The following is a 70,008-nucleotide window of genomic DNA, read 5'->3' on the forward strand; positions in this document are numbered from 1 at the left end:
GATGTGGATCATTTATACAATTGTCATCCACATGTACCAAAACCACCATAAAAACAACTTAAGGTGTTAAAGTGTCGGGTTTTAATAGTTGTATTTTAGACAAGCACAAAGTTAGAGGGTATAAAATGGACTTTTCCTTTTTATTAGTGAAATCGCAGGAGCTCCCTGCCCTTTTCAGAGGTTTCCCTCGAAAAAAAACTAGAAAAAATTTAGGACAAAGATACAAGGTTTTGTCTTTTGACGTCGGCTGGGTTTGTAGACCAAATTTACAACCATCAAGAAATTGGTAGCCATTACTATGTGGGCCTTCATTTGGTTTGTTGGGAAAAAAATAATTTTTAGCAAGGAAAAATCATAAACTTAAACATTAAAATAATTTGGCAACAAACCAATTAACCCTACTTCGGCAAGGGAACAAATATAGCCTTAAACACTAGTAAAACAATTTGGCAACAAACTAAATAGAGCATATTTCATAAAATCTCACCTATTGTGGTTCTAAAGTTTTATAAAACCACACAATTGATCATTTCGATTTTTGATCTACCATATTTCTGAGTTGTACAATCACATTTTAAATTATGAGGATTTTATCTATCATATGAATGTCATACCCACCTTTTAAAATTTTGATATAGGAGTATATTAAAATGGTTAATTGTGTGTTTTGTGAAACTTTAGGATCACAAGGTTATGCCATGGGTTAAAATCACGTGGTTTTGTGTAACTTCTGCCAGGTGGGGTTTTATAAAATTTATCCAACTATTAACCCCACTTCACCAAAAATTTTGGCTAAATATTTGGAAACACCAATATTCCACGATTTGGATTAGCGAATTAAATTTAAAAATATATTTTTCATTCATTTTATTCTCAAGAATATTCGGGATACAAAATTAATTTTTTACAGAAATATACCGTCGGTCTCGTACAAATATTACACGAAAATAACGTGGAATCGCGAGCAGTATCACGCAGCAACGGCACGAGACAACCGTTCGGTATCGCTGAAGCAAGGAGCGATACCGGTGCCATGATGATTTAATTAGCGATTAATTATCCTGATTAGTGATTAATTAATTATTAATTAATCGTTAATTAGGAAAATTAATCACTAATTATTATTAGTTAATTATTAATTGAGTAATCAATTACTAATCAAATGGAGATATTGGACAGTGTGGTTGTTTGATTTCGCGAGAGCGTTCGGTCTCGCACTTTTATTCCGCAAGACCGCATGGTCCCGCATTTTCACTGCACGATACCGTTCGTGACGTCACGTATTTTCGTGCAACGGTTGTACGATATCGATGGTATATTTTCGCAAAAAAATTTATATCACGAATATTTCTGAGAAAAAATGAAATGAACATTATATTTTCAAATTTAATTCTTGGATTAGCAATGATCCAAAGTTTCCAAACGAACCCAAAACGGCGACTTGCTGCCTCGCGGACGGCGGCTGACCGTTGCGTCCAGCTGTCACTGTATGCAACAATCATGAGTTCGGGCGCAATGTTTTTAGGGATTGTAGGTCTGGCCTGCTTCTGCTATATGGGCTTTCTTTGTTTACTGGGAAGCTGGAGTTTCATTTGGAATAAGTTTATTTGAGCTCCCTTAACTTGTCGATGAATACGATTTTCGTTCTTCAACTACAAAACCAGATACAATAGGTCCCTCAACTGTTAAAACCGGTGCAAAATATGTCCCAAAGCAGTTTGAATGGCGGTTTTCGCTGACATGGCGCCTACGTGGCTAATTTGACTCGGTTTCCATCTCACCTGGTATTGACGTGGGGCTTACGTGGCAATTTAATTTGAAAAAGAAATAAAAATTCTTGGGCCCACATGTCAGTTACACAAAAACAATAATTAAAACAACGTGAGGCCCACGTGGGCCCCACATATCAATCTCACTCCCCTCTTCTTCCTCCTCACTCCCCATCTCCCCTCTCCTTTCTCTTCTCCTCTCTCAGGTGTGACGGCCGACGGGCGGTGGCCGGCGGGGAGAAGGGGCGGCCGCTAGAGGAGGAGGAGATGCGGCCAGGGCGACGAGACGAGTAGCGGCCGGCGGGGTGGACGGTGCAATAGGCGGCGAAGAGATGGGTGACTGCCGGCGAGAAGGATGGCGCAAAGGGCAGCGATCGGCAGGGAGAAGGGGTGGCGACATTCGGGGAGAAGGACTCGAAGCCCCCGCTGCTGCCGGCCGTGGCGCTTCCCACTGCTCTGAATCAAACAAGAGAGAGAATAGGAAAGATGGAGGAGAGGTTGTCGGGGGCGATGGATGCGTCGAGCCGTCGGCGGACGCGACGAGGGCGGCCTCCTCCTCAGGGGTGGGGAGCAAGGAGGGCTTCCAGCAGCGGCGGTTGTGGAAATAGCCGGAGTTCTGGATCGGACAAGGTTCTATTAAGCTTGCAAGGCTGCTGCTCTTTGAAAGACGAGGTCTAGTGTAAGAGGCGGGTCGGGCAAGTTGAGTACTTAGATTCGGCGCTTGCTTGACATCTTTCTTTGAATCTGAAACCTGATATGACCATTGATTCCGTCTCCTTTGCTGGAAAGGATAACGATGGATCTTTACCTAGCGCGACGAGGAAAACGTAGTGACGACGACGACGCCGTCGATCACCAGCAGCAGCCCGCTGCCGCCCATGGCCGTGCTGCCTCGCGTCCCCCTCGAGGAGGGGACCAACCTCGCCGCCGAGCTAGCTAGCTAAACAACATTGCATGAAAGCACTTTAAAACATTAATCCGCTAATATAATTTTCACATATAAAAATGCTTCTATAAAGTTTGATCTCTAAAACTAAGTTATATATAAATTAACAAACGAAGCAATGGAAACGAACCATTTTTCTGGCGACCATTATGTATGTAAGTAGCCATGGCATATTCTTTATAAGCAGCTGTCATATTCGTTATGAGCTGACGAAAAGGACAACAATATGCTACTCTATATGTATAGTTTTATTGTTTTAGCAAAATAACACTTATCATAATACGAAGGATAAAATGCCACACAATAGGTTACCTTTATAATATAATAGTTTGCCACTTTAATTAGAGAGTTGTAGCTATTTTATTTTATTTTCTTCTCATTTTCTTTCGTGAACTGACTACAATGCCGCTGGCCGCTATATAGACAAACACTAAATTTCTGCATGATTATGCTTAATCATCTTTATTTCGGTTAATTGTTAAACAATACACTCTCGGTGCATCTTCGGCGACATTGGTTAGGGTGTCCACATGCATTCACTCTCCCATTCTTGATCGCTTTAATGTACATTTTGGAATATTGCTTATCATATTTTGGAATATTAATTATTACTTTCTCCGGTTCAGGTTATAAAACTTTCTAGCATGGACCTGAAACGAAGGTAGTACTTATTACCACTCTCTGTCACTCTGGTTCTACTGACAATCATAATAAGAGGGATCCAGTCCTCTCCAAGGCACAGGATAAATTTCTCATTCCTACAAACACTATATTAATTAATATAGTGCTTATAGGAATGAGAAATATAGTGAGCTTTAGGCCTGATGTTTTGGGGTTTTTTTCTTGGTCGTAAATAAAATCATGGGTAACTTTGGTTACCCCGAAATACAGGTGAAAATTAAACGAAACTCTCTGGCTGAGCTGTTTGAGAGAAGAAAAAAAAACTTTTCCAGCACTATGAACTGCAGAAGTAAAGCTTTCTTTCTCATCAGAAAGTTATTAGCATGAACACTGAATAATACATGGAAATTTCAGCCAGAAAGTTGGAAAATGAAACTAATTAAACGCCTTTTAACTACTACCGGTGGTATCGTGTACAATCGGTAATGCATTCTCATTTCTCCAATGGCCTATGATGAATGCGACAAGACAGGTCCCATAAGATACATAATCGAAATGGTTAGTACTATTAGTTTGCTTCATTTGATTAATTATAGGGGCTCTAATTGGCCGGACAAAATTTGAGAATATATTTTCTTTTTTAATATTTTACATTTATATACATACATAGAAATAATTTGTAAAAATATACCTCTTCCACACAATGGTAACGCGGAATCGCTATGTAATCACAGCATCAGTACGCGGCCAGATCGTTTACGCAGGAGCGGCACGGCTTCGATCCCGCGGGATGGATGCGTGGAACCGCGGTCCCGCGGAACCATCGTGCGCGCGGTACCGCAGAACCATCCTGCGGCACCGGCGCGGACCTTGCCAGTGGTGCGGCAACACTTACTAATCACCCTGACCTTAATCAAAGCAAAGAATATACTCCCTCCTTCCCTAAATGTTTAACTTTTTTAAACATGTTTGACCGTTCGTTTTATTCAAAAACTTTTATGATATGTGTAAAACTATATGTATACATAAAAGTATATTTAACAATAAATCAAATGATAGAAAAAGAATTAACAATTACTTAAATTTTTTAAATAAAACGAACGGTCAAATATTTTAAAAAAAGTCAACAGCGTCAAACATTTTGTGATGGAGGTAGTACATAGCTAAGCAGCTGTGCAAGCTAGCTTCCTCTGCTAAGCAGCCGGTGCCGCGCCATGGTTCCGCGGGACCACGTTCTCCACCAAGCTCCCGCGGACAAGGCAACGCGACGCCGCGCTTCCGTCCTGCGGAACCGAAACTATGTCACGTGTTTGTAACGGTCCCACGTTCCCATCATGCGGGAGAAGTATATTTTTATAAATCATTCCCATGCATATATATAAACGCAAAATATTAAATAAAAAGGTATATTTTTAATTTTTATTCCTAATTGGCCGTCAATCCCATTGGTGCAGTAATGTGAAAAACACAAGATTGTTCCTAGTAATGATAGCAAGAGTTTAGCATAAGCTCAAGTAACATTTCAACCACATGAAAGTTGAGACACCTGTGAGGGCAATTGCGAAAGCTGGCTCGCATTTCCATTATTAATATGATGCTCCCTAGAACTTCAAATAGTCATGTGGTTGGTATCTTTACTATTCTTTATTTATTTATTTATTGCCATTGCATACATGCTAATTTAAAAGACCTTCTAATTACTTGCCTGGTTGTCGAAAAATATACATGGTACAAATTGTCTCGCAAACTACTTATTTTGCACTTCCTTTTTAGCCAAAACCACTGGCTTTTCAACTCTCGAAACATAATAGAACTCGTTCTTCTAACCATTTTATAACGGTTTTTACCGATCTATGTGAAGTTTGATGTTATAGTTAGGTGACTTAAATTACATAGCACGATATATATTTATAGAGGATTAAGGTAGTGGTGGAGCGCACTTGTAGTAGGATGTGCATTCCTTTGTCTCATCCTTTCTCACACACTTGCTGGTTATTAAGTGGGCCATCTGACAGTGCATACAGGAACTTTCCCCTTCTCTCGTTCCCCCTCCTCCCTCTACAGTACTCTCCCCAAAATCTCTCCTCACCGGCCCCTCTTCCCCTTCGATTCCGGTGGCTTGCCGCCGGCGAGGGTTGGAGGAGGGGTCCGGCCACCTCCCCTCTACTAGTATTAGGTTGTTAATCTGTTATTAGGTTGTCAGGTGTCTCCTGTAGTTAGGGTTTGTCCCTAGTTGGTCTTTTGCCGGCGAGCTCCATGGGTGCCGGTGTGGTTGGATGCGGCGGCGGTTGGTGGCGGTGGAGATGCGAGATCCGAAGACCGGTGGATGAATCGATGGAAAAGGCTGGTTCCTTGCGGCGGCGGCGGCGGCTACATCGTTGTCGGCGACCGGGAGAAGCCGGCTCTTTGCGGCGGCGCCAGTTGCTTCGTCGTCGGCGTCCGGGATGTCGCCGTCCCGACGAATGGATGGAAAAAGCTGGCTCCCTGTGGCAGTGTCAGTGGCTTCGTCGTCGGTGTCCGGGAGGTCGCCGCCCCGTTCCTAGAGACGGCGGCGGCAGCTTCTTGAGGCCTACTTCGCCAGGGCAAGCTGTCGCCCGGAGCTTGCTGCTCGTGGTGCTTGACAGCCCGTTGGCGAGGTGACGGCGATTCTGCCGGTGCATGCTTGAGTGCTTCCTATGCCATGGTTCCATCAGTCAAGTCTCGCAGGATTTCTCTCCCCCTTTCCCGCATGTCGATCCAAGAATACAGCAGTTTGTTTGCCACCATTCAAGTTCTTCAGTGGGTTTGGGGATCTGGATGTGGGCTCCTTCTTCCTCTGTGTTTCCCACCAGCTCATTCCATGCAGGGTTTGGGGATCTGGATGTGGGCTCCTTCTTCCTCTGTGTTTCCCACCAGCTCATTCCATGCAGGGTTTGTTGTTCGGGTTGAGCTCACGCTCCTCAGATTTAACGACGAACTCCGTGGACTTCTCTTGCTGAGTCCGGTGATGCCCCCTCAAAATCTACGGCTCAGCAGCAAACCTCCTTTTTGTGCAGTCTTCGTGGAGACAACCGGATGGGGATTACCGGTTTGTCAAGCGTGCTGCACGTCAAAGGAGGCCCAAGGTTGCATTCGTCGCGGCATTGCCGCAGCTCCCTGTTGATGTGCACCTTCTCTGCTGTGTGGTTTCATCATGAAGTTTGTAGCCTTAGTGCAGTTTCCCCGTTCTTTCAAAACGGATGATTTTATGCTTCCTTTTTATCTGTTTGGCAATGTACTGGGATTTATTCCCGTGAACTCTGTCGCTCTATATTAATGGTTGTTTAAGTTTCAAAAAAAAAAAGTGGGCCATCTCGTCTACGTAGGATATTACATGAACACCACATGGGTAAAAAATTAATCACCATCAAACATGATTCGAGTGACTACAAATGGTCTATTTGGTAGAGCTCTAACTTCTAAATTTAGCTATAGGATTTGGGTCTGAAGTAGAGTTGTGAAGCAGCCTAGATCCAGCCACACCTCTTTAGCTTATTTTGTGATAGTGCTCACTAGCTCCGCTCCTATTTTACATGGAGCTGAAACTGTTTAGGTAGGTTTCAGCTACGGAAGAGATGGAGTTGGAACTAGAGTCTATCTAGGGGAAGAAAATTAAACCAACCGAAGATTTCAGACATGATGGGTGGACAGAATTGTATTCCTGTTGTACCAGTTGTACTAGTGTTGAAGCCTTTACAACCAAGAACTCGTCAAAACGTAGTAATCTTGCGACGTCATGGTGCTTTTTACAAAGGCAGTCGCAAGTCGCAACTGGGAGTACTAACCTTTTTTGTCCATCAATTGTTGCTACCTTTGTCATAGCCAACCGGTTGATAAATTTAAAAGGCGAATTTCCTTTCACTTCACCCCCCTTCCACGAAAGCCAATTAAAACCAATAACACAATCCACGCACGCAATCAGACAGGTTCAGACACCGATTCTATCAGTCGAGCTCGAGCACCCAATAATTGACCAAAGAAAACAAATTCAGCGATTACCAAGTCGTCCTAATTGCAACCAACTCGATCATCTAGAAGTAAATAAACAAGAAAAACCACATGATCAATCACATAAACCACTCATCCATATAAGCATAGAGATTCGTTCGTTCAAGATGCTAGGAACAACTCATTAAGCTACATATACACCAGATTTTGATTGCTTTGCCACCTTCAAGACTTTGAGCAAGAATAACAACTAATAAAAGAAGATGACAAAAGAAGAAGCTTTTTTTATATATATTTGTAATTTTTGTAATATACCTTCAGTCGTTGCTATGATCGAGCATCAAAACAAGAAGAGAAAGCCAAAACCAGAGGAAAATAAATTGAAAAAGAGAAGCGAAGGCGAAGAAGAAGAGATGAAACTACGCAGACAGTTGATGCAGGGGATGATCGATGTGGTGTTGGTTGGTTGCTGCTGTCTGAACTCTGAACTCTGAACTCTGAAAGAGAAGAAGAGATCGATCGATCGATGGGAGTAGCTAGTAGAATAGCTAGGACCAGCCATAGACGAGGTGGAGGTAGCGATCCTTGATCCACTTGAAGCTCTTGCGGAAGGAGCCCTTGACCTTGCCTTCCACGGAGTAGGCCTTGTACGACGCCACCCGCCGCTTCCGCTCCATGTCCGGGTCACCCAGCGCCAGCCACCGCCGCTTCGACTTGCTCCGCTTCGCCGCCGCCTCCGCCGCCGCCTGACCCGTCCCCCGCTCCTCCTCCGCCACCGACCCCCAGTACCCCACCTTCCCACTCCCGCCTCCGCCGTATTCGTACTGGTACTGGTACGACGCCGCCCCCGCGCCGCCTCTCCCGCCGCCGCTGTACGAGTAGGACCGGAAGTCCACCGGCCTCCCCCCGCCACCGCCTCCCCCGCCGCCGTAGTAGGGCTCTATCTGCATCGTCGTCCGCCCGCCGGCGTACGACTTGGAGCGGTCCATGGCGGCTAGCTGCTCGATCCACACCCTCTCGGCTCTCGCCTTCTTGGAGCCGAGCAGAGGAGGACGAGGAGGAGAGGAAGTAGCTTAAGCTTTTGCGATGGTTGGGGAGGAGAAAAATGGGAGGGGTTTGGTGGTTGGGAAGGAAAAAATTAACGGGAAATGTGATTATACGCTGTGGGCTAGTGTGGGAATCGGGTTGCCCCGTTTCGTCAACTGTCGTGGTGGAATTCTGGAATGGAATAGCCGAATATTAGTAGCACATATAGTCCAATTGTTGTGGCGGTTGAAACTTGGAAAAGGAAAAGAGAATAGAATTCTCTCCAATTCGGCTAGCTAATAGCTGATGTGCTATTTTGGCTGCTAATGGCTGATTAGCAGCTTGTCTTATACTAGTACAAGGCACTCGATCAGCATACGATTAGTTAGATGTTAACTAGCTATTATAATTTTAAAAAGAGTAAATTTCACGAAACTACATATTTTATGGTTCAAGTTACAGAAAACCACACATATTTTAACACTTAGCACTTAAATACATATATTTTGGTAGTTTAGTTTCACAAAACCACACTATCGATGAATGGATTCACTTGTGATATGACGACGTGGTTGTTTCATCTAGTATGAGGACGTGGCATCATATTAATTTCATGTGATGGCTGGTAATAGGATGCCATATCCTCGTCCTAGGTGAAACAGCCACATCATCTCGCGGGTGAATCTATACATCGATAGTGTAGTTTTGTGAAACTATACGACCAAAATATCAAAATATATGTACTCAAGTGCCAAGTGTTAAAGTGCGTGTGGTTTTCTACAATTTGGACCACAAAATATATAGTTTTGTGAAATTTACTCTTTTAAAAATAAATTTATTTAATTTTTAGTGTATTTTTTTGCACATAAAGTGTTTTTTTTAATAAATCGTACTATCATTTAACGGTGCCGACAAGGAGGAGCAAATTTATGGCGAGAAAGCAACCGCGTTTAATTAATTAGTACTCCCTCTTTGATAGTAATATTTCTAAATCTGAAAAATTTATTTTTGATAGACGTATTTAAATTCAACAACCTATCATCTTAATGACTTTCTCGGATTTAATGCATGACTCTCCATTCTTCCATACAAAATTGGTTACATGGGCATCGAGAAATGTAAATATTAATAAATTGCTTGTTTACGAGGAATGACTAGTAGCATGTTTAAATGGATAATAAATAGAATTACTTAGTCTGTGTGTCGAGATAAAATATGACTATAAAAAAAATAGATGGAGGGAGTAATTTGTTCGCTGATTAAGTATCGACTTGCGCTGTCCTACGTGTTTGTTGGCTGGATTTAATTAGCTTAACTTACTTCATCAGTCGGCTCATGGCCAACCGTGTACACGTTGGCATCAGAAGGGCCCTGTCATCGCCGTGCATTATTGCCGCGTGAGTTAGCAAATTATAATTGGATCCTGTCACGCTAATTAACACTGTTCCATTGATCACTCTCACCGATCTCACCTTGACTGTTTCAGAGAAGCGGTAGCGGTAGCGGTAGGAGAAAAAAAGGTTGTTGAGTTTAGTTAAGCAGACTAATAGCGAGGGTACTACTGTGCTAGCAACCTCATTGACTTGACCGAGGTGACATTATTGATCTCTATCTAATCTCTTCGTCCCCTCTCCCCGAATGGGCCAACAGCCCATTTGGCCCTGCTTAGTGCTATTTTGCTCTTGTTTTTTCTTTTTACGGAAAAAGTCTAACTTGATTCTCTCAACGACGAAAACCGGTTCATTTGCCTCTTCGAGCGGTTTGGACAACAGTTTTGTTCTATATTACACTTTGACATAGTATTCTTCCGATGTGGTGCCTATGTAGCACTACGTGGCATCAGGGTTACAATTTCAAAATGGGTTTTTTTTCTTTTGCCGAGGTTTCTGACATTCATGAAATGACCAAAATTTTAGGAATTTTGATACATTTTTTGCCAAAATATTTGACAAATCTTGAATGAATTTGAAAAAACTTTGACCAAATTCACAAAAAATGGAAAACAATAGAGAAACTTTCGTGCGAGATATGTGCTTGCAAGTGGGGGCAAATTTAACAAATTTTTGAAAATTCCATTCTGTAATTGCAATCCTTGCGTGGCATAACAATCAGAAAACATTATAAAATCAAAAAAATAGGTAGACCTATATGTCTTTTTCCTCCTTTCCCATATAAATGAGACCCATACATGACTCATATGTAAGTTGCCGCTCTAGCCTTCTTCCTCCATCTCTTCCCTCTCCTCTCTTCAAACTCTCTCTGTAACACCATGGTGAGATCCCTATGGGTGGCGCCAATCGCACCATCAATCTTGTGGGCGTTGTCGGTCCTACAACGATGGGGATGAGTGCATGCGCCCTGGGCAGATGAGATTGCCTTGGTAGAGCAGCATGGTAAGGAGCACGATGTTGTTGTTCATCACGCTAACCACTTTCTACCGTAAGGAGTGGGCCTTCTTGCGGGTCGGGTGTGAGCATTGTGCAAGCAGGAGGATCGAATGAGGGGGGGGGGAGGTCAACTATGTGCTCCATCCCTTCTATCTGCCTTGGACTTCTCCTCAGCTTCATCTGCTCCATCAGCATTGTTACGTCACCACTATTTTGCCATCTACGCCACATCAAGCCAAGGTGCACGCTTTTGGAGCTTGGTGAAGAGATAGCCACAAAGAGAAAATCTCAGCGGAGAGTCGCTAAGGGAGCTCGATAGAGGCACTTCACCGTGGGTCGCCACCCACCACCCTGCTAAAGAGAGAGTGAAGAGAGGAGTGGGGAGACATGGAGAAAGAAGGTGAGGGTGGCAACTTACACATGAATCCCACTTACATTGGAGAGGATTTGAGAGACTTACATATAGGTCCACCTTTTTTATTTTTGTTTGCTAATTATAATATCACATAAATGCTATGTCGAAGGAAGACCAAATCAACGTGTCATATAGGACGAAACTGTCATTCAAACCGCTTAGGAAGCACAATGAATCAGTTTAAACCGTTAAGGGAGCCTCTGTATCTAGTTCGCAAAACGAACCTGTTTAGGTTGTTGAGGGAGCCTCCCAATCTAGTTTTTTGGTTAAGGGATGAACTATACCGAGGAGGCAAAATAGACATTTTCTTCTTTCTTTTCTTAACGGCCCATCACATGTCTATAACCCCACTAGCTAGCTCTTTCTTAATACTGGGCCAAAGCCCATACCACAGGCCTACTGAGTGGGCCTAGTGGCACTGAAGTGTGATACTAGTAAAATATCTACATATCGATGATAATACATACTGCAGCAGTAGCACTCTATAATGTACACTGATCTTGTGCTATAGCCTATAGGACGTGCCATACAGTACGAAAAATATCATTTTATATTTTCCTTTCTTGAGATGGCACATACGCACACTAGTAGTATCTCGATCCTGATCAATGCTCCACATCACCGAGAAGCCAGCCTTGCGTCCATGCACCAACGGATCGCGCTACATTTTCTGCAACTAACAGCGCCTAACAACGGATTAGGGATAATATATAGGATCGGATAAATAATTAGTTGGTCACTAGCTGTTACTGTGACTGTGAAAGTCTATCCAATCCAGTAATCCACTCTATATTAACCGTAACCCCCTTCCATTTCTCCCCTGACTAGTGAGTACTGATCGTAGTCCAGCCTTGTTCTCCTCTCTCTCTCTCTCTCCTCACTCCTCGCACACTTCGGAATTCCCATCATGGCCGGCGGCGCCATGACCGACACCGATGGCGCTCACAAGAACTACCCGGGGAAGATGACCATCTTCGTCTTCCTCGCCTGCCTCGTCGCTTCCTCCGGCGGCCTCATCTTCGGCTACGACATCGGCATCTCCGGTAACATTTGAGACACCGAAAACGAGAAAGTCTATGGATCGATCGATCGATCGATCGTTTGATGGATTGCGTGAATTTTCTTTGCAGGCGGCGTGACGTCGATGGACTCGTTCCTGATCAAGTTCTTCCCGTCGGTGTACGCCAAGGAGAAGGAGATGGTGGAGACGAACCAGTACTGCAAGTTCGACAGCGAGCTGCTCACCCTCTTCACCTCGTCGCTCTACCTCGCCGCGCTCATCGCCTCGCTCTTCGCTTCCGTCATCACCCGCAAGTTCGGCCGCAGGATCACCATGCTCGGCGGCGGCGTCATCTTCCTCGTCGGCGCCATCCTCAACGGAGCCGCCGCCGACGTCGCCATGCTCATCATCGGCCGCATCCTCCTCGGCATCGGCGTCGGCTTCAGCAACCAGGTCATCCACGTCGTACCCAATCTCTCCAATTCTGCATTTGGTCTAAAAAAAAAGGCATATCATGCACGCAATTCAAGTTTTGGATAACGATGCATGCGTGCGCGAAAATTGTTAAAAGAATTCATTTGAAAATGGCATGAAACTAAATCCGGATTGAGCGTTAAACGATCTGCATGACCGGATCTTACGGATAACTTGCATGCACGCTTCATGCAAATTACAGTAGTACACTGCACACTCCTCGGAGTTAATTTCGTTCGAATGTGACGTGACAACCATGGCTATGTGCAGGCTGTGCCACTGTACCTGTCGGAGATGGCGCCGGCGAGGATGCGGGGCATGCTGAACATCAGCTTCCAGCTCATGATCACCGTCGGCATCCTCGCCGCCAACCTCATCAACTACTTCACCGACAAGATCGCCGGAGGGTGGGGGTGGCGCGTCAGCCTCGGCCTCGCCGCCGTCCCGGCCGTCATCATGGCCGGCGGCTCCCTCTTCCTCCCCGACACCCCCAACTCGCTCCTCTCCCGCGGCAAGGAGAACGAGGCGCGCGCCATGCTCCGCCGCATCCGTGGCACCGACGACGTCGGCCCGGAGTACGACGACCTCGTCGCCGCCAGCGAGGCGTCCAAGGCCATCGAGAACCCGTGGCGCACGCTCCTCGAGCGCCGGTACAGGCCGCAGCTGGTGATGTCGGTGCTGATCCCGACGCTGCAGCAGCTCACCGGCATCAACGTCGTCATGTTCTACGCGCCGGTCCTCTTCAAGACCATCGGATTCGGCGGCACGGCCTCGCTCATGTCCGCCGTCATCACCGGCCTCGTCAACATGTTCGCCACCTTCGTCTCCATCGCCACCGTCGACCGCCTCGGCCGCCGCAAGCTCCTCCTTCAGGGGGGCGTCCAAATGATCTTTGCGCAGGTACGTACACACAAAATCCATTGATCAATTCGATCAGATACATTATTAAACGCACATAATTCGGATGATTTTTGCATGGACAGTTCATTCTTGGGACGCTGATCGCCGTCAAGTTCGGGACGGTGGGCGTGGCGAACATCTCGCGGGGTTACGCCATCGTGGTGGTGCTGTGCATCTGCGTGTTCGTGTCGGCGTTCGCGTGGTCGTGGGGGCCCCTGGGGTGGCTGGTTCCCAGCGAGATCTTCCCGCTGGAGATCAGGTCGGCGGCGCAGAGCGTGGTGGTGGTGTTCAACATGGCCTTCACCTTCATCATCGCGCAGATCTTCCTGATGATGCTGTGCCACCTCAAGTTCGGCCTCTTCTACTTCTTCGGCGCCATGGAGCTCATCATGACGGGGTTCGTCTTCTTCTTCCTGCCGGAGACGAAGGGGATTCCCATCGAGGAGATGGACAGGATCTGGGGCAAGCACTGGTACTGGAGACGGTTCGTCGGCGCTGGGGCCGGCGGCAAGGTCGAGATTACCTCCACAGTATGACATGCGTGCCGTAAACGTTTATCTTTCAATTTGTTTTCGGATTACGTAATTGAATCTGCTGGCTACATCGATCCATTGCGCCATGCGTGCTTGTCATTGAACTCATAATTAAGGAAGGACGAGAGATAGTTTTCTATCGTAGTTTTGGGATATGCTCTGAATGAAAAATATGAAATATGGTGCACTTTTCAGAAGTATTTTAAGAGTTCTAAAAAATTTACTGCGAATCTGAACTGTTGAATAGCACTAACGATAAAAGGGGTAATTTTACATCTTTTAGAACGTACTGGTATGATATTTTCTAGTGTAAAATTTGATATCTCTAGATATTAATTACCTCAAGGTATTAAAAAAAATTTTAGTGATTGCTGGATCTAACTTGGTATGATGGGTGAGGTACCGATATCTCGAGGTACTTTTTATTGGACTTGAGCAAATCTCGTAAAATTTTACCTCGAGGTACTTTTTGTTGGACCTGAGCAAATCTCGTAAAATTTAGATACCTTAAGATACTTTCCTCAAGGACCGTAAAATTCCTTAAAAAACTGTTCAATATATATGGCAGGCAAATTATTTTACATTATATTCATGCATAATTTTGAAGGAGTATTTATCTTGTTTCAAAATAATATCACCAGCTGTCAATTAATTGAAGCGAGAAAAACATGGTACCATTTGATAAGTTCTAAAAATCTGCACGTACATGTAATTTCCGTTAGGTAATGATTTTCCATGGGGTTGTTAATTGCTTTAATTGGCCATTAGGGTAAATTATTACTGCTCTAACGGAATTGGGAGGCTGGGGATGGAATGAGTGAGGATGTATTCTACTGTTCTGTGTACATGACGATAGGGTAGCTGTAGCAAAAGAAATGACCCGCCGGCTGGTCCCTAAAAATATCTTTATTTGGCTGAATCTGAATGTACTAGTAATAAATAATAATATTATATCCCTATTTTTGCTGAACGAATGTAGTAAATAATATATACCTGCTGCTTGGTGATCTACAAATTAAGTCGTTATACAATATACTTATTTGTTGATATACCCATTGTTCCTTTTTTTGTGTTCTCCTAGTGTTTTTTCTTTAGTATCCAGTATTGTTATGGTCACATCGTTCTAACTTGATGATTATGGATTGGAAAATATTCGTGTATGGATGAATAATATTAGAGCGCTAACAAACAAAAAGCTATCTAAGCAAATGTAAAAAGTTCTTATTGTGCACAACATTAAAGATCTCATTCGAAGTCTCAATTGTGCACGCCACGAAACTCCACATAGCTCTTGGTTGTTCCCATAAAAAAGTTGTAGATAGAAATCAAGAAGTTGTAGCTGGAAATATCATCAAGATGTTGTAACTAGAAATATTCGCCGAAAGCTTAATTTTTTTAAGCATCTGGATTCTTGGTTTATATATATTTTTAATTCTTTCCTGTATGCCCTAAATCCAAAATTAGTGCTTAATAAAATATTCGGCGTACTTGAGTTAAGCTGTCCTATGCCAGATTAGCAAAGTTTTCATAAATCAGGTTCATAATACCCAAATAAATAAAAAAGAATAACATAAAGGGAAAGCACAAAATTGATCAAAATTGTACTTTGATCAAAATTCTGAAGATCTAGGGAAGTTCATAATACCCAAATAAATAAATAAAAAGAATAACATAAAGGGAAAGCACAAAATTGATCAAAATTTCTGATCATAGTAAAGGGAAAGCACAGACAATGCAGTCGTGTGTCTTCATCAAATTAAAGTAGTCCAATATATAAAATACTACTACTACTCAGCAATTCACACACCGGACGGTCCTTGTCACAAGCTAAACTCTAATTAAATTTACTGCATGTACCAAAAACCGCACTAGAGCTGTAAGATAGATAGAACACGTGACATGGTAAGTCACTACTCATCACACGTTGGTGGAGGCCATCTGCATGACCCGGTTGCGGCCGGCGCCGACGAAGCGGCTCCAGTACCAGTGCTCCCCCCAGATCCTGTCCATCTCCTCGATGGGGATCCCCTTCGTCTCCGGCAGGAAGACGAAGACGAACCCCGTCATGATGAGCTCCATGGCGCCGAAGAAGAAGAAGAGCCCGAACTTGAGGCGGCACAGCATCATCAGGAAGATCTGCGCGATGAAGAAGGTGAAGGCCATGTTGAACACCACCACCACGCTCTGCGCCGCCGACCTGATCTCCAGCGGGAAGATCTCGCTGGGAACCAGCCACCCCAGGGGCCCCCACGACCACGCGAACGCCGACACGAACAGGCAGATGAACAGCACCACCACGATGGCGTAACCCTGCGAGATGTTCGCCACGCCCGCCGTCCCGAACTTGACGGCGATCAGTGTCCCAAGAATGAACTGTGTGCATGCAAGATCATCATCCGAATTAAATTATGTGTGTTTGATTTTGTATCTGATCGAATTGATCGATGGGTTTTGTGTGTTACGTACCTGCGCTATGATCATTTGGATGCCGCCCTGGATGAAGAGCACGCGGCGGCCGAATCGGTCGACGGTGGCGATGGAGACGAAGGTGGCGAACATGTTGACGAGGCCGGTGATGACGGCGGACATGAGCGAGGCCGTGCCGCCGAATCCGATGGTCTTGAACAGCACGGGCGCGTAGAACATGACGACGTTGATGCCGGTGAGCTGCTGCAGCGTCGGGATCAGCACCGACATCACCAGCTGCGGCCTGTACCGGCGCTCGAGGAGCGTGCGCCACGGGTTCTCGATGGCCTTGGTGGCCTCGCTGGCGGCGACGAGGTCGTCGTACTCCGGGCCGATGTCCTCGGTGCCACGGATGCGGCGGAGCATGGTGCGTGTCTCGTTCTCCTTGCCGCGGGACAGGAGCGAGTTGGGGGTGTCGGGGAGGAGGATGGAGCCGACGGTCATGATGACGGCCGGGACGGCGGCGAGGCCGAGGCTGACGCGCCATCCCCAGCCGCCGGCGATCTTGTCGGTGAAGTAGTTGATGAGGTTGGCGAAGAGGATGCCGACGGTGATCATGAGCTGGAAGATGATATTCAGCATGCCCCTCATCTTCGCCGGCGCCATCTCCGACAGGTACAGCGGCACAGCCTGCGTCAAACGTCCACAAACAGGTGTAACATGCATGAACAGATTGAAGAATGTTTTGTATCAAAAGAATCCAATTAAGTAACAGGTTAACGAGATTGATCTGTTTGGTATAACACAGCGTGATGATCACCTGGATGCTGAAGCCGACGCCGATGCCGAGCAAGATGCGGCCAATGATAAGCATGGCGACGTTGACGGCGGCTCCGTTGAGGACGGCGCCGATGAGGAAGATGAAGCCGCCGCCGAGCATGGTCATCTTGCGGCCTAACTTGCGGGTGATGACGGAGGCGAATAGGGAAGCGATGAGCGCGGCGAGGTAGAGCGACGAGGTGAAGAGCGTGAGCGGCTCGCTGTCGAACTTGCAGTACTGGTTCGTGTCCACCACCTCCTTCTCCTTGGCGTACACCGACGGGAAGAACCGCGACAGGAACGGGTCCATCGACGTCACGCCACCTGCACAACAAATCCATCAATCCATGGATGCATCGTCAGTGCACGTAACATCGTATATCAAGAATATGCAAGAGCGGCGGCGGCGGCTGCTTACCGGAGATGCCGATGTCGTAGCCGAAGATGAGGCCGCCGGAGGAGGCGACGAGGCAGGCGATGAAGACGAAGATGGTCATCTTGCCCGGGTAGTGCTTGGGCGCTCCATCGCCGGCGCCGGCGTTCTCCATTGCCAGGGAAACGAGAGAAGGGACACGGGAGATCAGATCGATGGGAAAGGAGTTGTGTCGATACGGTACGTGTGGCTTCGCTTCAGCTTATATAGGGCTTATAAAACGGTTAAGATATCATTAGAGATAAAATTTTACATTAAATATCTTCAGGTCATTTGGGTTATGATTAAGTTTATCCTTCTCATAGGTTACCGCGTAGTACAAATTATTACATTTTTCCTCATCCTTAACGAGGACATCTAATTAATCCTGGCTTATTCTAATCTCTCTAATACATATATCTCAATGTTTCGTCACGTATAATTGATAGTTTTTTCTACCCATTATTTTTTCAAATTAAAATATACATGGTAGAGATAACATAATCCACCCCACTAACCCCATTACGATGGACGAAGATCAATGAACCGCTAGTTTCATGTAATCGTTCCACCAAAGAATCCAAGTAGCGCCACCCCACCAGAATTGACAAGCACATTCTTCTCTATCTCTTCTCTACTACTTAAATAAAAGGTGCTTCCATCGTCCGTCGAAAAAACCGGAAGAAAAAAAAAACCAAATCAGTCCGATGCAAAAAAAATCTGGGCGGAAAAAAGAAAAAAACAAACATGTCCGATCCAATAAAAAGCGAAAATAAGGGAAAAGAAAAACAAATCTGATTCCGTCAACGCGGTAAAAAAGGGCGAAATTTTTTTTAAAAAAATCCGATTCTCTATCTCTATCTTCTCTACTACTTATAATAATAATAATAATAATAATAATAATAATAATAATAATATCTATCTCTACTACTACTTTAAGAAACGTTTCCTTCGTCCGTTTAATAAATAAGAAAAAGCGAAAAAAAACAAAACAAAAAGAGTCCGATTCCCCTGCGAAAAAAATATCCGATCCCTTAAAAGGGAAAAAAAGTCCGAGAAAAAAATACAGTTTAAATAAGAAAAGCGAAAAAAACAAAAAAAAAAGTCCGATCCCCCGAGCAAAAAAGTTCCGATCTCTTAAAAAGGGGAAAAAGACGGAGAAAAAATAGCGAAAAAAACAACTAACAAAAATAGTCCGATTCAAAAGTGGCAAAAAAAAACAAAAAATAAAACCGTAGATCGTTTCCCATAAAAAAGGAAAAAAAGTACGATATCTGTAAAAGGCGGAATAAAAAAGAAAAGTGGCCGAAAAACAAAAAAAAGTCCGGAAAAGAATTAAAAAACCGAAAAAACATCTAAAGATCCGTCCGATTCCCTCAAAAAGTGGCAACAAAAAGCTGTTTGTAAAAAATAAAAAAAAAGTAAAAAGGGTGAAAAAAGTCCGATTTCTATTCGTATTTGTTTTAGTAGTCCGTAAATATCTATTCTCTATATCTAATCTAATCTAATCAAAATATTTACAAAGAAAAGTTTACATCTTAGAACTAAACAGAAAAAATGCACGAGAAAATAAAAACGGTTTAAAAAAAATTGATAAAAAAGCAAAAAAAAACGCATGAGAAAAAAATGTCAGAAAAAAGCGCAAACAAATGCTTAAAAAAAGGTTTTTGTCGTCTGTAAAAAATTTAACAAACGCGCGAGAAAAAAATATTTCCATCGTCCTTAAAAAAACATGCGAGCAAAAAAAACTGTTAGAAAAAACGCGTTATTTTAAAAAAAAATGGTTTGAAAAAACCGCGCAAGTAAAAAGGTAAAACACCATTTATATAAAAAAAAGCATGCTCTGAAAAAACTGTGAGAAAAAAAACTAAATTGATGGATGCTTAGGTCGGATAGGATCTGTCGATTTGTTTTCCATCTCCTACACTACTTTTGTTTCGTCGTCTATTCTCCTGTATTGGAAAAAAGAAAATAAAACAAGCAAAAAAACGCGCGAGAAAAAAATGTAAGAGACAGCAAGCAAAAAAACACGCGAGAAAAAAAAAGCAAAAAGAAAACATGCTGGGAAAAAGATGTCAGAAAGAAATGCGCCATTTCTGAAAAATGGTTTGAGAAAACCCTGCATGAAAAAAACACTGTTTATAAAAAACAAGTCGCTTTAGAAAAACTATCATGAAAAAAACACTGTTTCTAAAAAACAAGCCGCTTTAGAAAAACTATCATGAAAAAAACACTGTTTCTAAAAACAAGCCGCTTTAGAAAAACTATCATGAAAAAAACACTGTTTCTAAAAAAAGGATCGAAAAACAATCGGATTCAACGCAAGAAAAAACCGTTGTTTCTATTACTCAACACGAGAGAAAAAACGCCATTTCTAAAAAAAAAGTTAGAGAAAACCGTCTGACTCAAAACGAGAAAAAAAAATGTCATTTATAATAAGAACCGCTTCTAAAAACTGTTAGACTCAACGCACAAGATAAAATTGATAGACGCTTGGGCTGTATAGGATCCATTGTTTTTTTTTCCATCTCCTGCACGGCTTTTGTTTCCTCATCTATTCTCATGTAACGAACGTTTATTGGAAAAAACAACAGTATTGGAAACCCTGCATGTCTCTGTATGCAGATATCAGGCTATTTTTGTTAAGTATAGCTATTATTCTTGATAACATAGATGTAATATTAAAAAATAAACATATTTTTAATTGTTATTTAGAGAAGAGTGCACGGTGACTCTATTTTGTGTAGACTTGACCATGTAAGGCAGTGTAGGATTCAATTGATCCTGTTACTGGTTGCACGAATGAGACTGAAAGAGTATTTTAGATTATATGCATGTCATCACATGAATAATCTAATTATTTTAGGTAAATTAAGCATCGGTAAGGTTGTCTATAAACGATCCATACAAACATTGCCATTGACATGATTATGCATGAAAAACGTATATTATCATTAGAATTTTTTCACCCGTTGCAACGCACGGGTATTTTTGCTAGTAATAAATAAAAAATAAGAGATGCTTCCTTCATCCGTAAATAAAAGCCAAAAAAATAAAATAAAAAAGTCCGACTCCTATATCCGACCCCCTCTCAAGAACGGAAAAAGAAAGTCCGACTCTAGATTGGTGAAAAAAATCGATGTGCCGGATTGAAGATCTATTTGCAAAAACGAAACCTAAATATTGAGAGTATTCCATTTTTATATGATTTTAATTTTTGGGTTTGTACTTTTGCATTTGAGTCCTTGTAATTTTTATATTTACATTTGAGTCCCTATAATCTTGCAATAAGATACTTGAGGTCATTTTTGTTAAAAAAATAATAAAAGAGAGAGAACAAAGGCAGAAAGGTGCATAAAAAGAAAAGCCGCACAAAAAAGAGAATAAAGAAAAACAACAACAACAAAAGTCTTTTTCCCCTAAGTGGCGAAAAAAAACTGTAGATCCGAACGGAAAAAAATCTAATTCATATAAAAGGCAAAAAAAAAAGTGGTGAAAAGAAATGTTAGATCCGATTCTTTTAAAAACGAAAAAAAGTCTAATTCCTATAAAGACAAAAAAATTCTAAAAAAGTTCGTCCGATTCCCTAAGAAAGTGGTAAAACAAAATCCGATTTCTAACCAGTATATATCTCTTCTCTATCTCTAATCTAATCAAGGAGATAATGCACGAGAAAATAAAATGGTTCAAAAAAACGCGTGAGGCAAAAGTCAGAAAAAAGCGCAAATAAACAAGCTAAAAAGGTTTTCCATCTTCAATGAAAAAATAAAAACGCGCGAGAAAAATTATTTCCATCGTCGGTAAAATATTTTAAAAAAACATGCGAGGAAAAAACTATCAGAAAAAACGCGCCATTTATAAAAAAATAGTTTTAAAAAACCGTACAAGAACAAAACACCATCTATTAAAAAAATAAATCGCTCTGAAAAAATTGTCAGAAAAAAGCTTAATTGATGAATGCTTGAATCAGATAGGATCCATCGATTTTTTGCCATCTACTACATGGCTTTATTTCGTCATATATTCTCCTGTATTGGAAAAAAGCAAAAAAAAAACATTCGAAAAAAACAAGCAAAAACAACGTGCGAGAAAACAGGCAAAAACACACACGAAAAAAGAAACGCAAAAAAAAGAGAAAAATATGGTTTTCTTCGTCGGTAAAAAAAGAAAAAAAACATGTTAGGAAAAAACTTTTAGAAAGAAATGCGCCATTTCTGAAAAATGATTTGAGAAAATCGCGCAAGGAAAAAATCACTGTTTATAAAAAAACAAGCCATTCATTAAAATAGAAATATTGTTACTGACATGATTATGCATGAAAAACGTATATTATCATTAGAATTTTTTTACCCATTGCAACGCACGGGTATTTTTCTATCAAAGAGTAAAGAGTAAAGTATACCATCAGTTCTTAAAGTTGAAGCATTATGTCACTTAATTACATGATCTTTAAAATCGTAAAATCAGCATCAAGGTCCATAATCTAGCTTGTTTAAATGAATCACCGTGGTCCAAAACATAGCTGACCAGGTTGACATTCCTACGTGTTTGTCCAGCGTTGTTGCATCTTTGCAATTAGCCCCCTCAGTGTCTGATCCACCCACTTATCTTCCAAATATCCCATCTAACCGCGGCCATCGCTCCCACTCTCACTTGAAACCCCTTCCTACTCTTGCGGAGCATGGCGTGTGGTATAGGCAGGTGGAGCAGAGCGGCGGCGGTAGGAGTGAACCGACAGTAAGTGAGCTCGATCTTCGCTTAGCCCTCTCCACGATTTTGGCTGTAGCGGTGGTGGGCAGAGCAGAGGGGCGGTGGCAGAGCAAATCGACCGCAGGGGAGCTCGATCTCTGCCCAGACAACCTTCTCGCCATCTTCACGATTTTGGCTGTAGCGGTGGTGGGCAGAGCAGAGCGGTGGTGGCAGAGCGAAACGACAGCAGGCGAGCTCGACCTCTGCCCAGACAACCTTCTCGTCATCTCCACGATTTTGGCTGGAGCAGCGGGCGGCGGAGCAGAGGGGTGGTGGCGCGGAGCGAACTGATAGCAGGCGAGCTCGATCTTCGCTCGGGCAACCTCCTCGCCCTCTCCACAATTTCTTTTACTAGAGCAGCAGCGGGCGAGCTCGATCTCCACCCAGGTGTCCTCCTCTCACTCTCACGATTTCGACCGAAGCGGCAACGGGTGAAGCAAAGGGGTGGAGGTCATGGGCGATGCGGTGCAGCTTCATCACGGGCCCTCACCGGCACCGAAAATGGGAAGGGAGAGTGGAGGGGAACAAAAACTACAAGCTCAAGTGGATCAAGATTGGCTTCATCATTGGTGTCTTCCGCCGGTTCACGCTCGGTAAGTCCTGTGTGTTGTCCTCCTCCCCGTCAGACTAGCCGGTGCCGGCATCATCGTCGACGAAACATGAAGGCCTCCTCTGCCTCAGGGTCCTGCCGAGCCCGTGGATGGTGCAGTTCTGTGGCACTCAGAGCATCAAGAGGTTCGATTCTGGCAACAACTGGGCGTAGGCCGATGCCGGTACTAAGTGTAACTGTGACTGACATGTGGGTGCAACTATTTTTTATGTTCTTGTTTGACTGACATATGATTTTTTTTAATCTTTTAGTTTACAATTTTGCTCCTTTTATTTTTTCCGGATCAAACAGCCACGTAAGCGTTACGTCAATGCCACGTGGGACGAAGACCTGGCCAAAGGAGCTATGTAGGCGTCACGTTAGATAAAACTAGGGACAATACTACCAAGCTGGGACCTTGTTTATACAGGTTTTTTAAGTTGGGGGAGAGTTATACCTGATTTTTTTGTTTCAAGGACGAAATCAGACAGTTGAAAAATTGAGGGACCTAATGTGAACTTATTCCAAACGGGTATGCCCTCTCGTGCATGGACCGGGCCAACGCCGTTCAACCCATTCGGCCACCAGTACACTAAGGAAAAAGTATACTTTGACTCCCTTAACTATTGCCCGAGTATGATTCATGTCCTCCAACCACAAAACCAGGTATATCGACTCCTCCAACTATCAAAACCGGTGCAAACAATATCTCTTGGTGGTTTTAGAGGTGGTTTTGGCTGACGTGTCACCTATGTGGAGGTTTTAACCGAGTCTTTGTCCTACGTGGTGCTTACGTGGCATTAGAATAAAAACAAAAATAAAAAAAATATGGGACCCATATGTCATTCAAAAAAAGTATTGTGGGACCCACACGTCATCCTTCCTTTCCTTCCCTTCTTCCTCCTATCGGAACATGAGGAGACGATGGCGGCGCGTCCGGTGGTGGAGCACGCGCGCGTCCAGAGCCAGGAGATGTCCGTCGGTGGGGAGGAGGAGAAAAAGGCGGAAGAGGTGGTTTGTAGGGAGGATGTGGTAGAGGAGAATAGAGGAGGATGGCGTGCTTCGTGCTTCGGCCGCTCCTGACCACCACAGCTGCTGCCGCTCCCGACCGCTGTCGCCGCTGCTCCCCACCGCCTCGTCCGCACCGCCACCGCCGCCGCTCCAGACTGGCTTATACCAAGCAGGGAGGGGCAAAATAAAAAACCTTAAACTAGGAGCTACTACGATGGTTAAAACACAACTCCAAACAACGGGAGGGGGCAGCGCTACACTCCCAAAAAATCCGCAAAAACAACAATGGCGGCTAAAAACCGCAGTTGGCCCTCTGAGCGGATGGACTCCAGAACCACTGGGACCGAAGCGAGCACATAGTCGAAAACCTTGGCGTTTCGTTCCTTCTACAGCTGCCAACAGACTAGGAGTACCAAGGAGTCGAAGCCGGTGCGGAGGTGCTCAGGTAAACAGGCCCTAGAGGATGACTACCAATCCTGGAGCCAGCTGCCACGAGGGGGAGAGAGCGCAGCCTAGCCAGGAGGGGACATCACACGGAGCCAGACCTGCCGAGCGAACACGCAATCAATGAGGATATGGTTCGCCGTCTCAAGCTCCTGAGCGCAAAATGGATAAGCAGAGTGGCTATCGATACCACGTTTCTGGAGAAGATCGGCAATCCAGCAGCGCTACTGAAATGTAAACCAAAGAAATAACTTGCATTTAGCACGGCCCTTCGAACAGGTCGGCACATGCAAAAGAGTGCTGGCCAAGAAAGAACACCTTTACGCCGATACCTTTGCCTTAACTAATCCATCCCGACTCTGGTTCGGTTCGGTATCTAATTAAATCCTGAGTTATCCGAACTCTCGTCTCTGCATATATCCCAATCTTAGGTTTCACCTCCATTAAATTTTAATAATTTATTAATTTTAAAAAAATAAATTACAGGTGTTTAATTTAAAATACGAATCCGACGCTAATACTGATTCAATTCTCCTCTATATTAGTAGTTGCGCAGTCGCGGACGAAGAAGAAATTAAGTAGTGGAGCAACCAAATTGCTCGCTTGCGACGATAAGGCAACTCGCAGTGACAAAAATCCCTATCGTTCTCGATCGCTTGTTCGCGTGCCATGAATGTAAAATTCTTCTGGATGCTAGCGCCGCCGGCGCCACCGACCACAGCCGCATCGTCACCGACAGCGAGTACGACACGTCTCCTGGACGACGACAGCAGCAGTAGCGCCGCCGCCGGCAACAGCCACGTCGTGATAGACATCGACGACGACGACGGCGGAGTCGGAGACAGCGACGACAGCGCCTGCTCGTCGTCGTCGGCCGAAGGCCCCTGCTGCGCGGTGTGCATGGAGCCGCTGGAGTGGGTGGCCGTCGGCCCGTGCGGCCACGCCGTGGTGTGCTCCGTCTGCGCGGCCCGCATCCGGTCGTCCAGGAGCTGGCAGCCCGACCTCCGGTGCTGCATCTGCAGGGCTCACTGCCCCTTCGTCGTCGTCACCAGGGCGGCGGCGGCGGCGGCGGCTGCCCCCGCCGCCATGCCGGCGGTCAACAGCTACCAAAAGTGGCGGGCGCGGGGGTACTACTGGTACTGCACCACCATGTTGGCCTACTTCGACGACGTGGAGCAGTACAGGGCGACGAGGGCGATCGCGCGCGGCGAGGTTAAGGGGGGCGCCGCCGTGGACGTGGACGGGAACGACGGCGGCGGCGGTGGCCGCCGCACGCTGAGCAGCTGCGTAGACGTGTTCAGGTTCCTGCTAATTGTGGCCATCTTTGCGCTGTTCGGCGTGCTGTTTGGCTCCGTCTTTTCGTCACTAACAGCGGGAGGAAGAGCCACACCGGGTGACAATCTGGCCTTCATTTCAGCATGCGCCGCGGTCTCGATGCTAGGATCAATTCTCTTTTATTTTGCATGACTGTTCAATTTATATGTGTACCTCAAGTTGTGGCTATATAGTATCGTGTTAGAAACCATCGCACTACAGTGGCGGGAGCACAATTTTGACGGAGGGTATTCAAAATTTGCACTATACTAATTCATGTTATATTCAGGTTGTTAATGAAAACTAAGACATATTTACTGAAAAAGAGAGGAAAAATCAAGGGTCATGATCCCTGGGCCTGTCTCTGCCGTGCTACGGGTGTCAGGAACTCTTGCTTTATAAGAGTATTAGACGTTCTATAGTGGGTACTAATTATATGTGAAAATATAGATTCGTAGCTATTATTATGCGGTGAGCAGTTCATACTGGCTCATATATACGCCGTGAGGAAATACATCTCCATTTCTCTCGACGTGGATGTTTGATGTCGCGATTCCGGTATTTGTATAGTATGAGGATCGTTGGTACGAGGATTTTTTATAGGTTCGGGCCCCTGAATTGTCAGGTAATAGCCCTACTCCTGTTGGCTGAAGCCGGTCGTTGCTCTTATTCACCATAATCACACCGGTACAATATTTGGGATAGCCTATCTAACTGTTGTCGACTTGGCGGTCTGAAGTGTTGACTCGTAGTCGACAACAGGGTAGCCTTCCTCCTCGAATCTGCATCCGGTAAGATCAAAGACAGCGCTATGTCTCTCCTATCAGTATCCGTAGACACTGTAGGAGACTAGCCATGATTATCTTTGAAGTCGATATCCGGCGTCTTGTCTTGACGTATATTGGCTTGTATGTTGATCTATAGTTCCGTGTCTTGATTTATTGTTCCGTGTCCTCTCTCCTCCTAGGGGGTGTTGTATTTATAACCATAGGTGTCCCATTGTCCAAGTAGAACTAGGGAGACCAATATAGATACAATCCGAGTAGTTCTTGTTGTTTCCGTGTAGAACTCTATTTATCTTTCCTTATCCGGAACTCCTTCTATACCCGAAGGTTATTTCCGTATAAAATATGGTATGTGGTGGGTCCTGCCGAGATTTAGTCAACTACTATTAGATATGTGGTATCCATAACCCTGACACTCGACGAGACATCATCACGTGTTTATTTACTTCTCCAATCAAGCAGAGTACATGGACATCTACCACTCTATAGAAATGTATTGTAGTACGCCATCATTGGCGCTGTTGCGCAGTCTTCTGTGGGCACAAGCTACTCTAGCAATGTCGCATTGCTATCCAGGGTAGAAACGAAGAAGTACATTATTATTAGATTGGTGTCTGGTTGATGGACGGCTAGATTTTATTGGTAGCTCTTCTTCCGTGGCCTAAATTCATTTACAAGTATGCCCTTCAATCTGCAGGCCCGTCGATGAGGGCATGCGGATGGAGAGACGGCGCAGGGCTGGCCCTAAGATAGTTAGGGCCTCCAAATCCGAGAGGCCAAAGCCCATTAGGCATCCAGCCAGCCAGCCTACGTGTATCGAGCCCATTAGGTCGAGAGCGTGTCGTGTCGATCTCGAGTCCCGATCGAGCGGTGAGATTTGGGCGTCACGGCGGTTCATCTGCCCTAGCTACCGGCGACTGGCGTAGCTATTGCGTGTAGCCATATCGTTTGGGCGTTTTAGCGTGCCGACGTTAGCGTGCGAGGCACCGAGATCATGAGCAGCGATCGGTGAGCCGCCCTGAATCCGACAATAATACCCCGTGAGCTAACAACGATGGCCTCTCATGATACCTCTTAATACAGGACTATGCTCAATATAGTCAATAAGTAATTTATCACTTCTTAAGCTTGCTGAATTGAATATGAGATATTGAATTTTTCAAACATTTTGTTCTTTTGAATTAACATTTAGGGTCCCAATTGTATTTTGTTTCGGGGGCGAATTTTTGAGACGGCTGCTGGCTCAGGCTGGTGCCAAATTACTTTCTAGGTATTAGGTTGTGGATAGCGAAAACTGAGTTATTATACCATTAAACAGTGTTTACAATCTTCATCTGGGATAAATGTCCGCCACGAATGGTACCTTCCGATGCACGAAAACCGTTGATACACCGATAAAAACCGATGAAATATGGTCAATCTTATCAAAAATATAATATTCAGTTTGAAGAGTGATTTACTCCATTACAGGAAATCTAGGTTCCGTGAAATCCGGGCCAATCTCTATGTGTTTTGTAAACCCTGAGTGCAATTTGCATTGGGGCTTTGGGTGAACCTACAGATGCGAGGAGTGACGGCTCGATCGACGCACGGAATGAAACGGCTTCGCTGTCTTGGACCTCGTTGATCGAGTGCACAATTTGTATCGAGCAATCGCCGCGTGGTACCGGCCGGCTTTTTCTCCAAGATGCCGGCGAGCTCGTCAGCTCGATCTGACATGCTAGATCAGCAATGTCGCTGCTAGAGGAGGAAGAACAATATCATCCTATTAATCTGTAAAAGAAAACTAATTACTACTACGTATATATTAATCGAGAGACAGTCCAAGAGCCAGTCTTCTGTACAACCATTGCCTTTCACTGACAGCCTATCTATTATAGCAGGCTCTACCGTTGAACATGTCTTCCGTGCACGAGACTAGCGCGATGCATGGAGAGCCATGGACCAAATTTAAGACGCAGCTCATTATCCCGTCGTACCCTTTGTTCCGAATCTTCAACAAGAATACGATTCCTACCGCTACCAAGGGAACCGTGGATCCCGAGAAGATGGCCGGCCCAGACGAACCCCGAAAAATGGCACCCACGGCAGGGCCATATAGCGCAAACACAACGCTGGGCGAGACGAACTTCGCGATGTACCGACACCGTGCACGGCTCGGTGTACCATCGCCGGCTGATCACCATGGCGCCGCGAGGCCACCGCCTTGGCCGCCTCGTACTGCTGCTCGTCGTCGAAGTAGGCCGACACGGCGGCGCAGTACCAGTACTCCCCGACCCTCCCGTCGTCGTGGCTGGCCACCGCCGGCAACGTCGAGAAGGAGACGACTCCCGCTGCGGCCTTGGTGACGACCACGAAGGGGCAGATCGTCCTGCAGACGCAGCACCGGTTGTCGGGGTTGGGCGCCGAGCGGACGCGGGCCGCGCACGCGGAGCACACGGCGCGGTGGCCGCACGGGCCGACCGCCGCCCACTCGAGGGGCTCCGTGCACACCGCGCAGCTGGGGACGTCGGAGTCGGAGCCGATGCTACCGTTGTCTCTGGCGTCGTCGATGTCGTCTATGCCAACGTTGTGGCCGTGATCATCCTCGTCGGCGCTTGTGCGGCTGCTCGCGTCCGGTTGAGGCATGTCGCCAATGGCGTGGCTGTGGGTGGCGGAGGTGGCGCTACCGCTGTTCGCGTCGTCGGCGTCGAGTTGAACCATGGCATGCACCGCGATCGAGCGAGAGCAAGGGGACAAGCGATTTGGGCTTACAACTAGTCGAGATCTGTCAGGCCGAGATAGGTTTAGGATTTTTTTTTTTCGTGAGGTGTACGATTTAGGCCGTGGAGTCGCATTAGGAATTTAGGACTCATGCCGGTTCCGATTGCCAGTCGTCTGGTGTTCCAATTTATACGTGCTGCACATGCAGTCCGAAATCCGACTAGTTTTGTTCGATCTGCTTGCCTCGTGTTCCAATTTGCTGTCCGTGCCGCGCGCGGCGCGCAGAGCAGAGCAGAGCGTGATCGATCGCACCTGCTCTCCCTTGGGCTACATGGCTCAACTCCACGGCGGCAGCGTCGGCCACAGCCAAGCCATCGACGACATACCTCAATTCGACGCGAGCAGCTGTAGCGCCACCGCCTACCACAGCCATGCCATGGAGATGTCCCGGCTCGACGCGAGCGGGCGCGGTAGCTCCCGCACCGCCGCCGACGACAAAGGCGGCCACGTCGTGATAGAAATCGACGCCGCCGACGACATTCCAATTCCATTCTGCGTGGTGTGCATGGAGCCCCTGGAGTGGGTGGCGGTCGGCCCCTGCGGCCACCGCGTCGTCTGCTCCGCGTGCGCCGCCCGCGTCCGCTCCGCGCCCTACTCCGACCACCGGTGCTGCACCTGCAGGACGCCCTGCCCCACCGTGTTCGTCACCAAGGCGGCGGCGGCGGCGGCCGACGGCGAACTTAATTACCTTCTCCAACTCCAAGGCGATGCTGGCAGCCTTCAAGACGGGCGGGTCGGCGAGTACTGGTACTTGGCCCCCATGTCGGCCTACTTCGACGACGAGCGGCAGTACGAGGCGGCGGCCGCGTCGTCACTGATGATGAAGCATCAGCGACCGCCGCCCGATGCTGACGGTGAGTTCCAACCCCGCCATGGCGGAGATCGCGGCGACGGTGCACTACCGGGCGATGAATTCGGGGCGCCGGAGCTGTCGTTTTTGGCTCTTTTCTTTGCGGCGTGCGGCGCGGTTGTCGGCCTCGGCTTCACTGGATTTGGCACTGGCTGGGGTCAAAAGGTCGCCATCGTGTTAGGATCCGCCGGTATCTATGCACCTCTAGGAACAAGTATCGTGTGGTTCATGAACAAGAATGGTTACTGCCGGTAACAACCCAACAAGACGACACATCACTACGAGGGATCTTGGCGTTTTAATGACGAAATGAACAGCCGTGGAGGGTAACAGCTATATATCCATGTCGTCATAGACTGAGACATCACAGACCACTGAGACAGCGTTAGCACTGGCTCCTCCAAACTCCGAAGGCTCTTGTTCGACGAAATGCCAAGAGTTTTTTTTTTTTTTGTGTGTGTTGTCTCTCCAAGCTCAACTTTTCTGTTTTCTCTTGATGCAATATAAAGCAAAGATAACATACTAAATGGCCTTACAACACGACGCCGTGACTCCACTAACCCCGCTCATACGGTACTGTTGCACATCCGGCACAATGCATATGCTGACCAAGTGTGGTCAGGTGGTTCCGCAGCAGATTCAACTTGGGAAGAATTGGAGGATCTTCGTTCAAGATCTCTCTTGGCTCTGGCTTGGGTTCATGCCGTTTCTCAAGAAGAGGGCTTTGTTACCTCCTTGCCCTCATCAAGAAGACCGGGAACACGGGAGCGATCACCCGCCCGCCCCCTCCCTATACTACTAGATACACTCCTCCCCTACTACAGTACACCACACAAAAATTTTTAAAAAAACAAAAAGTTAGAAAAATTTATGTATATAAATACTATATATAAAAAATTTAAATTCAAATTGAAATTTGAATCAGGTATGTAAACTTACTTATAAACTTTGGGTCTATAAACTTTAGGTGTATAAACTTTATATGTATAGAAATACTATATATAGTAAATATTTGAATTCAAATTCAAATTTCAATCAGATATAATTCAAATTCAAATTTGAATCGGGTATGTAAACTTTTGACTTATAAACTTTGGGTCTATAAATTTTGGGTCTATAAACTTTAGGTGTATAAACTTTATATGCATAGAAATACTATATATAGAAAATATTTGAATTTAAATTTAAATTTGAATCGATATAATTCAAATTCAAATTTGAAACAGGTAAATTTGAATTGGATATAATTCAAATATAAATTTGAAACATGTATCTAAACTTTAGATGTGTAAACTTGAGGTGTATAAACTTTAGGTCTATAAACTAACTTTAGGTGTATAAACTTTAGATGTATAGAAATACTATATATAAAAAAAATATTTGAATTCAAATTCAAATTTGAATCGGATATATAAACTTTTGACTTATAAACTTTGGGTCTCTAAACTTTAGATGTGTAAACTTTAGGTGTATAAACTTTAGGTGTATAAATTTACTAAAATAGGAAACCAGGTGGAGGGAGGGAGGGGGGAGGGGGGAGGGGTAGCGATCGCTACCCCCATTGGCGGGCGATCGATCGCCCATTAGGGCTGCCCGACAGGAGAGCCAAGGAAGGAGGAAGGAGGCCGAGAAGCATGGACATGTGGGAAAGGTGGCGATGAAGATTTGGCCAGTGGGGCACAAGCGCGCTAGGAAGGCGAACCAAATTTTGCCCGAGATTTCCCTTTGTGGCTCGGCCCATTTTTCTTTCTCGTTCGTGCACGCGTGATTCCGGTCAATCCGAGTGTGATGGGCCTCGCCAAGCTCAAATGGGAGTGTTTTGCCTTTTTTTCTGTAAAAAATATTCAAATACTTCTCTATATAAAGTTTTTATACCCAATATTTCTATTTATAAGTTTTATGGTAGGCGAGACGACGACACCGGTAGGATAACGATGGGCTTGTAGGCAATAATATCCATGAGGGCTAGTGCGCAGTGGTAATTTTAGGGCCTAAGAGTCGTTGGATGGATTTGATGTGTCTGTGCCTGGATCTCTTTGTGCAGTGGCAAACGGTGTTAGGGGAGCTTCTAAGCTTCTTCGTTTCTGTTGGAGGCATGACATGAGAGCCTTCGACCAACCCTGCCGAAACCATCTATCCGACGAGGGATCAAACCAGAGGCGTCGGCTTCGACCAAGGCGAAGGTACATGGCGAAGGCCATGTGGCGAAGCGTGTGGGCGAAGACCAAAGACTCGGTTCCAAGCCTCGCAGTCTAGAGGAACACATGGGCGAAAGGTGAATGGCAAAGGCTATCTGGCGAAGCACAAAGTCTTCGCCCAAGCTGGAGTCCTATGTAAAGGAGAACTAGAGGGCTGACAGGCCCATGGGGACCCCGTTCGCCATGGGCCAGCCCGGCCTAGGTGGCCCATTAGAGCCCATAGATGTAAAAGACGCTGTGTACCCTTGTTAATGTCCCTATCATAAGGGTATCCATATAAATTCCCTTGTACAACCTAAACCCTAGAAGGTGTGAGCCTGTATTAAGGCTATAAATAGCCCCCTAGGGCCATGTAATGGGGGGATCCAAAATTTTTATTAAGTCAATACATCACTTTACTGTTCAAAACATTCATCAAAGTTCCACGTTCTTCGACGTGACACAGTTGTCATTCGACAACAGTTTCCGCTTCTGCTAGACAACGTCATCAAGTGAAGACACTAAGGTCTATGAGTTTCTGGATATATGTTATTAATTGGAAAAGAATCGAACTTAAGGTAGCGTAAGGTGGTGGAGGAACCACTCGATTAGAGGTGGATGGGATGTTGATAAGGGATTGTAGGAGTTCGAATGAAGGTAGGGTAAGGTGCTGGAGGAACCACTCGATTAGTGGCGGATGGGATGTTGATATATAAGGGGTTGTAGGCAGTGGCGGATCTACTGTTGGGGCTGGTTGGTGTGCCAGCCCCAGCTCTAATCCCTGCCCCTAATTAGTCATTAACAAGTCTAGTTAGTCATTAGTGAAGAAAATTCCCAATACTAGTAAAACAGAACCTACTCGGAGTATACAAGACAATATATTCAAAGATTTTTATGAATATTTTAAGATAGACACAAATCAAAATAGAGAAAATTGTTTTGATCATATGCGCTTTTGGTATTCATTGGAAAATACTTTAGTTGATATATATTTATTTGTTTTAATCACATTATATTTTTACACTAGCACCCCTCAATTTACATTCTGGATTCGTCACTGGTTGTAGGAGTTCGTGCTTCTTCTCAAGATCACCTTAATGTGTTCTTTTATTTGCGTGGTATGACTCATTAGGCAACATAAGACCTATCTTGTAAAACAATTCAGACAAAGTTTCTAACTAAATGAATGGTGTTGGTTGTTGCTGCATAAGAAGGAGAAAGTGTGAATGTACACGGTACTTGAACTTTAACCAGTTCCCAAAGTTTGTCAAATGGCTTAATTTAATTCTTGTACCCACAAAAAAACACCACACAGATATTCCACGCCATCATTGCATGCAAGTTCAACATTTAAATGTCCATTTTACCCTAGGGAGAAAAATATTGTTTTTTATTTGGGACTATCTATATAACATTCGACTGAAAATTAGCCTAAAAATCTATCAAATGTAACTGTAACATAATTACAATGTAATTTTCATAATTACACTATATTTATACTATAATTACATATGTAATTTTCATAATTACACTATATTTATACTATAATTACATATATAACTTGTATGTAACTCGCACGTAATTATAGTATAAGTAAGATGTATGTTCAAACTAGATCATAAAAATATAGTAGCCCAATGGGGCAGTCATGCCTTCATCCCATAAGGTCACATGATCAATCTCTAAATATGGTTTTGTTTTTCTTCCTAAAAGCACATATCTTGATGCGTATTAAACTGTTAGCATGAATCTAGGACACATCCAACGGTTTAGAATACACATCCGACGGTTTAGAAATTGAAAGATTTAGCCATCAAAAATCCGTCAACAAATATTTAGCAATTCCGTTTTTATTTTTCTTACCTTGCGGCTGATACGTGGATCCCTACGGTTTAAAATTTTTTTTCTTCCAAAATTGACATGCGCACCATGGCAGCATGTTTACACCAAATTTACATGTCATATCTGATACAATTGGGACCACAAAAGTGCCACGTAAGAAAAATAAACTATCAAAACCACTCGAGAAGGCAAAATAAGCTGTTTTTTTAGTCAAGGGAGCTAACCTATTTGATTTTACAGTTTAGGCCGTGTTTAGTTTCCCTCCACCAACTTCAAACTTCCAACTTTCCATCACATCAAAAACTTTTCTACACACATAAACTTCTAACCTTTTTTCAAACTTCCAATTTTCTTCAAACTTACAACTTTTTCCACCAACTAAACACAGCCTTAGTGAGCCATTTTTTTACCTTTCTAATATTCGGGCTTCTTGGGCTTTCAGCCCTTAGAATGTGGGCTTTTTGGGCTTTCAGCCTTACTCGGTACAGCGTCGGGCTATGCCGGGCTCAGATTGAACAAGCCTACTCGGTTAGACTGATCAAAATAGTATGCATATTCGTTGTGGTGTAGGTAGGAAAATTAGTTGGAGACTGCTCGTGACTATACATGAAGGAACTTATTTGACCAGGGCATCACAATTTACAAAGCAAGCCCGGTCAGATAAACGAATAAAAACCAGGCAGGCTCGATTTAATTTGTGCTTCAAAACAATACCCAAGTTGAGTTTTGTCATGCCGAGAGGCCGAAACAGTATGTTTTTTGGTACGTGGAGTTCGATTAGGACTCAAAAGTAGCGTGAGCCAACGAGACGCGCGCGTACGTGCCAAGCCGATATGAGATCATGATGATGGGTTCCCGGCCGGCTGGCCGGTTTCGATTGCCACTCGTCTTGTCTGCCAATTTTGTACGTACTGGTAGTACTGCATACTGTTAAACCAAGATTAATTCGATCAACCTTCGAATTTCGCTTGTGTCCTTAACGGTAACTCCAATTCGCCGGTCGGCCGCGGCCGTGGTCATGGCTGACCTCGACGCGAACAGCGGTAGTGGCGTCGCCGTCGCCGTCGCCGCTGCCAGCAGCCACAGTCACGTCATCGACATGCCTCAACTGGACGCGAGCAGCCGTACCGTCGCCGCCGCCTCCGCCACCGACCACAGCCGTGCCGTCGAGACGACCAGGATCCGAACCTCCTGCAGCGCCGGCGACGACGACAAATGTAGCACCGGCTCCGACGACATTCCCTCCTGCGCGGTGTGCATGGAGCCCCTCGAGTGGGTGGCGGTCGGCCCGTGCGGCCACCGCGTCGTGTGCCCCGCGTGCGCCGCCCGCGTCCGCTCCGCACCCAAGCCCGACCACCTGTGCTGCATCTGCAGGACGCTCTGCCCCACCGTCCTCGTCACCAAGGCGGCGGCGGCGGCCGACGGTGAGCTCCCCTTCTCCGAGATTCCGGCTGCCACCCAAGACGGACAGGTCGGCGAGTACTGGTACTGCGCCGCCATGTCGGCCTACTTCGACGACGAGCGGCAGTACGAGGCGACGGCCAAGGCGGCGGCGGTGGCCGCGGCCGGGTGCCTGAAACAGCGGCCGGCGGGTGCGGACGACGACGACGGTGAACGGGACCAACGATACGGGACGGCGCAGTTCTTGATGTATAGCTTCTTCGCGGCGCTGTTCGGCGTGTGCATCGGCTTCGTCTTCGCCGTGGATGCCCCAGGTTGGGGCGGCAGGGTGGGCATCGTTGCAGGATCCGCCGCTCTCTCGGTTGCAGTAGGAAGTGTGCTGTGGTTCTTGAGGAAGTACGGCTACTTCTGCGGGCAGCAACAGCAGGATTGAGTGGCACAGACCCTGTAGATTGCCGTACTTGGCAGTTGGCACTACTGTAGATTGGCTTACTTGGCACTACTGAGTACTGACTTGTTTGATGTATTACCAAAAAACCAACTCAAAACAAATTGTAGAATATACTGATGTTACTAAATTTTGGTCATGTTGGGACCTTGGGATAAATCTTTTGCTGAGTATGTAGTAGAGGCTTCTCGGACCTCGAAATTTTGGTATGGAAAGCCATTATTTTGCGATTTTGCTGATGTGTTTTGATTATTATTACCTTGACAAAATTTAATAATGTCAAAATTTGGTAAAAAGAAACTGGCAACAAATCAAAGATGCCCTTCGGGGCCAGACTTGTTTACCTTAATTTGGGAGGTGAACCTGCCCTTGGATTAGGACTCAGGTCAGGTGCATGCTAATTATAAGCTAGATCCGCTTGATTCGATTTAACCTACATTCAATTGATATATACTAGTTCGATAGGGCCCTTCTAATGGGCGATCGATCGCCATCGATCGCGCTGGGCGATCAGTTCGCCCCCCTCCCCCCCTCCCCCTATACGCCTCCCTCTTCTCCCTCTTTCCTCCTCCCCTTCTTCTCTTCCTATTACAATACACCACACAAAATTTTTTAAAAAAACAAAAATTTAGAAAAAAATTATGTATAGAAATACTATATATAAAAAATTTAAATTCAAATTCAAATTTGAATCGGGTATGTAAACTTTTAACTTATAAACTTTGGTTCTATAAACTTTAGGTGTATAAATTTTTAGATGTATAGAAATACTATATATAGAAAATATTTGAATTCAAATTTGAATTTGAATTCAAATTCAAATTTGAATCGGGTATGTAAACTTTTGTCTTATAAACTTTGGGTCTATAAACTTTAGGTGTATAAACTTTAGATGTATAGAAATACTATATATAGAAATATTTGAATTCAAATTCAAATTTGAATCGGATATAATTCAAATTCAAATTTAAAACGGGTATGTAAACTTTTGACTTATAAACTTTAGGTGTATAAACTTTAGATGTATAGAAATACTATATATATAAAAAAATATTTGAATTCAAATTCAAATTTGAATCGGATATATAAACTTTTGACTTATAAACTTTTGGTCTCTAAACTTTAGATGTGTAAACTTGAGGTGTATAAACTTTAGGTGTATAAATTACTAAAATAGGAAAGTAATGCGGTGCCAAAAAAGGAAACCATGTGGAGGGGTGGAGAGAGGGAGGGGGGAGGGGATCGATCGCTACCCCATCCCCATAGCGATCGATCGCCCATCAGCATTCCTGAGTTCGATAGGCGACGTGCAGACGTGTAGTGCATTGCTCAACTCGACGCGGACAGCGGTAGAGTCGCCTTAGCCTCCCACAGCCATCGTAGCGCCACCGCAGGCGACGACCACATGTATATCATCGATATATATGGATGTGGATTTTCATCCCTCGAGGGAACATCCCCTCATTGTTTATATGTCATTTAAATAGTTATCAAAAATTTGAAAAATAAAATAGCATCATAGATTGATACGGAATATATAACCGTACAAACATGCAATACCAAATTCAACTTCTACAAATTGCAAAAAAAAAAACGAATTAAACTAAAAATAGTTATCACATATTCGTAACTATATTTGTTATTTTTGCTACAACTTGTAGAAGTTGAATTTTAACTTGCATATTTATGAAGTGATATATTTCATATTAATCTATCTTACCAAATTTTTTCAATTTTTTGTGACTATTTAGGTGGCATGCTCGAAACGAGTAGATATCCCCTCGAGGGATGAAATCACTTTCTCTAGGAATGCCACCAAACAAGTTGTTCACACTTACATTGAACACCTGGAATTTTTTCCCCAGCAGTTGCTGGAGTTTGCCGGAATCCTCACCTTGCAATCTATTATGTGGTAACTCGATCAAGATGGATGATATGAGCAGATTTGATGAGAAATATATACTCGAGACATCCCATCAGATCTTCACTGGCTACGCCACATACGAATCATCAGCATTGGGGGTATTTTTCTGATCGGAAACAGCCGAGAGGACTTGGAGAAGGAACAACCGTTCTTTCCTGGATCAGTGGCTCACATTGGGGCTAATGTACAAAAGTGCATCCGTGGTGCATGTGTGCCGTGGCTATATAATGGGAGTGGTGTCGCTTGGCTTGTCTCGCACTTGAAGGTCTTGAGGAGTTGAGGTGACCCTATAACTGTCCGTGAGAGAGTGGAGTTGAGGTGATCCGTGTGAGATAGTGATGACGAAGGAGATCGAGTTAGCGGAGGCTATGACCGATTCGGATCAGGGTGTAAGTGAGGAGGAGGTGACTGACTCGAAGACGGACAGCAGCACCCGCCCGTTGAGGCGTCATCGCCTACTCGATGAGGAGGAGGAGGAGGAGACGACACCTGGTGACAAGAAGGACACGACTGCTCCTGGTGACGAGAAGGACGATACTGAGCTTGCTGGTATGTTTTCGTGAACACAAACAACATCAACTTGCTGGTTTCTTGAGTTCTTGCCATTGGCATCGTGCCGTGCTAATGGCTCACATGCAGCGACTTTCCTTGCGTCTTTCGCAGGGCAGCCTGCAATGTGGTTTCGATCTCACCTCTTCTTCAGTATACTATGTCTTGCTTCTTCCTTTCCATTTCTCTAGGGTTTTTATTGTCTAGCTCGTCTCACCTCCTGCAACTAGGGCGTCTCTGAGCTGATTTGCACGATTTTTTCTGTTCCCGAACCTATGCTTTCTGTTCTCGTTCTTTGCAGATTAAATTTTCCCACACTTTATAGAAGAAACATTCACGTATGTTAATATTTGCTTAGCAGATGTAGTGTTGACTTTCAAGGATGTTAAGAATGCGTTGAGCAATGCGCAATTCTTGACCAAGACTGGGTTTTTTGCAGCTGCAGCATATTTTCTGGTTATCTTGCCACAAAGGTGAGTCTTTTTTTTCCTCTTCTCCTTTGGTTTTTTCCCTTCTTTTTAAACGAGTTGTTTTATGGTGCAGACCCAATCCTCCTTATTGGATGAAAAGGATGTTGGGCCAAATTTCCCTCCACGTGGAGCCTTTGCTCTCAGCCCATTGCAGCCCAAAAAGTCCAACAAATATGAGCTATTGATTCATGTCTTGTTCAATGGTAGAGATTGCCTCATCTCTTTGTGGTGAGAAGAAAAACCCTAGCCTCCATTAAGAGAGGGGAGAGCAGCAACCATTGAGGTGAAGAAGAAACAACCAAAAACACAAGAGAGGGAGAGGAGAGTGGACAAGAAGAAGTGCAGTTCGTTCATCTTGAGGGCTCTTACCCGATCCTCATCAAGTCAGCGATTGGAGGCCCAAACGTGGTTGGATTGGCACCAAACTTAGTGAGTTTGTTCCTCACTTTTAGACCATCATTTCTGCCAAGTTTAGTGCAATTTGCATCTATGGTTTGGGAGATCTTAGCTGAGAACCGAAGAGGACAGACCATTTCTCTTCTTGTTTGTTGATATACCTCTTGTTAGCTTTGATGGTTGATGTTGATGATGCCAAGTGCGTAACTTGATGTAATAGCTGCTGTTGTGATGTGCCTCCAGATGTTCTAGTGAAGACTCCATTTGTGCCCATTGTTGATTATAGTGAAAGCTTGGAGTGGACCGTTGGTCCCGTGGTTTATTTGCTCCTCACATCGAGGGGGGTTTTTCCACGTAAATCACCATGTCTTGTGTGCATGCGTTTATTGTTGTTTTGCTGCTGATTTTCTAGTTGAATCTATCCTCAAAGTTCATGGCAAGATGAGGGGTTGATTGTGTGAAATATGTTTGCTAGTTGGTGAATTGTAGTTTGCACATGAAGTGATTTGGTTCAGCCCCAACAAAGTGGTATCAGAGCTCTTATCAAGTTACTGATTTTCCTTGTTAAGATGGAAGTGAATACTAGCATAATGATATCTTTGAATGGTACAAATTACCAAGTTTGGAAGAGTAAGATGGAGGATTTGCTCTATGTCAAATGGAGGATGATTGGAGGGTTCTTCATCGTTAAGCTTGTGGGTTCATTCAATAGTGGGTCGATAACAATGTTTTGAACCATATCATTGGTGTGACACATGCACGAATGTTATGGCAGAAATATGAGGAGTTGTTTGCCTGAAAAGAAGGTACCAACAAGATGTTCTTGATCTAGAAATTAATGAATCTGAGGTACAAAGCGGGTTCTCCTGTTGCAGTCCATGTGAATGCATTCCAAGGCATCATAAATCATCTCTCTTCAATGGGAATCACATTTGAGAATGAAGTGGGAGCTTTGCTGCTACTAGACTCATTACCGGACACTTGGGAAACCTTTAAGGTTACAGCATGCAATTCAGCACTCAATGGGACTGTCACTTAAAACTGTGTGAAGACAAAAGTTTTGAAGGAGAGGGCTCTTTCTCACAGTCAGAGATGTTTGTCACTGAGTCAAGGAGGAGAAGCAAAAACCGAGGTCCGAAGAAAGGTGCAGCCACTAGTAGAAGCAAGTCAAGGGGCAGGTATGGTGATTATAAGTGCCACTATTGCCATGGCAAGGGCCACTTGAAGTGGTAATGCTGCAAGTTGAAGTGAGATAACAAAAAGAAAAAGAAGCAAGCTCAAAATTAAGATGGTGATAGTGACAGTAATGTTGATCGCATTAATTCTGCAGCTGAGGATATGCTTGTCTTGACAGAACATTGCAAAAGTTCCACTATTGAGGAGAGAGTCATAGTCATTTATGAAGAGAAAGCCATCAACCATGTTGGTGATGATGAAATGATTTGGATTCTGGACAGCGGTGCTACCATTCATGCTACATCTTATAGAGAGTACTTCACAAACTATACATCAGATGATTTTGGTATTGTGAAGATGAGCAACAATAAAAAGATAGCTATTGTTAGAAAGGGAGATGTGCAATTGGAGACTGCAAACGGTACTAGACTTGTGCTCAAGTCAGTGGGACATGTTAAAGCACTTCGGCTCAACATAATTTCGGTTCCTTTGCTTTGCAAAGAGAATTATGATCGCACATTTGAAGATGAGAAGTATAAGCTCATCAAGGGTAACATGGTAGTTGCAAGAGGTAAAATGGTTTCACTGTTGTTTCATGTTTCGGCCAAACTTTGTAGTGTGTGTCAAGGCACTAGAGAAAGAGGACTCTTGTGTTGTATGGTACAAGAGACTTGGGCACATGAGTGAGAAGGGAATGATTGAGCTAGTGAAAAAAGATCTCCTGAAAGAGATGAAAAATGTCCATTTAAACAAGTGGTCAGATTGCCTAGCAGGGAAGCAGCACAGAGTTGCTTTTAAGAGTCTTCCTCTTCACAAGAAGCTAGAGGTGCTAGATTTGGTGCACTCTGATGTATGCAAGATGACAACAAAGTCAATTGGTGGTGCTGAATACTTTATCACATTCATTGATGACTTTTCCATAAAAGTTTGGGCTTATATCTTGAAGTCCAAAGATCAAGTGCTAGCTGTGTTCAAGCAGTTTCTAGTCTCAGGGCCTGTTTAGTTGGGGAAATGAAAATTTTTGGGTGACACATCGAATGTTTGACCGAATGTCGGCAGGGATTTTCGGACACGAATGAAAAAACTAATTTCATAACTTGCCTGGAAACCGCGAGACAAATTTTTTGAGCCTAATTAATCCGTCATTAGCACATATGGGGTTACTGTAGCACTTATGGCTAATCATGGTCTAATTAGGCTCAAAATATTCGTCTCGCGATTTACATGCAAACTGTGCAATCAAGTTTTTCTTTTTATCTATATTTAATGTTCCATATATGTGTCCAAAGATTCGATGTGATGTTTTTGGGAAAAGTTTTTGTGAACTAAACAGGCCCTCAGTTGAGAGAGAAACTAAGAAAAAGATTTGGTGCCTTCACACTAATAATGGAGGAGAGTACATAGGGCCATTTGATGATTATTGCGAGGAGCAAGGGATTAGGCATCAATGCACTCCCAAGTCACCACAGCTGAATGAAGTTGCTAAGAGGATGTACAGGACAATTGAGGAGAGAGTTAGATGCTTGCTGTCACATGCAAAGCTGCCAAAGTATTATTGGGGTGAGGCTTTGATTACTGCCGTTTATCTTATTAATCTCTCACCAAGTGTTTCTTTGGAGGGAGATGTTCCTAACAGGGTGTGGTACAATAAAGACATCTCATATGACCACCTGAAAGTGTTTGGGTGCAAAGCCTTTGTTCATATCCCTCAAGATGAAAGGTCTAAGTTTGATCCAAAGACAAGGCAATGTATCTTTCTTGGCTATGGTTTGGATGAGTTCGGCTACAAGCTGTTTGATCCAATAGCAAATAAGGTATTGAGACGCAGAGATGTTGTCTTTGTTGAAGACCAAACAATTGAGGAATATTGTGAAGACAAAGAAGAGACGTCAGCAACAACATCAAGATGATTTAGATCCACTTCCTACAGTTGCAGGTCCACAAGAGGTTGAAGAAGATGATGTAGATGATGCACGAAGTGATGGGTTGTATTTGGGATTGGGCCCCGGCAGTCTCACGTTGCTCCAGTGTGCTCGAGCCATCATGCTTTGCCGATCGACGCACTTCGCCCCAGCCTTGATGTTCTTTGCTTCGCTTTGCTTTGCTCCACTTCATCATGCTTTGCCTTACTTCGCATCGCTTCTCTAGACTTATGCTTTGGTAGGCCGACCGAAAAGCTCGCTAGCCTGCCTCTAACATAAAGTATGCATTTACTAACCATCAGGCCTAAGTGCATATGCAATAAGTCTCTAAGCACTAGTCATAAAGTACTATGTAGACTTAAATAATGATAACATGGAGAAGAAAAGAGAGGAGAGAGATGAGCCTCTCTTATGTAAGTGACAATATCTACATAAATTTTAAGGAACAATAAAGAAAGAGAGTAGTGGATTGGGAGCGGGTGTGTTTAGACCAATGCATTACACACAATATAATATGTATATTAGCTTTAAATTGATGAGTAGATGATGTAGATATAAGGAAAAAGTACAAATTACCCCCCTAAACAATCGTGGTCGTTCGAGTTACCCCCTAAACTCCAATACCAGTTATTTTTAACCCTAAACTTTACAAACCGGATGAATTACCCCCCTATGTCGATCCAGGGCAGTTTTGATCCTACGTGGATGCATACATGGCACTCTAGTCAGCAAAAACAAATAAAAAAGATATGGGACCCGCTTGTCAGCCAAAAACAAATAAAACATGGTGGGACCCACCTCTCTCTTTCCCCTTTTCCTTCCTCTCAATCTCTCTCTCTCAGATGTCGCCGGGAGCGGCAACTAGGTGGCCGGTGATGGGTGAGGCGGGCGGCAGGCATGGCGGAGAGCGGGCGACGGGCGTGGTGGGGGCGGGCGTGGCAGGAGCGCGGCGTCACGGCGGAGGGAGTCGCAATCGACGCGGAGGGCGTCCTGGCGGGAGCGAAGGGCGGTGTCGGTGGCCGCGTCCACGATGGCGACGCACGAGATGGAGCTGCATAGGAGGGCCGCGGCCGCCGCTCATCCCTTTCCCCTCTCCTTCTCTTCTGATTCCCTCTCCTTTCTAGTGCAGCGACGGTGGTCGGGCTAAGAAGGCGGCGACGGCGGTCCGGGCGAAGAAGGCGGCGGCGTCGGCGGTGGTTTGGGCAGCTGTATGTACATGAGGCAGGCAGGCAGGCAGGCAGGCAGCAAGTAAGGTGTTGATGAGAGAGAAGAAGAAGAGCATATCATGCAACTAGGAGTAGGTACGATGGGTAGCCGGCTGCTCCTCGTCTTTGTAGTAGTTGCAGGTGATGAAGACGCCGCCGTTGAAGCACTCGGCGCGGGCGCAGCCGATCCTGGTGAAGTTGAGCCTAACTATGAAGACAAAGTGGCTGCACTTGTGGAAGTCGACGCCGGCGGTGCAGTTGTCGGTGTCCCTGTCGTACAAGTGCCGCTTGGGCAATCTCTGCCTCCACCGCCGGACTCCCAGGCAACTGAGGCAAGCTCTGCCTCTGCCGCTGGCCACGCGAGCGATCTCCGCCTCCGCAACCGGACTTCCGGACGAGCTCCGCCTCCGCCGCCGGTCGTCTGAGCGTGTGCGCCTCCTCCGCTGCCAGCCGTCCGAGCGCGTGTGCGAGACAGCGAGAGAGAGAGAGAGAGAGAGGGGGGATTGGGTTGATGAAGGGTTATGATAGATGGGCCCCAAGGGTTACCTTTTTTCTGACTGGATTGCCACGTTGGCGCCACGTGTACAAGTTGAAGTCAAAACCGATCAGAACAGTGTGATGGGGGTTATATGTCCGGTATGAATAGTTGAGGGTGTAATATGTCTAGTTTTGTGGTTTGGGGGAGGTAATTCATACTGTCGCAAATGTTCAGGGGGTAATTCGTACTTTTTCGTAGATATAATTGAGGTAGCCATGAGACCTTATTATCGATAATGTACATAATACAGACAACATATAGCCATCATCTTTACTACCCCTCCGTTTAAATTTACTTGTTCCTCTTGTAATCAATTTTGTTTTTTTTTATCAAAATGCTTATCGCTCTCACGTTTCAAAATATTTTTCGAGTTGTCTTCCCCTTTATACGCTTCATCAATACAACCATACTATTACTACTACACACAGTAAATTTTAATGCTTTAAAAAAATATGACTAAGTAATTAATGAGGTAGATTTGCTAGAACGATAAGTAATGAACTTGCTCTAATTTTCCATTTCCCGACCCCTTTAAAATCTACGGCGCGAGTTGCTTTGCTGCACATCTGCACCCCAAGTGCATTGCTCAATCCAATCTCGCTTGCACGTACGTAGGTATCAGTCCATTCCAGTAGTGTATATAGTATTCAACTGGGCGACTGGGCCATAAAGAGGCCGGCGAACCGCCAGACTATTGGCCGGCCAGGCCGAATAAAAGCCATACTACTCCCACTCCGACTCCGACTTGGAGTCGATCGGGCCGGCGCGCGGTGAAAATCCAGCAGACACGGTTTCCAGTTCCGAGTCGGACGCAATCATGCAATCGATCTTATCAAGAGATTACCGTTCCGTATATTCTGCCCTCCCATGATCCCTCGCTTGCGTCATTAATTTCCTGCCTCGCGGCGCTCGAGCAAATTAATTACTGTTAGTACTATTCTTCTCGGTTGCCTCTTGCATCCATCCTGCGTATGGCTCCACTCACGCCTCAGGTAGACACGAATTGGAGCGCGGCCGAGCACGATCACATCGCCATAGACATCGGCGACAGCACGGCCGGCTCCGACTCCGACGACGTCCCGAGCTGCGTGGTGTGCACGGAGCCCATCGAGTGGGTGGCGGTCGGCCCGTGCGGCCACCGCGTCGTCTGCTCCCCGTGCGCGGCCCGCCTCCGCTCCGGACCCAACCCCGACCACCGGTGCTGCGTCTGCAGGACGCTCTGCTCCACCGTCGTCATCACCAAGGCGGCGACGGCCGCCCACAGCGTATTCACCTTCTCAGATCAGTCGTCGATGCCGGTGGCCGCCGCCCAAGACGACGGGCGGCCGGTGGGTGCGTACTGGTATAGCGCTGCCATGTCGACCTACTTCGACGACAAGAAGCATTACGATCAGGTGACCAAGCAGGTGGTGGTGGCAGCTGCTGATCGCTGTTTCCTGAGAACGCCGCCGCGGCGGCCGGACGTGGACGCGTCGCCGCTACGCCGCCTGTGCGTACGCATGTCGTGGCGTCGACATGTGCTGGCGCTCCTAGTTGTTGTACTTGTCACTGCACTCGTCGGAGGATGGGTGGGGTATCTTACCTCAGGGGATGAAATGATGAGCGACAGGATAGGCATTGTGGCAGGAATTGCCGCTCTATGGGGTGCACTTGCAGCCGTCGTTTACGGTATCATTGCTGTTTTCCATTGATAGGTGTTCAAAGAAAGAATGAATGAATCTGTAGCCGTAAATCGCACTAATTAACCGGCCAGTTTTGTGCTATTGCTACATGAATGGGAAGCAGATTTTTGTCCATTTGAGGAGGTATCCTCTTGTTTGGTACTCCCTCCGTTCCAAAATAAGTGCAGTTTTGCACTGTTTATATCTAACGTTTGACCGTTCGTCTTATTTAAAAATTTTTTACGATTAATATTTTTTTATTAGATGATAAAATATGAATAGTACTTTATGTGCGACTAACTTTTTTTAATTTTCTCATAAATTTTTCAAATAAGACGGACGGTCAAACGTTGGACACGTATTCCCACAACTGCACTTGTTTTGGGACGGAGGTAGTACATGGTGTTTAAAAATCATCAAAAAATTAAAAAACTATTAAGATAAATTTTGTGCTATTGCTACATAAATGGGAAGCAGATTTTAACATGCAATTTAAAATTCAACTTAAGATAGGCAACATGATCTTAAGGTAGGACCCAATAGGTTTAGTTACTATCGTATTACGTAAGGGGCGTGAACCAGTATAATCATTGTCTTCTGTTTGTTTGATGTCGTATTACGTAGATCCTCATTCCAACGTACCCTAATACCCTAATCATCTGGTCTACGAGTGTCGCTCGTCGACAGTGGCGCGCCAGGTAGGGGAACTTGGTGCTCAAGTTTATGCCAGTATGACTTCAAGCCATCTCGTCAACAATGTCGGCACCGGTGTGGACTCAAGTTGGATCTATTGTCTTTCCAGTCTACACCGTTACGCCAATCTCGACTGGCCCAGTTACTATCGGGAACGAGAACGGCACAGTTACGACTTCGAGAAACGACATCCCGCCGACAATTCCTCCCACGCAAGTGGAGAACGGTATATTGACGACCCCAACACCTGGAAGAAATCCTCAAGCGGCCGAGTTCTGTCCTCCGCATAGAAGCCAAGAGCCGACAAAGATATCCGTCCAGAAACCGAGATCTTGGTTTCCTATCCATAAGACATCCAAGCATACTCTGGAAAATTGCACGGTGATACTGCACGTGAAAGGCCGAACTCTACGCCTGTAGAGAGCGTTGGATTCAACGCACTTCACCAACAGGTGTCATCCATTGCCCAATCCATAAGTCGAGATCTCGCAATCTCACGAGCTACAAAATCTTCCTTAAGACGGTCAGGCTGCCACTTCCTCATATCCAACAACCACGAGTTCAATCTCAGTGTGTTGCCAAGGAACGAGACGGAGCAACAACCTCAGGTCGGATCGTGGGTTTTGTCGGTGTTGACCCCGACGAGCCATCTGTGCTACATCTTTTGGAAGACCAAGAATCTTCTTCGTCGAGTTCGCCACGAGACGTGAACGTGATCAACGTGGTTGAGACCAGCATGTGCACAGCGGCCAGAATGCCCACCCAGCAACTACAAGCGCTCGACACAATATTGAGAGAAAGCCCTTTGGTGCCGCCGCTGGGACGAGAGCATGCGGCAGCGGTGCGGGCCCGTGGCGGCGGCACGATTGGGGCTCCGGCACGCAGTGGCGAGGCGTGGCACCGATAGATAGGGTGATGTCGCGGGCACGGCCATGCGGCGGCGGGGCGCGCGTGGCTGACGCCGTGGTGGCCGGCGAGGGGTGGCCATGCGGCGGTGGCATGGCCCTGCGTGGGCTCGGTGGCCGGTGACACTCCCACCCCCCGTTCCCCACATTTTCCTTTTTTTTTCTTGTTCTTCTTCCTTTCTTATCTCGCCTGCCATGAGTGTTAGGAAGCGATAGGCAAACAAACGATAAAGAAAAATATATTAATCACAGAAGACACGAGATTTAATGTGGAAAACCCTCCCAAAATAGAAGAAGAAAAACCACGGGCGCCAGCCAGCAAAATATTTTCACTATATCTAGGGTGAGGTTACAACGCCGCACGGCGGCTTACAAGAGGTATATATATGGTGGAACCCTAAAAGGGATGACGATCCGCTACGCTCCGGCCCAAGTCTACTGGCGACGGGCCTCCGCTGCACTATGCCAGAAGCTGGCCTTTACTAAGTGCAAATAAATTTAGATCACAACTCAACAATGAGTACGGCTGGCGTGGCGTGGCAGCCGATGGCAGCGCCGCGGGGCAGCCGAGGCAGGTGCGGCGCGGCGCGACGGGCATCGACGTGGTGCAGCCAGGCCACAGTGACTGTCGGGGAGCGGCCGTGCGACGGCGTAGACACTAGTGTGTCAACATTACGCTAATGCTTGCTGCTTGCTTCTTTTCTTCTTCTTCTTCTTCTTCCTCCTCCTCTCTGTCCTCTCCGTCCAGTTTCTCCATGGCAATTGGCAAGGAGCCGTCCTGATGCGTAGCACTTGGCTGCGACTTAGGAGCCTTGCTGATGCGTAGCACTTCGTCCTGATGCGTCCTCGTCGCGGTCGTGGCGCAGGTTTCTACCCGGTGCACACCGGCGCGGAGCGCTGCCAGTGTGCATCACCGGTGTGGTCTTGCGGTCGTGGTGTCGCGATGTGCGGGTTCGCAGCCATGGCGCGTCGCCGGCACGCTAACGCGTGTTTGCCAACCGCGGTTTCCACCGATCGGCATATGGCGACTCCAAGTCTGCTGTGGTGGATTTGGTCGCGGGAATGACAAAAATGGAATGAGAACAAGGAGAGGAATTCGTTTTCGCAATTGAATCAGCGAGATGCAAAACGGATCTATGAGTTCTTACCCTTCTTCTTCCTCGGTCTCCAGTAGAACATCGTGCTTATAACATATTATGTAACTCCTATATTATATCCCTATTCCAAAGGGTTTGCATAATGTCTATAAGAAGTGGACACACAAGATATAGGGTGAGACTCTCGATCTCATTCATTATTCTATTCTCTTCAAGCACAAGTACAACAATGAACAGCCTTCCTTCTCTTTATATAGCCATATTGTGAATATGAAGAGGGTTTAGGTGTGGACCCAATTAGTATATATTTATAGAAAATTTTCATATTACATATATGGAAGGTTTTCTAATAACAGTAATATTGGCAAAATGCCAAATAACCTGGGGGTCCACAGACAAATGCAAAGGCAACTAAAACAAACAGGATTCCACACCACGATACACGTGGGTGGTGCGGCGCCGGCGGCTGCGCTTCCAAGTTTTCATCAGTGACATCGTCGTCCGGGCACGGCGGCGGCGGAGACGGCGCCGCCCGCTGCTTTTCAAGGAAATCGCGGACCGCGCGCTTCGTCTCCTTGTAGTGGTTCCTGTCGTCGAAGTAGGCCGACATGGCAGCGTAGTACCAGAATTTACCGATCCGCCAGTCTCGGGAGGTCACCGGCACCGTCTTTGGGAAGGCGTGTAGGGTGTCAGCGGCCGTCGCCGCCTTGGTGACGACCACGGTGTAGCAGCGCGTCCGGCAGATGCAGGACCGTTTGTCGGCGTCCGGGCCGGCGCGGACGCGGGCCACGCACATGGAGCAGACGGCGCGGTGGCCGCAGGGCCCGACCGCCACCCACTCGAGCGGCTCCGTGCACACCACGCAGGACAAGATAATGTCGGAGCCGGTGGTACCTGATCTGCCTTCGGATTCGATGTCTATGACGACGTGGCCGCTTTTGTCGTCGTAGCTGGCGGTGCTATGGCTGCTCGCGTCCAGTTGAGGCATATCGACGACGACGTGGCTGTGGCTGGCAGCGGCGACAGTGGCACCACTACCGCTGTTTGGGTCGAGGTGAGCCATGGCCGTGGCCGCGCGCGGCCGGGAAAGCGAATCAAGGACGCAAGCGAATTGCAGGTGGATCGATAAAAATTAACCGTCGGTTAACCGCATGCAGTACGTATAAATTGGGAGATTACGATGAAAGCTGGGAATCGGAATCGGCCGGGAACAACCGATCATCAATATATCATGGATGCGGTCATGCCGAGTCGGCTTGATACGCACGTGGGCGCGTGACGTTTGGCTGTAGCGTCATCAGCACGCAGCACGCTGCTTGGTACAAAGTACATCGATCTCACAAAAATCTGAAATCTCTATCTTGCTAAAATTCTGTCGTTCAATTTTTCTCTTAAAATTATCGATTTTTCTAACGCTAGGCGCAGCCGACCGGCCGTTCGTACGTACGAGGCAAAAGCAGTGCGGATATCCTCGTTCGGTAACATGCATGGAGCCATGGACTGAAAAATCTAATGGGCGATTGATCGCTCCTAATGATCCGAAATCGCTAAGAGCAAGGATAATATTGGGCTATAAGCAAGTTATATGCTTATGTGGAAGAGAGATAAACAAAAGTGGGGAGTGTTGGCTCTCATGCAAGAGCTAACTGCACACAAACTCTAAGAAATATGCATTAAATTCATGGTGAGAGAAAGAGAGAGGATGAAGAAAATAAAGATAAACTTATAGCCAATCTACTATACATGTTAGCTTTAACATTGACTAATAGTAAGTAGTGAGCTCTACTATTAAACTTGCTCTAAAAAGCGATCAGTCGCGCACCTTCCCTCCCGCGCGGCGCGGCCACGTGGCACGCGTGGAGAGGGGCGCCACGGTGGAACGGTGCGGGAGCGGTCATGTGCGCACGTTTCTTGTTTTCTTTTCGTTCTTTCTGGTTTTTTTCCCTGATTCGGCGTTTCTCTTTTTTTTTTCTTTCAGTATTTCTTTTCGTTTTTTTCTGGTTTTTTTCCTGGTTTATTTTTGGTTTTAAACTTATACATATATAAATTTTATATTCGTATGTATATAAAGTTTGTATACGTACGAATACAAAGTTTGTATACGTGGTGTTTTTTTTTTCGGTTTATGAAAATATGTACGTATTTACGTATACAAAATTTGTATACGTTTATACAAAGTTTGTATGTACGTATACAAAGTTTGTAAATGTGGTGTTTTTTTTTCTTGGTTTTCGTTTTTTTAAATATGTATGTATTTACGTATACAAAGTTTTTATACGTGTACACAAAGTTTGTATAGACGTACACAAAGTTTGTATACAACAGTGTAGTAGTAGTACTAGTAGTATAGTGGTAGTAACAGTGTAGTATTACTACTACTAGTAGTATATGAGTAATAGTAGTAGGTATACTAGTACTAGTATACGTAGGACTGACCGCGCAGGCGGCTGGGCGCTCACCCAGTTGCCCATTAGCAGTCCCCCTAACGATCACCCCCTCCTCCTCCACGTGGGGTTTTTTTTTTTGCGCCGCATTACTTTCCTATTTTAGTAAATTTATACACATAATGTTTATACACCTCAAGTTTATACACCTAAAGTTTAAAGACCTAAAGTTTATAAGTCAAAAGTTTATATACCCGATTCAAAGTTGAATTTGAATTCAAATATTTTTTATATATAGTATTTTCTATACATCTAAAGTTTGTAGACCCAATGTTTATAAGTTAAAAGTTTATATATCCGATTCAAATTTGAATTTGAATTCAAATACTTTTTATATATAGTATTTCTATACACCTAAAGTTTAGAGACCCAAAAAATTTATAAGTCAAAAGTTTATATATCCGATTCAAATTTGAATTTAAATTCAAATTTTTTATATAGTATTTTCTATACATCTAAAGTTTATATACCCAAAGTTTATAAGTCAAAAATTTATATACCCGATTCAAATTTGGATTTGAATTCAAATATTTTTTTATATATAGTATTTCTATACATAAATTTTTTAAACTTTGTTTTTTTTATCTTTTTTTAAAATTTATGGTGCAGTATGAAGAGAAAAAGGGGAGGAGAAAGGGGGAGAGGAGCGTGTTAGAGGGGATGGGGGGTGACCGCCCATTAGCCACACCCGCCATGGACTGCTACAACAACGACCAAGTGATGTCTTGCATGCATCCATTTTCTGTTTCTACCATACAACAAAAGTGATTAAATGGTAATCTACTTATTAAACATGGATGAGAGAGAAATCCCGTGACCTCCACTGTGCACAAGGAGCAGTGCTTTTGAAAGTCACGTTCTAGTTACATACAAATTATATTATATTATAGTTACATGCAAATTACAGTGTAATTATAATATATTTATATTTGATAAACTTTTAGTAAAAAAGATTATCGACACGAGCAAACGCTTCAGGTGGATTAGACCCAAGCTATCCTAGGCCAGGTGCTAAACTCTGGTCCAACATGTAAAGTATGGTAAATGAAGGTGGTGCTAATTAAGTGAAAATATAGTCAGCCCTATTTTAATGTGCTATATGTTGCCCACAATGAAATTTACCCACAGATGAGCAACATTTTCCACAAGAGCATGAAACGGTCCAATAGGCATCGCCCAAGCACAAAAGAAGAGGCCGATGGGCAAAAGAGCTGAATGATGTAAAGATACATAAGATCATCACATGAACTGAATAATATTTTCTATTTTCATCCGAAAAAAATACCATTGTTGAAAACAGAAAGTCATCACTAAGAAAATCTTCATGTGCTACAGAAAATCAAATTTCTGATGTTTAGTGAGGAGTACTAATAGAACTGAAACAATATGGCATAGGTAATTTATTAATCGAACAGTATGGCAGTCATCATTGGATTCCCCCTGCACACCAAGGTTTATTAATCATGGCAGTCAATTTCTGATGTTTAGTAAGGAGTACTGTAGTAGGCTCTTTTGTTCTTCTCCTCCAAAGCCGGCAACCGGGCAACAACCAGTAGCACAATCGAACAAGGAAGATGACGCCACCTCTTTGAGCTAACCCCAACTCTCCGGCGACCGACGTGGATGTCTATGCGTATGCTGCGCCAATCTGTTCAATTGCATATTTATGTTCCCTACCACTCAAGAAAAGTGAGCCCGAGCAAAAGAATCCTTAAGTACGCACTCAAAAATCTGTTATAGGTAGGCTGATTGTAAGTACGCACTTTTTTTTTGTTTTTGCTTAATTATACAGTTATACGTACATGCATGGGATATTAGCCGGTTTTTATGTACACTATAAAAAGTGCTCGTGCGTTACAATGGAAAAAAATAATGTTATAATAATGATTATAGTTATTTTATAGTTACATGGGTGTTATATGAGATTGTCCTGGACATAAATAATGAATTAAGTCTATACCTAACCCTAAATTCATTCCCCTTCTCTCCCACCGTGAGCGATGATGGCGGCTCCTTCCCCCACCGCAGGCGGAGAAATAAAATGATATGGTTAGATTTAATTTTTATTAAATTAACCATGATTAATAACACTCTTTGAAATTTTGTTCAAATTTTCAGAGCTTAATTGCTAATTTTGATAATACTAATTATCATTTCAGTATTTATTTAAATAAAAATCTGAATAAAAATCCTCATTTCTCTCTGAGCCATTTTTAGCCCATTTACTTTCTCAGCCCACAACTAAAGTATAATTAGCGTCCCTCAACTCCACCTCTCACTGTGTTATGTTGGACCCACTGGCCTACCCTCGGCCCATTAAGCATGCGCGGCCCAGCAGTTATGCGGCCCGACCTGGAGGCGATATGAGCAGTCCGATATGATGGACGGCTTGGATCTCCTTCGCGCCGCTGAAGATGCAGACGTGGGAAACCCTAACCCTAACCCTAACTTTCTCACCTTCTCTCTCCTGATCCTCTATCCTGACAACGAGCGTAAGCCTCCCCCACCGTGAACGACGGCGGCGGCGCCCTCCCTCAGCACGAGCAGAAGCGGTGACGGCCCCCTTCCCCCATCGCGAGTGATGGCGTCCTCCCGTGGCTTCCACGGGCGGATCTGGTGGTGTCGTGCAGCTTCCCGCGGGCAGATCCAATGGTGTTGGCGGCATCCCACAGCCAGATCCGGTGGCGACGGTGACTTCCCACAGGCGGATTCGGCGGCATTGGTGGCTTCTCGTGGGACTGAGATAAGATTTGTGCGCTTTTTATTATGTTTCCCGTTCTTTTTCTCTTTCTTTGGATTGTCCGATTGGATTTCGATCGAACTTACGGATGAAAAATTGTTGTTACGGACGAAAAATTGATGTGACGAACGGAAAGTTGCAATTTTTTTATGTAGTTAAGATATATTATTCTATGTTTTACCATCTCTTCTATGCGTGCACTTGTAGTTAGAGAGGATATTGGCCGGTTTTAGGAGGGAGGGTTTACTTAATACTAGATCTAATCTATTGGCTGATAATAAAGGGTCACCAATTTAAATAAAAATAAATAGTTAGATGTTTTTTTAAAACTTTTTATATTTTTTCTAATTTATTAGAGTGCCATATGATGGCGTAGGAGCATTCGTAGATTGCCACATAATTGAGAGCGTTTGTATGACATTTAATGGATTTTAAATATATAATGGATAGATAATATGTCGTCCGTTTTATATTATAAGTCGTTTTGACTTTTTTAAGTCAAACTTCTTTTTAAGTTTAGTCAAATTTATAGAAAAATTTAGCAATATCTATAATACTAAATTTGTTTTATTAAAACTAACAGTTAATAATACGTTTGTTTTCTGTTAAAAATGGTTCTATATTTTTCTATAAACTTAGATAAACTTTAAAAAAATAATTAAAAAAAATCACAACGACTTCTAAACTTTAAAAAACTTAACTAGAAATGAGTTGATGCCAGGCAATTCATTTGGATGGTTGAATTCCATAAGGTTCATCGGACCCTTGTGATATTAATGTGGCTCCAGTGTTGTACCAACAAGATGTCTATGGTGACTTCGTCAATATAAAAATACATTAGCCTAGTTTTTAAAGATGCTCATAGGAATACGGTATGCGTGTGTTTATAGAGCTGAGTGGGCACCACTGTTCATGCCCCCCTAAATACTGTGTACGCCATATATATGTGCATATTCATCGAGTTGACTTCAGGGATAAGAAAACTGAACTTCTTTAGATAATGATTTGGAAATGCATTGGCCCTAGTTAACATGATTTCATTGTATGTGTGCGCACCTAATTCATTTTTGACGTAGAGGGGTTGAATTGAATCTCAGTGTTGAAAAAATATATCGTGTGATCTGTTGTTATGTTACCCTATCAATATTCTCACAAACAATTAACTCAATTTTTCCAGGACACGTTATAAATGAAGAGCAACAAAGTTTTGAGTTATTACTGTTAGTGATATGCCCTAGAGGCAATCATAGAGATGATTGTAGCACATGTTATGTTTACATATTTATCCGACTTTGTTTCTTGAAATAGATAACTCATATTGGTTAATGAATATGTGATTCTTTCATGAGACTCTTTATGTTGTTTGTTACTATTTCTAAATGATCCTTGATCAAATATCATATGTGGAACAAATATGTTTAGATGATCAGCACATGTATTAATTGATGATCATGTCTCATGGATCATGGTCTAAAGATACCAAATTAATAATGTGGACACATGTTGGGGAACATGTTGTTGGATAGATCCAACATGAGACACTGTAAGAGCTATATGTATTGTGTCATCAGTGATCTCATTTAGTGTTGGTGTTGAATCCTTAGATCTGAGATTATCATGGTTCCCAACATGTGTAGTAGCTTACTTAGGGACTGCTAAACGCTACTATGTAATTGGGTAGTTATAAAAGTAGTTTTCGGGTATGCCGTGAAACATGTAGTGAGATATGAATAATCAAGATGAGATTTGCCCCTCCTATGGAGAGATATCTCTGGCCCCCTCGATATTATAGATTATGCAAGTGCATGGCCATGCCAAAGGTGATTGAGGAGTCAATCACAAGTTATATAATCTATCACAGGTTCGAGTGAATGATTGAGCTATTAGAGGATGGCACATATCTAGCCTCGAGCTTAATCGATATCGTGAGGCAAAGGGGTTCATATAAGTATACACTAGAGGTTCAGTCGATATGTTCTTTATGTATTCTCGGTGGGTCAATACGTTCTGCTAGGGGCCACTGTTAACACGTGGACCAAAAAGGAGTTTTTGGGTTACAGCCGAGTGTATATTAACCTACAGGGTCGCACGCTTAATGGACCGGAATAAGGGGATTGGATGGAGATCCAATATGAGCTTAATTCGGATAGGGATCCGAGTAGGAGTCCTACGGGCCTTGGAGGCCCGAGTGATGGATTCTATATATTCGTGAGGGGTGTGACCAGCGGAGGTATTGCATTACGTGAGAAACCCTAGCCATCACTCCCCTCCCCGAGCAAAACCATAGCCGCGCGCGGGTGCTAGCACATCTGCGGGTGGCGTTCCGTCCTTGTACGTGTGGATACCGGTAGAGGCGCCGTTGGTTTGCGGTGCCAATCGGCGTGGGAGTACGGCGAGGAGAACGCACGAGGAGAAGGTCGAGCCGGTGCGATCGACTACTTCATCTACATCGACGCACGCTACTTCGCAAGAGCTCCTTCAACTTCTTAGCGCCTTCTTCCGCTGCGCAGCGCGTCGAGTGGTAACGATCTATGATCTAATACTTGCATGGTTCCTGGTTTACGTGGTAGAAAAAATTTGATTTATGCTATCGTAGCCTACGTGTATCCTAACAATTTTCTTAATTTGTGTGTATAGACCTAGAATATACCTTGTATCTGAAATCAGAAAAAAAATCACTAGAGAAAATTGGCAAACGAAGGTTTGTGAATTGAACAAAAAGCATGTAAATCACCCTAAAAAAACATGCAAATTATGGTTCACCTTAATCAAAACCAAAGTAATCAAAGGTAGGGAAATTTAACAACCACTAATATTAGTAGGAAGGATATATAGTTCCTAGACCTACCAAGCACATAGCAATGCCAAAAGCTATCATTGGACGAAGCATACTGCAGAACTGCACAAGTATGCGAGACAAATTAAATATACCACAGCAAGCTAATTAAGCACACATATATGCAGTGTGGAGTACTTCATAAGAGTCTTCATCAACCCCACGCATTTAGCTACTGCAGCTCTATTATGCCAGCTTCCAGGTCGGGACGTGCAGTGACAAAGTCGTCATTATACCCAAGCGGAACATTGAGGTAAGCCGGTTCCTGCGGTTCACTTAGTCCCAGACCGTTGTTGCTCAGCCACATCGTAACCTCGTGCATATCTGGTCTATCGCCCGGATTTTTCTGAACACATAGCAGAGCAATCTGAATTTGCCTGGTTAGCTCCTCTTGAAACTCCACCCTCAAATAGGGGTCCAAAAGCTCATTGTATCTCCTATTTGACCAAATATTCCAGGCCTATTAGAGCAGAAGAAAAAAGTTAGTACCCTAGGCATTACACTTATTAATCCTCCTTTGGAGTGAAGAAATTTTAAAGGAATTGAAGTTTGTGAGAATTAAAATAGTTAACGTAAAATTCATGCGCTCCAAATATAATGTTAACTAGAGGAAGAACTTCACTTACAAAAGTAAGTAGATGAATCGATCTGCCATGTTGGTTAAATATTGGAGAACGAACCCTTCTGCCACTTATGATCTCAAGAACCAAAACACCGAAGCTGAAAACATCGTATTTTGGGGTCAAATCCCCATGTATATACTCAGGCGCCATGTAACCACTAGACAACAGCAAGTATAATCATGTCAATATATAAATAAATTAGTGCTTGATATGTTAGCGAAATCTGTTCAAACATTGCTCATTACAATATAATTTATGGATATAGATATAAAGTAGAGATTGTTCATTTAATTTTGTGTGAGTGCGCCGTGTACGCCCGTGTTTTGGTTGGGGTGGGGTGGGGTTGGTAAGTCTCTGTTAATCCAAAACATAAGGGAAAAATGTAATATTTAGCTTCCCACCCAATATGAGATTCATATTGATCATATATATCGAATCTTCAGTTTGACTTAATTAGTTTTTAGAGTAAAGTCTAGCTACCCCTTCGACTATCATATAAATTTATAAATCCACTCTCAACCATGAAACCACTAAAAGGAAATAGATATTTCTTGACAGGCACGAACCATCAAGGAAAACATCAAAATCACCGGTACATTTTGGAGGTTTTATTTTGGCAAAAAAAAATTAATTGGTCGCTATGAAAATTCAAAATTCTGATAGTATTACTGATAATTACACCCATCAACTATACATATCAAAACTGGTTAAAATATCCCCTTCACGGGTAATCCAATCTAGTATTGCTAAGTTTAATATTCAAGTTAAATCATTTTATTTTTTCGTTGACATGGCACTCAATTAGAAATAGATATCAGTAAAGAACAGATTATTTAATCACTAGACATCAAAAATATTTTCACCGGTTTTGATAATGGAAGGGTGTGTAAAATTTCAGGTTCCATAGCTGAAGGTCGATTGGGGTGTGAGTTAAATGGACTTCACTCCAGTTTCTTCCATGCATATAACAGGCTCTTGACTACTTACGGTGTTCCTACTGGATGAGTCACGTATGGTTCTGTTCCATTTAAACAAAATTTCCTTGCAATCCCAAAATCGGAAATTTTGGGATTATTTTCACTGTCCAAAAGAATATTGCTTAGCTTCATGTCTCTATGAATAATTATAAGTCCTTCTGGAGCATGGTTGTGAAGGTAGTCAAGTCCTTGTGCTATCCCGTTGATTATATGCCGTCGCATGAACCAGCTCAGCGATGCTCCTCTTTCACGATCTGAAACAGATAACTGTTGTCTATGAGTATATATAAAATCAAGTAATGTTCTACGAATTTTCAATCGGTGCTATCTACTAACGACACATTATATTGGCTTACCTGACAATACATAGTCCAAGCTCCTGTTAGGCATGTATTCATAGACAAGTATTTGTTCTTTGCGGTTAACACAGCAACCAAGAAGCCTAACCAGATTGGCGTGTTGAAGCCGTATGATAATCCTAATTTCATTCAAAAACTCCTCCAGACCTTGCCAAGTAGTTTGATCGAGCCTTTTGGCTGCAATCTGAAGGCCGTTCTGTAATATGCCCTGTAATGATTCATATATTTGTTTCAAATGCGACATGCTAATAACTGTTTTTTCATCTAATATATATGTCCCTTCTTTCTATAAAGCTAATACCCACTAAATACCTAAAGCTCAACATGCAATCATAATATTTATTAACATTCTTAAAATCTAACATGCAAGCATACCACATAAATCCTCTAAGCACACAAAGCTCAACATTCTAAAACTAAACATACACATGCTAAATCATTATTTTCAAATCATTTTCACTATATTTCAATTCAAATTATTTCACCATTTCTACAATATCTAACATATATATCCTGCAGCAACGCGCGGGACACCATTTAGTATTATATACAAGTGTACTGCAATTAAGATACAACTTAATTTTCTCCTATTTTCTCCTATTTTCCCCTCTTCCCGGCGCCCTCCTCCCCTCTCCCTCAAATTCTCTCTCCATGTGATGTGACATCTATTCTCTTTCCCTTCCTTTGCTTCACCTTGAAAAGGAAATTAAAAATTAAAATAGCGAAATCAAGACTTAAACCTATAACCTCATGGTTCATAGGGGAATTTACTTTTTGCCATCTACCCAAAATGACAGTGCATAAATGCTACTCTCCCAAATGTTCATTCGCCAATGCAACCTGGGTCCACATGTCAGCCTCACTTTCCATTCAAACAAAAGTGATGTGGGATCCGGTGATGGGTGAGGCTGACATGTGGGTTCGAATAGTATTTGGGAATAAAAATTTTGGAGAGTGGTATTTGATCACTGACATTTTGGAAAGATAGCAAAAACTAAATTCTCCCCATGCATGGTTCATAGGAAGCTCTACTAACCAATTTATCCTATCACACTGTGATTAGGGATTGTTGCTTGCTTGCTTTGTATCTCTGTTCAAGTTTTTGTAAGAAAAAATTAGTTATGTTACACTGTTGGGCAAAGTCTTAGCAGTAATTCTAATAAAAAAACAAATTTGTTATGCTACTGTAGGATGTTACTGTAGAAATCATATCTTATTACTACGTTTTCATAGTAACATTATCACAACGGCAGTAATATTATATGTTACCGTAAAATTTGTAGGTTGTTATTGCACTTTTGGCAGTAACATCATAATAAAAATTATAGTAACAGAGACTTGTAATAGTAACAGTGATGCTATAGTACTAATGCTTGTGTAGAGCTAAAATCTTTTAAATATCGATCTTTAGAGAGCAATATCTATCACATCATATCACATCATATCATGCTTTTCTAACCCGAATGCACCATGACGTTCGTAAAAAAGTTCTTAACGAAATTAGATCACATGATTATTTTTTGACGTCATTATGGTGGAAAGCAATCATGTTACTACACATTAGTCATCGCGTTACTACACCGTTCCTACGTGACGAGAACTTGAAAAAAAGGTAAATATCAATCTTTAGAGAGCAATATCTCTCATGTTATATCTTGTTTTTCTAATCCGTTTGCACCATGGTGTTCGTAAAAAAGTGCTTAACGAAACTAAATCTGTCATGACTATTTTTTCACGTTGTTGCTGTAAAAAGCAGTCAAGTTACTTCACATTGACTGTCATGTTACTACATCAATCCTGTGAGACGAGAACTGAACTAAGCTGGGCGTGGGGGGAGACAGCGCAAGCGGGTTTGACTGGGGTTTGTGCATAGCTAAATTTTTAAATCTCAATCTTGTGCAAAGTACAAGTGCTAAAAACTTCATGTGCATGGTCACAAGTTGACACAAGTGCTAAAAGTACTCTTTTCCCACACAAAGATACATAATAGCAAGCTAAAATACAAGTAATACTTTTAAAATTATAATCTTTTAAACAATGATATCTCTCAAATTACATGTTAGAGACCTTTTACGGTGTTCGCAAGGTATTTAGAGGTACGTGGAGGTGGAACAACGAGTACCGTTGATCAAGATAGGGGCAAGGTACCGAAAAAAATTATGGTAACATGATGGCAGTGGAGTAATTAACTAGTAAAACATGGGCATTATATGTGAATTGAATACCTACATCCATCTATCAGGATATCGTTCTGCAGATCAGTACGCCGTACATGAGGAAAAAAAAGTAAATTACGGATACGACGTTGATTTAGCAGCGATTAATTCAATCTGTTCCAAATTAAATAAACAGAAAGATCTAATCTCCTTTCTTCTTTCCCTTCATTTCGTTCTTGTTCTGGGGTTTGATTGGTTAACCGGAAGGAGACAAAGGAAAAAAATCTACATGGTTGAGGGTTGAAGAGGAGATGGGATTGCCCGGTCGACGACTAGACGCAAGCTAGCACATCTGTCAATTATCATATGCTTATTTGCACAGTTGATTTGTTATTTATGTAGTTCATAACAAGTTCATAATATATGTCATTTTGATGTTACTGTAGATCTCATGTTACTATAGTAATATATATCATGTTACTATAATAACAAGTTCATAATATATGTCATTCAAAAAAGGTATAGATGATGCTGCCTCCATTCTATAATATAAGGTACAACCACTTTTTATAGATGTTCCATAATATATGGCATGCATACAAGCATGCAATTAACTGTGGCATCTTCTTCATTAAATTATAACTTTTTTAAATCCTCCACTCTCATATTATCTAATCCTATTGGATGCATGCATTATATTTATGTGGATGATCTAAACTACAAGATGATAATAATTGTTTCTTGGTCTTTGGGTTAAGAGTGGTTGTGTCTTATATTTTATATTTTAGAATAAAGGAAGTAATATATATACGTGGTGTGTCTCATGTTACTATAGTAATATATTCATGCTGATGTTACACTGTAGCCGTGTAATAAAAGATTTGCTATAATGCAGTAATTAAGACAGTTTAGAGTGTGCAGTAATAGCTATCATAGTGTCGGTACTACATTTTGTGCCAAATACTGTATTTATTAGCACATGTTATAAGATAAAATTTTTCTAAGAAATATCTATGACAGGTCAGACATAGTCTACAGGTTACTAATTTGTTGGAATTGAATTAAAGGTCTTGGGTTTAATTCCCATTGAATGTATATTTTAAATTTATTTTGTCTCTCTTGCATCTCCAAATAGAAGAGATAGTAGGGTGCCGGCACTACTACAGAACTCATTTTTCCGTGCGGGCATATCCATTTTTTCGTACGGTCGTTTGGCCCGCATGCGAAAATCAGTATTTTCACGTGCGGGCGGGCCGACCGTACAGGATAATCGATTATCCCGTACGGTCAAATTATAATACCACCTGCATGAAAAAAAAAACCAAAAATAAAAAAAGCGAAAATCGCCGCCCACCCGCGGCCGGCACGCAACCGGCCGCCGCAACTCGTCGTCGCCGTCGTCGCGCCGCCACACGCACCCGGCCGCCCCGGTCGCCACCTCGCCCGGTCACCTCGACCAGCCACGGCCGCCCGGTCGCCGCCGCAACCAGCCACGGCCACCTAGTCGCGTCGCCGTTGATCCCGCCCGCCGCCGAATCCAGGCGGGGGACGGCAACCGCTGCCGGATCCAGGCGCGGAGGCTGGTTGCCGTCACCGCCACAGTCACGCCGGCCGCCACAGTCACGCCGGCCGCCACCGCTGCCAGATCCGTGCAGGGGATGGCCGCCGCCGCCGGATCCGGGCACGAGGGGGCCGGTTGCCGTCGCCCCTCACCGCTGCCCGGTCACCGTGCCGCTCGCCAACGTGCACGGTCGCCGCTGCCTCGCCTCGTCGACAACGAAAGTCTAGAGAGGAGAGGAGTGAAAGTCGGGAGAGGAGAGGAGAGGAAGTGAGAGAGATAGAGGGGAGGAAAGTGAAAATAAAAAGGAAGAGAGACGAGGTGTGAAAATTTTAAAATGAGTGAGAGGGAGAGGAGGTGTGAAAATTTTGAAGTGAGTGAGACGGAGATGTATTTTCGCGTCCGGTCGGCTTACGTCGCACGCACGGGAAAATGCATTATCCCGTGCGGGCGGGCGTCTTAAGCCAACCGCACGGGATAATACGATTATCACGTGCGGTTGGCTTAAGCGCCGCTCGCACGGGATAAAGCGTTTTCCCGTGCGGGCGACGGCCCAGCGCCGGTCCTCCATTTTTCCGTGCGGTTCCACTTACGGACCGCATGGAAACAAAAGGAGGGCGACATCCAGGAAAATCTAGCATGTAGTAGTGCGGATTGAGAGGGAGGGCGCGTGTGAGAGGGGGAGTAGGAGAGAGTGGATGGCGGATTGGGAGGGAGGGCACGAGAAAGAGAGAGAGAGAGGTAGGGAGGATGGCGAGAGAGAGAGAGGAGGGGACGGACACTAAGCATATATAGAGGGGGCGAGGAGGGGACATATTTTATGACATTGTTTTAGCACAAGTTTGTACATGACATATTAATATTTATCTTGTACAAGGATATTATGTACTTTTAAAAAAAAAAGGAAACTAAGCAATATCAGGAAGTTCAATTAGAGGTTATGTAATATTATCAACTTACTCGGTAAACTTGACCGAAAGATCCATGCCCAAGTCTATTTTCTGCTGAGAAATTTTCTGTGGCATCTCTTATCATGGAGAAAGGATAAAGTGAAAACCTTTCATCAATTTCTTCGGTAACGGTCTTCTCCCAGTCACCTAATTCTCTTCTTAGCTTGCAATCTGCTTTTACATGTATATAACCAGGAAAAGGTTAGGATTTAATATTTAAGATAAATTTTGGTATGCCATATGTTGCAACTTAACAATATATATATCCCATACATATGTATGCCATTCATTAGAAAACAACATTGAGCCACATATATATATGATATGTTAACTTTCCTGTGGTGCGTAAAAAAAACCCTGATAAATACATCTCCTTAATTAGTCAATCGAGAGAATAAAAACTTTAATATCGCCAGCAAGAACGGTACACCTTATACCTCGTATTTTCTTTACGATGAATCCAATTAGAATCAAAGGAAGAACAGGAGTAACAACTCCAGAAATGGTGATCAATGCGATATCCGTTTTGCTCATGTCCCCTGCACACACACACACACACACACACACACACACATATATATGTATATATATATATATATATATATATATATATATATATATATATATATATATATATATATATATATATGAAAATTCAGCACAACATTTTGAAAAGGTAAACTGAGTGCTGCACTTTGCATGAGTGAGATTCTCAGAAAACTTCTGCAAGTTAAATTTTAAATTACATGCTTGTAAAGTGATACAAGCAACGAGACGACGTCTTCTCGGGAGTTTAAAATTCACTCTCGTTTAGTTTCGGACGTACGTACCTTTCTGTTTTGGCATATGAATCTTGATCGTCTCGTTGCTTTCTAGGAAGAAACGATCGACCTCGTACCTCAGGTTGCACCGGACCCCGAGAATCCGGCCGCCGAGGCGGTAGTCGGCGGCGCCAGCGAACCACCTCGGCATCTGCGAGGCGATGCCGGCGAGGCAGCTCAGGCAGCCGGCCGGCGAGAGGTCCGGCGTGCACTGCACGAGCGCGAAGATGACGAGGTCGGGGCTGCTTCTGCACTGCTGCTCAACCAGCCCGAGGCGGGTCGCGCCCACGTCCAGCTCCCCGAACCCGGCCTCCCCCGTCGCGTACCCGCGCTTCGACGAGTTCCACGCGGCGAACTCGGCGGTGGTGTTGATCAGCTCCATGACGCGGTCGCCGAACGCGGCGGCGCCGGCCACGCCGTTCATGTTCCACGTGACCCACGCCGGCGCGTTGGTCAGGCTGGCGCGGAAGTCCTCGCCGGAGAACCGGAACATGTGCTCGTCGTAGTAGACGGTCACGTCCCTGAAGCCGGCGCAGAAGACGCCGTGGTCGATGGCGTCCCTGAACGCCTTGCGGAGGCCGCCGGCGCAGGCGTCGCCGGCGTAGTCGCCGCGGCAGAGCGCGATGCCGTAGACCGCGTCCGGCGCGGCGCCGAAGCTGTCGGAGGCGAAGGCGGTGGCCCTCGCCTCCGCGAGGAGCAGCGAGGCCAGCGCCCTGAGGTTGGCCTCGTACGTGCTGTTCGGCTCGTACTTGCCGCCGGACAGGCTGCAGTTGTAGTGCAGCGGGTTCACCTCCTGCGAGGCCACCGCCTGATCTTCACCGCCGGCCGCCGCCCATGTCGGCGACGAGAGGAGTACTGTGACAGCAAGGAGGAGGAGGAGGATGTGGAGTTGCATGGCACTGGAGAGTGTGTAGAGAAATTATTAGAGGGCTTTACTCTTGAGAGCAAGTTGTATGTGTGCTACGTATGAATGCTCCTTTGTGAGCGTCCTACCTTGCATTATATATAGGAGCAATGGAGCATGTATAGAAAATTTCCTACAATCCCGGCGGCGCTACAACACACACCACACATAGAACTTTCTTAATCCTTTTATGCGTCTGAATTTTGTCTTATTTTCTACGTAATCTCCATGCCTATTTCGTTAGTTTTAACTGTAAGTTAATCGATAAATTTATTTTCTAAAAATGACTATATGTCCCTCCTTTCTTATACTTTTGTGCTACATACTTCATAAATCTCATGTCAAAAATTTTAAGAGAAAATTTCATAAAACCATAGATACTTTGACCAAACTATCACAAAACTACAAATTTAAGAATATATATCATAAAACTACAAATCTAGAGCGAAATTTATCACAAAACTACATATTTAAAACATTGTATCATAAAACTACAGATTTAGTAATGAAGTTATCAAAAAACTACAGATTTTAGAATTTATATCCATAGCACTTGTGACATCATGGTCCAATTAGGAAAAGGCTTGTGTGGCCTATGTGAGCTGTGTGCGCATGTTTAGTACTACCTTGCTAGTTTACCATGAGTAGAACCAACTTATAAGGCCTCTTCCTTCCAACCATATCACTCCCGGGTTAATCCTTTCACACGAAGCGATGACGTAAGTGTAGTTTTGTGATAGATAGATTAAAGTATATATAGTTTAATGAAATTTACTCCTTAATTTACAATAAAATCAAATGGATATGATTATTTCAACAAAAAATGATAAATAAATTTTATCAATTTGAATATTTAATTAAATTAGTATAAGGGTTTCGGCTAGCAATTGAGAACCAAATTTATTTATTTTTTGGTTTTAAATATTTGTGAAAATTTATTCAAATTTCGTCAAAATTAATTTAAAATTTAAAAGTTTCAATTTTATTCATTTCAATTTGTGGTCAAATAATTTATACCCCTTTGTTTTTTAGAAATAAATGTTCTTTTTTACTTGAGGATTGAGTTTTTATCACTGATGTAGCACAATAAATATATATGAGAGAGGAATAATATAGTCAATTTGAAAAATTAACGGCCAACGCACGTTCAACTAACCGAACAAGTATACAGGGAGCAAAATAAAATTTTAGAGAAACTAGAAAAATGCCCATGCGTTACAACGAGTGAAGGCTATTTTAATCTTATTATTGTTATACGGTTTAGCTACGGTGAAATTCACTGTGGGAATTCGCTTGATATTCTTTTTACAAAATTATGAGTTGCAATTAGGGGTCCGATCGTCTCAAGTTAGCATGAAGTTTTTTAAAGAGATTTCTTATACGACTCCTTCTGTATTTTTAAAAACAAACAAAATTAAAAACCGACTCAAATATGTATCTGTATTTGCAAAAGCGATTGAACTTAAAAACCAATTCAAACACGGATGACGTACCAAACATACCGACAAAAACATCTTCAATTTTTATAATATTAGAGATATAACAAATGAGGTAAAATTTAGGAACATATATAAGGGAATTGAGCAAATTTTTATGTGCACGTAAGGAATTTTCTCATAAGAGTAGTGTACGAATTAGATACTTTTAGAAGTTTACGGTATCAACATCAAAATTTCCTATAAATATATGTCGATGCGCGTGTTCAATGGGCCGACATATTCGTGGATTAGTCATTAGTGTATGCTGCGGGATCGCAGCAACGGATGCTTGTGCTGTTGTACATATTCCCTGTAGTAATAGAGATAACGGATTTTGTTAAGAGGACAGCTGTTGAGCAACCTATTGTTTAGTAAAATGTGTTCTACTACACTGTCGAATTTACAGCTGTGTTGGCTTAACCGGCTCTGTAAGCCTTAGGGCATGTTCAACAACAGAGTCAATCTTAGACAATATATATTTATTTTTAGAGACTATGCTTGCCATTATAATAGTTAAGAAAATAAATACTTTAACCATTATTAATCCCAAAAATATTTTTCATTACCCCTTCCATGCCCCAACCCCACCCCATCCTAAAATACAGCAGAACTTCCATTTAAGCCTTTGTTGAGCCATTGTTACCATAACAATAATGTCAGTGGCCGAGTGGCGGAGCTAGTGTGATTCACGGGTACATATGTGCCCCTAAAATTTTAGCAAAGTACCCATTATTTACCCATATTTATACACAAGTGTATGCAAAATTGAACTGAAACAAATTAAAGGCCCGTTGCAGAAAACTCATTGAACTTTTACAGTATCTATGCCATTTGAATTATCTTTACCCACAACGAATGGCATCGGCGAGCGAGACACTAGGGATAGAGAGCTGCCGAATTTAGGTCGAGAGGATCCGGTTGAAGGGAAAGGCAGGGTGGCAAAAGAGATAGTCATAGGTGGATAGAAAGCGGATGCGTGGGACAGCGTATCAAGATCGACTCAGTGCGGTTTTAGTGTGGCAGGGCTTATCATGCAACATAAGGGCCGAAGCTTAGCTTTCTAGTATGTTTTTCTTTGTCTTTGTTGTTAAGTATACATAAACATTTTAGATGTGTATATCTATTTATACATATAGAGACCGGATTTCTATTCATTATTTAAAAATTGTCAATTGAATTATCTCGTCGATTTGTTGGAACGTGTCGCTGGCTTAAATTAAATTGTTGGTTAGTCATATAAGTGAACCTCCACTTTGAATAAGTGAACCCTCATCTTCTCTCTCTTCCATGTATTAGCAGATGATACTAATTAGAAAATCTAAGAGCCTTCTATTAATAATTATTGTACATGCACTATGTTTAAAACGTACCATATGTATAATTATATACTATATAGAATCAGTGTTCTTGGAGATTGTCACGCCCCGAACTAGCCCCGAGCGGAGCTAGCCCGTGACGCTCCAAATTAACCTGTTAATCGATACCAGTCCCAGGAAACAGTGCTGGTATCACAGGAAGACAGTATATTACAGCAGCAGAGGTCTCTTTATTATAGAGTAGGAGTACAGTCATGTTGGGCTGCGGACAGATCCCGAGCTCACAACTACATTACAAAAGAGAAAGCGGAAGCCAAGACTTGGACCAATCATCACAGGCGCGACTTGGGAACTAGGCCGAAACCCTAAAACTCATCGTAACCGACTTGCTCCTGGAAGAACTCCTCGTCAGCGGGATCCACATCATCTTCTTCAGCGACTGGGGGGGATTATTTATATAGAGCAAGATGAGTACAGGAGTACTCAGCAAGCCATGGGAATTAAGTGTTTAATGTAGGCTTCAAAGGAAAGGCTGTTGTTTTTGCAATTGATTTTATTTAAACTCCTTTTTGAAACAACTAAGTGAGTGCTTCTCAAACGACACGGATGAGACAGTGCGTCTCGTCCGGTCGGAGTATGTGCAATGTATCAGTCTTTGAATTGATTCAAGATTGGCATCCGGCCAACAACTTTCAAACGGCCACCCGGGCCTGACTAATCCCATCAGCCGTAGATTTTTCAAACATCGAACCCATTCCACAACAGCAATTTCACAAAGTAGTAGTCAAACAAAACTACGCTAGGAATCACCTCACATCCGCCCATGACCGTGGGTACGGCTGTTCGAACAGTTTAATAACCTCTGCAGAGGGGGTACACTTTACCCACACGACATTACTAACCCGGATCATCCAGCCCGTGCAGAACGGCCACGTCTAGAGACCTTAAGGCTTTCATGACAAGGCATTTCGAAAGCCGACACAGGTTCACCATATGCCAACGAGAGAGGTCCCAGACCAACACCAGATTAGGTCCCAGACCATACTGTGCCAGGAAACCCGGGGGTTCTCCCCAACACCACCCCGTTGAATCCACATGTCTCTTGGCATCATGGCTCCCCCGATTAGCTAGTTACTCAGCCAGGGGTGTCCCATTCCACCCATGTGGTCGCACTTGTCTTATGTTCGGATGAAATTCCAAGGAAACGGTCCTTAAGTGCAAGAGCGGGAAACCGTACTCCCGGTACGTTCTCCGGTCCACAATTTTGGAAATTCATTTAGTTCGCAAGCACCAACCCAGGTGTCGGGTTTTCCAAGTCTTTTGTAAAACCCAAGTTTTACCCATCGTTGGATATTTTATATTTTGAGGGGGGGGGTGTTCTGATGCGCGTACCCGAAGGCCCGTGCATCGAAGCACAACAGTTGACAAAGGAGGTTTAAGTGTTCAATAATTCAAGGAGGGTAATTGCAGCAATTAGGATTGGGGGCCGGCAGGCTATCTCACAAGCCGCGGCCGAATTACTTGTGTAAATCCTATTCATGCAATATTTGCAGAAAAGAAATACTTAGATTTAAATTATAGGTGCAAGATGATCAAAGTTGACTTGCCTTGCTCGAGATCTTGAGCTTGATCCTCGAAATCCTCGCACTGCGGGTCTTCGGGCTCCGAAACTACACGTGAAACGGGACAACTCAACAAACGGTGAAAATAAAGCCCTATTATTGACCTCTAAGCGTACCATTAGATAGATCTTGAGATTTGAGGAATTTTGGAAGTTGAACGGAGTCAAACGGACTTACGGTTGGTTAGATATTGAATTTCTAAGATTATTGGATTTTTGATCTAAAGGAAAAAGGATTTAATTAAACCCTTTTGAAAAAGAAAAGAAAAAGGGAGGGGAAATAGACTTCCCTCGGGAGGCTAGGGCGCGGCCCGAGAGAAAAAGGGGCGGCTCGGCCGAGCTTAATGGGCCGGCCAGCCCGAAAAGGCGGCCCAAGGCACGCGCGGGAGGGGAGGAGAGAGGGAGCCGGTGGGCCGGGTCCATCTCGCGTGGTCCCGAGTGGGACCCGCTTGTCGGCGGCTCGGCTCACCGTAAGCGAGGAGCACACGACGCGGCGCTAGGGTTTGGGCGGGGCACGGTGCACGCGCGTGGCTCGCGGAGGATGCGGGTGCGGCGGGCCCACGCGCAGCCTCACGGCCCACCGTGGACCACGCGCACAGGGAGGGTGGAACGGAGGGAGTGGCTGACCAGGTCAACCGACTC

General features: G+C 44.2%; 9 protein-coding genes across 9 annotated transcripts; 5 read left to right on the forward strand and 4 right to left on the reverse strand.

Moving 5' to 3' along the window:
• Positions 1-7,566: 7,566 nt before the first annotated feature.
• On the reverse strand, positions 7,567-8,566 carry LOC127768698 (uncharacterized). The gene has a single exon (XM_052294328.1). It carries the CDS (start codon positions 8,289-8,291, stop codon positions 7,851-7,853), a length of 441 nt encoding a protein of 146 aa, XP_052150288.1. The 5' UTR covers positions 8,292-8,566; the 3' UTR covers positions 7,567-7,850.
• A 3,391-nt stretch (positions 8,567-11,957) lies between these two features.
• LOC127760717 (sugar transport protein MST8) lies at positions 11,958-14,250 on the forward strand. Its single transcript, XM_052285016.1, has 4 exons — positions 11,958-12,173; positions 12,261-12,583; positions 12,875-13,504; positions 13,588-14,250. The coding sequence occupies exons 1-4, from the start codon at positions 12,038-12,040 to the stop codon at positions 14,038-14,040; spliced, it is 1,542 nt and encodes a 513-aa protein (XP_052140976.1). The 5' UTR covers positions 11,958-12,037; the 3' UTR covers positions 14,041-14,250.
• A 1,519-nt stretch (positions 14,251-15,769) lies between these two features.
• LOC127760718 (sugar transport protein MST7) lies at positions 15,770-17,856 on the reverse strand. Its single transcript, XM_052285017.1, has 4 exons — positions 17,681-17,856; positions 17,264-17,586; positions 16,504-17,133; positions 15,770-16,410 (listed from the first exon to the last, which is right to left on the reverse strand). Exons 1-4 carry the CDS (start codon positions 17,808-17,810, stop codon positions 15,955-15,957), a joined length of 1,539 nt encoding a protein of 512 aa, XP_052140977.1. The 5' UTR covers positions 17,811-17,856; the 3' UTR covers positions 15,770-15,954.
• A 4,499-nt stretch (positions 17,857-22,355) lies between these two features.
• On the forward strand, positions 22,356-25,934 carry LOC127770886 (uncharacterized). The gene is made up of 5 exons (XM_052296663.1): positions 22,356-22,411; positions 22,779-23,016; positions 23,285-23,328; positions 24,416-24,468; positions 25,165-25,934. Exons 1-5 carry the CDS (start codon positions 22,356-22,358, stop codon positions 25,932-25,934), a joined length of 1,161 nt encoding a protein of 386 aa, XP_052152623.1.
• Positions 25,935-28,041: 2,107 nt separating this feature from the next.
• LOC127771638 (uncharacterized) lies at positions 28,042-29,269 on the reverse strand. Its single transcript, XM_052297566.1, has 2 exons — positions 28,708-29,269; positions 28,042-28,121 (listed from the first exon to the last, which is right to left on the reverse strand). Exons 1-2 carry the CDS (start codon positions 29,267-29,269, stop codon positions 28,042-28,044), a joined length of 642 nt encoding a protein of 213 aa, XP_052153526.1.
• Positions 29,270-29,600: 331 nt separating this feature from the next.
• LOC127764577 (uncharacterized) lies at positions 29,601-30,434 on the forward strand. The gene has a single exon (XM_052289471.1). It carries the CDS (start codon positions 29,601-29,603, stop codon positions 30,432-30,434), a length of 834 nt encoding a protein of 277 aa, XP_052145431.1.
• A 3,851-nt stretch (positions 30,435-34,285) lies between these two features.
• On the forward strand, positions 34,286-36,032 carry LOC127764083 (uncharacterized). The gene is made up of 4 exons (XM_052288910.1): positions 34,286-34,351; positions 34,641-34,726; positions 34,811-34,844; positions 35,139-36,032. The coding sequence occupies exons 1-4, from the start codon at positions 34,286-34,288 to the stop codon at positions 36,030-36,032; spliced, it is 1,080 nt and encodes a 359-aa protein (XP_052144870.1).
• Positions 36,033-45,198: 9,166 nt separating this feature from the next.
• Positions 45,199-45,918, forward strand: LOC127772404 (uncharacterized). Its single transcript, XM_052298404.1, has one exon. It carries the CDS (start codon positions 45,199-45,201, stop codon positions 45,916-45,918), a length of 720 nt encoding a protein of 239 aa, XP_052154364.1.
• An 18,020-nt stretch (positions 45,919-63,938) lies between these two features.
• Positions 63,939-64,942, reverse strand: LOC127777761 (cysteine-rich receptor-like protein kinase 10). Its single transcript, XM_052304414.1, has 2 exons — positions 64,057-64,942; positions 63,939-63,949 (listed from the first exon to the last, which is right to left on the reverse strand). The coding sequence occupies exons 1-2, from the start codon at positions 64,940-64,942 to the stop codon at positions 63,939-63,941; spliced, it is 897 nt and encodes a 298-aa protein (XP_052160374.1).
• Positions 64,943-70,008: the final 5,066 nt, after the last annotated feature.

The sequence above is a fragment of the Oryza glaberrima genome, chromosome 1 (genome assembly GCF_000147395.1).
Source record: "Oryza glaberrima chromosome 1, OglaRS2, whole genome shotgun sequence".
In the NCBI taxonomy this organism is placed as follows: Eukaryota; Viridiplantae; Streptophyta; class Magnoliopsida; order Poales; family Poaceae; genus Oryza; species Oryza glaberrima.

Excerpts from the sequence above, each read along its gene's own strand:
- LOC127760717 (XM_052285016.1), top strand. The coding sequence starts at position 12,038 with ATGGCCGGCGGCGCCATGACCGACACCGATGGCGCTCACAAGAACTAC. Across the intron at positions 12,584-12,874 it reads GCGTCGGCTTCAGCAACCAG|GCTGTGCCACTGTACCTGTC; the intron begins GTCATCCACGTC and ends GGCTATGTGCAG. Across the intron at positions 13,505-13,587 it reads TCCAAATGATCTTTGCGCAG|TTCATTCTTGGGACGCTGAT; the intron begins GTACGTACACAC and ends TTGCATGGACAG.
- LOC127772404 (XM_052298404.1), top strand. The coding sequence starts at position 45,199 with ATGGCTCCACTCACGCCTCAGGTAGACACGAATTGGAGCGCGGCCGAG.
- LOC127768698 (XM_052294328.1), bottom strand. The coding sequence starts at position 8,291 with ATGGACCGCTCCAAGTCGTACGCCGGCGGGCGGACGACGATGCAGATA.
- LOC127764577 (XM_052289471.1), top strand. The coding sequence starts at position 29,601 with ATGGCTCAACTCCACGGCGGCAGCGTCGGCCACAGCCAAGCCATCGAC.
- LOC127777761 (XM_052304414.1), bottom strand. The coding sequence starts at position 64,942 with ATGCAACTCCACATCCTCCTCCTCCTCCTTGCTGTCACAGTACTCCTC.
- LOC127771638 (XM_052297566.1), bottom strand. The coding sequence starts at position 29,269 with ATGGTTCAACTCGACGCCGACGACGCGAACAGCGGTAGCGCCACCTCC. Across the intron at positions 28,122-28,707 it reads CCGAGCCGTGCACGGTGTCG|GTTCACCCAAAGCCCCAATG; the intron begins GTACATCGCGAA and ends TCGCATCTGTAG.
- LOC127760718 (XM_052285017.1), bottom strand. The coding sequence starts at position 17,810 with ATGGAGAACGCCGGCGCCGGCGATGGAGCGCCCAAGCACTACCCGGGC. Across the intron at positions 17,134-17,263 it reads GCGTCGGCTTCAGCATCCAG|GCTGTGCCGCTGTACCTGTC; the intron begins GTGATCATCACG and ends CGTTTGACGCAG. Across the intron at positions 16,411-16,503 it reads TCCAAATGATCATAGCGCAG|TTCATTCTTGGGACACTGAT; the intron begins GTACGTAACACA and ends GCATGCACACAG.
- LOC127764083 (XM_052288910.1), top strand. The coding sequence starts at position 34,286 with ATGGCAGCATGTTTACACCAAATTTACATGTCATATCTGATACAATTG. Across the intron at positions 34,352-34,640 it reads TGGGACCACAAAAGTGCCAC|CCCTTAGAATGTGGGCTTTT; the intron begins GTAAGAAAAATA and ends TTGGGCTTTCAG. Across the intron at positions 34,727-34,810 it reads AGATTGAACAAGCCTACTCG|GAACTTATTTGACCAGGGCA; the intron begins GTTAGACTGATC and ends CTATACATGAAG.
- LOC127770886 (XM_052296663.1), top strand. The coding sequence starts at position 22,356 with ATGGCGTGTGGTATAGGCAGGTGGAGCAGAGCGGCGGCGGTAGGAGTG. Across the intron at positions 23,017-23,284 it reads CTTCCGCCGGTTCACGCTCG|TTTACAATTTTGCTCCTTTT; the intron begins GTAAGTCCTGTG and ends TTAATCTTTTAG. Across the intron at positions 23,329-24,415 it reads TTTCCGGATCAAACAGCCAC|CTGCCAACAGACTAGGAGTA; the intron begins GTAAGCGTTACG and ends TTCCTTCTACAG.